Below are 71,685 nucleotides of genomic sequence, written 5' to 3'. Positions count from 1 at the left end.
ATTTTAACAATTCAAACCATATCCTAAATTTACAAACAAAAAATTTACTCTAATTTAAATAATACTCTGATGTTTAAATCATTTAAAATGACAATGTAAGGGTGCTCACCCCATATATGTTTGTAAGAAAAATTTGATAAGATTTCATATCGCAATATATATTGCAGAAAAATTAAATATCGCAATGTCATGTTTTCCCAATATCGTCAATACGCATTAATCCACAAATTACTTAAGCTGTTAACTTTTTTAATGTGGCTGACACACCCTCTGAGTTCAAACAAACCAATATCCCGGAGTAATTCATTTACTCAAACAGTACACTGACTGAACTGCTGTGAAGAGAGAACTGAAGATGAACACCGAGCCGGGCCAGAAAACGAACAAAACATTGACTCGTTCACGAGTCAAGAACCGTTTCTGTCAAACGCGTCTGATTCGTGAACCGAGGAGCTGATGATACTGCGCATGTGTGATTCAGCGTGAAGCAGACCGACACACAGAGCGTCTGAACTGAACTGATTCTTTTGGTGATTGATTCTGAACTGATTCTGTGCTGAGCGTGGGTAAACCGAAGGCTTGAATCAAGGGCAATCATCGCCAATGACGCCATTACATTGAGCGCAAAAGAACCAGTGAACCGTTTTCTTCAACCGGTTTATTGAATCGAACGGTCCAAAAGAACCGATTCGCAGAAAATAACCGAACTTCCCATCACTACTGCTGATCCGACAACCGATGCAACCGGATCTTGACTCTAGAATGATCGAGTCAATCATTCGTTCATTATTGGCTAGTTATTACAACAACTAACTTAAAAAAGTTAGTTCATATAATAATAAATTAAGTTCAGTCAACTTAAAATAGTTTGTTCATAAAATATAAAATTAAGTTGAGTCAACTTAAAATAGTTAGTCCATATAATAATAATAAATTAAGTTGGGTCAACTTAAAATAGTTTGTTCACAAAATATAAAATTAAGTTGGGTCAACTTAACATAGTTTGTTCATAAAATATAAAATTAAGTTGGGTCAACTTAAAATAGTTTGTTCATAAAATATAAAATTAAGTTGGGTCAACTTAAAATAGTTTGTTCATAAAATATAAAATTAAGTTGGGTCAACTTAAAATAGTTAGTTCATAAAATATAAAATTAAGTTGAGTCAACTTAAAATAGTTTGTTCATAAAATATAAAATTAAGTTGGGTCAACTTAAAATAGTTCGTTCATATAATAATTAAGTTGAGTGAACTTGAAATAGTTTGTTCATAAAATATAAAATTAAGTTGGGTCAACTTAAAATAGTTTGTTCATAAAATATAAAATTAAGTTGAGTCAACTTAAAATAGTTAGTCCATATAATAATAATAAATTAAGTTGGGTCAACTTAAAATAGTTTGTTCACAAAATATAAAATTAAGTTGGGTCAACTTAACATAGTTTGTTCATAAAATATAAAATTAAGTTGGGTCAACCCAAAATAGTTTGTTCATAAAATATAAAATTAAGTTGGGTCAACTTAAAATAGTTTGTTCATAAAATATAAAATTAAGTTGGGTCAACTTAAAATAGTTTGTTCATAAAATATAAAATTAAGTTGGGTCAACTTAAAATAGTTTGTTCATAAAATATAAAATTAAGTTGGGTCAACTTAAAATAGTTTGTTCATAAAATATAAAATTAAGTTGGGTCAACTTAAAATAGTTAGTTCATAAAATATAAAATTAAGTTGAGTCAACTTAAAATAGTTTGTTCATAAAATATAAAATTAAGTTGGGTCAACTTAAAATAGTTCGTTCATATAATAATTAAGTTGAGTGAACTTGAAATAGTTTGTTCATAAAATATAAAATTAAGTTGGGTCAACTTAAAATAGTTTGTTCATAAAATATAAAATTAAATTGGGTCAACTTAAAATAGTTTGTTCATAAAATATAAAATTAAGTTGGGTCAACTTAAAATAGTTCGTTCATATAATAATTAAGTTGAGTGAACTTGAAATAGTTTGTTCATAAAATATAAAATTAAGTTTAGTGAACTTAAAATAGTTTGTTCAAAAAATATAAAATTAAGTTGGGTCATCTTAAAATAGTTTGTTCATATAATAATAAATTAAGTTGAGTCAACTTTAAATAGTTTGTTCATAAAATATAAAATTAAGTTGGGTCAACTTAAAATAGTTTGTTCATACAATAATAAATTGAGTCAACTTAAAATAGTTTGTTTGTAATTTACAATAATTTGTAAATTAACTTATTCCCTTTGATTGCTTGAATAAGTTGATACAACATTTAATCTTTAATTAGGACAACAAAACTAAGTTATTCAAATAACAACAAAAAAAGTTGAAACAACAAAATGACTTGTTAAAACACACATTTTTAACTTGAACTCAAAATTTTAAGGCAACCAGGTAACTTACTTTTTTGAGTCAAACTAACAAATAACTTTTTCAGTGTATATATATATATAATTGAAAATTTTGGTAGCTGTATATAGTCTTACAGGATACTTAATATGTGAAGCAAACATCGCTATCTTTATTGGTGAAGGAACAATCGCCCTACAAAAGCAAAGCTATCCAGGATATAATTTTACATGGTCGAATAAACTGTAGGCTTCAAAACTTGCCAAAAACAAACGTAAAACAATGAACACTTTACTTCACAACATAGCAAATACTTAACAAAGATGACAAAGTTAGAAGAAAAAAAATGAAATGAAGTCAAAAACAGCAGCATTTCAGCTATCTGAAAATCTTTTTTTAAGATTGTATTTGATTAGTTGGGACAGTAATTGTGGTAATTGTGTTGGCCTGGTTTAACATGTAGGAAAATAAGAAAATAATTATAAAAAGCTTATTTACACACAGTGTACATACAATATAAATGTTTTCAACATTATACGTCTGCAAACTGACAAAAGGTAAAGTAAAAAGCTCAAAAGTCATCGCCAATATTTGATTATAATGCACAATACAGTTTAATCTAGTAAATTGATTTAGAACATACAATGACATTATAATAGGTAAAATCTGACCCAGGTTCAAAAGAGACTAATTATGTTTTAAAACAATGAATAAAGAAGAAAAAACATAACAGTAGAAAATAAATAATATTAATAAGATTAAAAAAAATAACCATTGCAAATGGGTAGTACAATGGGTTTCTATGACACTTCACAATGGAAAACAACTGACACTTCTTTCACTTATTTTTTTTTTTCATTCTTTCAGATTACAGGAGGATTGTCTTGTTTGATGCCCAATGGTTTTAAATCTTTTTCCTGATTACTGAGGAAGAAGGAAATAGACAACATTTCAACATGATCTGGTATTCAACGCATACAGTTGTACATCTGTAGCACATTCAAATTTCTGGAGAGAAACTATGTTCAATATCAATGTATTAGAGTAGCATTTGTGGTTGCAATATTACAAAATAACCCTATAGTGACTACGTTTTTAATTAATATTACTTTTTTATGTGAAGATCAGTTCTTTCAAAATATCAGTATCAGTATATTCATTGAAAAAAAAAAACATTAATTAATCAAGATCAAGATCAATACAGAAACTTCAGCACATTAATGTCCCTATTTATTATTCTACGTCGGACATAACGGATGAGTCCCATCCTCCGGATGAGACATTAAACTGAGGTCCTCACTCTCTGTGGTCCTTAAAATCCCAGAATGTCTTTGGAAAAGTGTAGAGGTGTCAGTACAGAAGGACAAAACATCAATAGTTAAAGAATGAAGCAGAAAAGAAGTAATTTATGGACTATATACAAAAGTAAGTTCTGGAAATCATAGCGTTTCATTACGATCCACTACAACATTTTGTCAGTGGCATAAAAGTGATTTAAAGTGAATCTAAAAAAGAGAATCAATCAATCAAACACATGTTTAGGTAGACAAAACTCCTGTGTGCTATTAATATGCTTCTTTTAAAATTAAAATAAAAAAGGATACTTCAGTCACTTTTTATGCACTTCTCAGAAATATACTTTATGTACTTTGTAGTTGTAAATTAGTTGGGTAGTCAAAGTAACTTAAATTACACTGAAAAGTATACTTTAATAAACTAAAAGGGGCCAATTTAGTCCCAATAAGTACACTTACAAGTATACCACTAGTACATTGATATTAATATACTTACTACAAGTATATTTAAACTATACTTTCATTTTAATAAAATAAACAAAGTATATATAAGGGTCATTATTTCCTGTTAGTTGCATTGTCTGTCTTTAGTTTTATTATTACAAAGAAAGGCTTGAAACGGGGATGAATGTGATTATGAAAGTGAATTCCTCACATGTCTGCAAACATTTAAAACATCTAAATACTTTACTTTCAGATGTAACACATAAGCAGGTATTGTTTTGTTTTATGACTAAGAGTTCTGGAATTACTTTGTCTTTATTTAGCAAGCAAAAGGGAAATAAACTTACTTAGAAACATTCAGTGTGATCTCATCAGTATCATAGGTGCTTACATAAAGAGACATTCTAGAAAAAACACGCTTGCAAAGGAAGTGATATGGAACTATCCATGCATGTATGTGTGAGACACTAAGTAAATTATCTACAATCACCTATATAAATAAATTATATACAATGATATGCATAATCCATAGAAGTATAAGAAGCATTATATAAGCATATATATGTATATGTTTCTTAAATGTCTATGGATTATGTATACCATTGTGGTCAAAAATGTTCAACCCCCAAGAAACTTATTTATCAAATATTTATCAAATGTAAGCTTTTCTGTTTGCTTATTATTATTATTATTATTATTATTATTATTATATCTGAATCTAACAGTGATTATGTTAATTTGGTTTCCATGTTTCCACTGGTGGCTTCTCCACATCATTTAGTCTGGAAACTGAACACGCCACTCAAGAATATTCTATGACCAATCCCTGAAATAACCTTCAGAAGATTTGGATGTATACTTTGGTATGATTGTCCTGCAGAAAAGTCCACTGATCAGCAAGCTTCAGTTTCTGCACCGAAGGTAACACTGAAGTAATCTTTACCAAAATGGACTGATGCTTCAAAGAATCAATGATGTCCTCCATATAGTCCAGATTCGATCTTCAGAGAAGATTCAGAAAGATGCCCCATCATGAGAGCCATACTTGTCAAGACAACACTACATACACTTATAATCTGTTTTCTGCTACGTCAAATTTTAAACTTATGGATTAGGCTGGCAGCTGTGTCTCTCTACAGTCTTATTGTAGCCATAGACTGTCCAACTGAATAAAACAGTTTCTTCTCTATTGCTTTTGTGAGAGCTGTTTGGCTTGGCCATATTTGCCACAAAACTTTAGCACATGCATGGTCTAAACGTATGCATGTGTAACAGCTCATGCTAGTTTAGTTTTGTTATAGATTTTCCAAAGGCTAATTATATTTTAACACAATTTTGTTACCTATCATGATACATATAAGTGATGTACTGGAGTAACTGGAGTATTCAGCAGTGGTTACTAAAAACAATCCTGTACCTGAAAAATCTTACATTATTTGTCATCTGGAAGCTTTTTCGAGCCAGGAATGTGCCAAGATCTTCAGAGTCACATCTTCAGAGTCACTCAAATGTATATTAATAAAGTTTCTATAATTGTTTACTGATGCTTTAGTTGAATTTGTTTAATTAAAAAACAAAAAATACGTAACAGCACCAGAATGTTTTGCAAGTCAAGGGAGTTGAATAAATCTGATTGCAATTCTATTTATACAACCATTATAGGCAAACTTTTATATAATGTTCCATTTTTTGTATGTGGTTTGCACATGTTGCTGTATATTTACTGCATGTTGTGCATTGCATATTTTCTGTAAATTCTTTAAAATTTCCTCTGTTTTATTATATATATATATTGATGTGTTGTTGTGTATTGTGTATTCTATATTTATTGTCTACATTGTCTGGTTATACTACAAACAGCATGTCAGCTTGATTGGAATATAAGATCAACAAAGTTTGGTTTTCATGACAAAACAAATATTAATGTCAATATTTTATTAGACAGTTATGAAGCACAAAATCTCATACACAGTTTCTCAGTTCACAATATACAAATACAAGCATACTGTGCAATGGCGATATATAAATAAATTTTCATTCACTGGCTGAATTGATTTCTTAGTGCTTCTAATCAGTTTATTTACTCTTGATCAACAAAGGCATGATCCACTGAAAGAGCATAAATAGCATTAAAATAAAAAGAAATACAGTTCCATAATAGAACGCTTTTCAACCTTAAAAAGCATAGGCAAACATACAATACATTTACACAGCAATACCGTAACAGGTTTATGTAGCTAATGCTCAATTAATATGAGCGTAAACAATGCTCACTTTAACATGGTTGCATGGTGATACTTCTTGCTCAGAATAACTGATTACACAGTAAAGTTATATCAAAACTGATTCATATAGGCCACGTGTCAAGTTATTTCAAAGCATTTCCTTCATATGCAAACTGAAACATCCTTCAAATTAAACAAATCAAGTAAAAGTGCCAACGGAGCTTATGTTCTCAATAATCCTACAACATGTTGCTTTTTACTCGTTCAAAAATCTGCCTGACTTTCAATGCAGGCACACAACCTTCACGAAGAATGCTGATAGTTCCTGAAAATGAACAAAATGCACGTTATTAATAACAATGCAATACATATATCATAATAAAAGGATATTGGCTATTTGGGATATCAGCTTACCTTCATCAATATTGAGACAGTTCACTACGGTCGATGCCACCACCTCATTGGATTCACCATCACACAGGACTCCATCGATCTTGTGACCAAGACGGCTGTTTCAGGACAAAGGAAAACAATGCTTCGATTATGCACACTGCCAAAGCTAAGACGTTTTGCCATTGCAAATTAGTCCTTGTTTTAATATAAAATGTCAAGACAAGCAGAAGACACATCCTTCCTAATAATAAAGTTGGCTTCAGATGAGGTAAACTTTAATAATAGAGGTAAACCTTTAATTTCAGAACACTCTGCTTTAATTAAGTGAATGAATCAGGGTGCCTAACAATAGAGTGTTGTGGTTTGTTCTTGATCAAGTTTTTTTTTTAAGCTAACATAACAGTCTGGATTATGTAAAATGTCACTCTTTAAAACCCTCAATAAACCCTTGTTTAGGCTTTTTAATATCATTTTATATACAGTGCATTAGTTTGGCAGAGTTTATATTCACTTGCAGCACTTGTTGGTCTTTATAAACTTACTTGATGACCATGTCATGATGGGTACTGTCCGCTTCTCCGCTGGGATTGGCTGAAGTAATGGCCAATGGGCCAGTGAATTCACACAGGTGAGCAGTGGCAGAGTGGTCAGGTACTCTAATCATAATGCTATCTCTGGTCCCCACACGGTCATATGCAGGACCCACACCTGTGGACAATTAGACCAGTGAAAATTACTGGAGATGATAGGGAATCACAAATTCCACTGAGTATAGTTTTTATTTGGTTTGGTGATTGTCCAAAGTTCGATAAAAGAGTTGGGTGCAAATACAAAACGCTTTATCTTGTTAATAACCTTACCGAGTTTGAGGAGCCAATCGCCCTTGGGGACAATGCAACTGATGCCTCCGGGGTAGACGTTTCTCATGAACTCCCATAGGAGAGGACTGAAAGGAGGTTTGGTGGCCACAAGCTGTTCCACACTTGAGATGCAGATGCAAATTGGCTTCTCTGCAGGACGATCCTAGCGGAGATAAAAGTTTGTGGGTCAGCAGACAAAGAGCACAGGCATTTGATGATTTGTAAAAAAATATTATGTTTCATAGCTTGTCTGCTGGCACATACTTTGATAGAGTAGATCTTCTCGATAGCACTGGGGTTCTTGCATGAAGCAGCCAAGGCATAGACAGTATCTGTAGGGATGCCACACACTCCATTGTTTTCGAGCAATTTGGCAATCTTGAGGAGTCCACTGGTTTCCCGAGAGTTTGCGACAAAACATGGATATGTTGTTTCAGATTCCTTCTTTTTCTTGTCCTTGGATCAAAAAGATCAGTTAGTCAGTAGAAAGTTTTTGTCTAACAGTGAAATGATTTAAGCATTTTGTGATCATAGATAAAACTAATACCTTGATAAGGGAAGGTCCAACTGGTATTAGGGTCTTAGAGAAGATACTGTTCACAAGGGATGCTAGCATGCCATACAAACATATGATGGCAAAAATTGCTAGCATGGCAACTAAAGAAAGAGTTTTAAAGGAATGTGAGGTAAGTTTTACACATTATTACATGTAATTGCATCATTGTTTTTTGCAATATGTTTTCTTACTAAATGTATTTATGTACAGTACCTTCTAGCTGGTAGGGCAGTCTTCCAAGAGTAGAGAGGAGAAAACAAACTATGATGACCTCCATGATTGTGGTCAATGCCAGAAGAACAAGATTGCTGTAGGCCGCTGTACAGAAAGAAAGAAAGAAAGAGTCCAGTTTGCAATGCTTTAAATGCAGGAGTCAGTTGTGAGAGTCTGTTTTGTCCATTTGTAAACAACCTACCAACTAGAATCAAGAAAGCATTGATGACCAGGAATGCTATTGACCCAGCTGCAAATCCACTCGCTGGCTCTGTGGATATTTGCAAACGGTGTCCTGCAGAAAAGAAAAAAAAAATCTTAAATTTCTACACAAAATTGTAGCAAAATATTTATTTATTTGTATTATTATTTTATGTATTTGTACATTTTCATACCTGCAAACCTAAACCAGCTCCAAGTTGCCCAAATAGCCACATAAAAGGAGGGAACAACAGAACCGAATCTCTGGCCACCCTGTACCTGTAGTCGACTGACATAGGCCTGGATGATGGCTCCTGGGATTAGCACCCAAGGAACAGTTAGGTCGAAAAACGCCAGGCCGAGTTGACTGCTGTGAATGGCTGAGAGTGCGGCCACTCCATTGCAAAGATAGAACAAAGCATCAGGGAGCTGTGCACCTTTATCTTCAGGCTCATGCTGTTTGGATCTCTTGAGGAAACTGAGATATTTCTGCAGGGATTCGGTGGAAACAGGCTGGGGTCCAACTGGAATCAAGGCCTTCTCAGCAATGGTGTTGATGAGGCGAGCAAAGGTGCCATAGTAGGATAGGAGAGTAAAGATGGAGCAGGTCACTCCAAAAAAGATGTAGTACCTCTCAATGGGAATCTGGGAGATGGTTGATATGGTCACCAGGACAAAAAATGAGTTGTGAACTAGCTCCAGACTGTCTTTGTTTAGACTTGCAATGCAAAGGACCAAGGCAGCAGACACGAAGAACCAGTTGCCAACCATGGCGTGCCTTACTTCACCAGCTTCAGCCCGGCTGATGGTTACAGACACCACATGCTCTTCCCAAGTCTTCACCAACCAAAACACGCAGTGCAGGCCAAACTTGGTTGCATGGTAGCAGTCTTGACGCATGTATGCGTAATAGCTAGATAGAAGCTGAGCAGCCGAATTGATGGTTATCCAGATGACAGCTACTGAGACCGATGGGAAGTAGTTAAAGGCATAGAAAGCAAAGATAAATGGTGAGACTGTGTCGCAGAAGAATCCCAAGGCCATCGGTTCAGCATATTTTGTGTTCTTCTTCTTCTCTTGGCCCAAGCTTTGGGAGCTACTGCCATTGGTGGTTCCTAGGAGCAGCACATTGAAGAGAGGGTTTCCAAAACCCTTTAGCACATAGCGTTGGGCCAGTCCCTTGATTAGCAGTGCTGATGAGCCATATATGGCAAATAGCAGGATAAGGAGCTCCAGAACCCCAGAGACCACCAGAGCCCACCCTGCCACCAGACCCACAGCCTCAAATATCAGCGTGAGGGTGATGGCCCCAAACACAAAGGGCATGATGTAGTTTACAGTTGCTGAACAGAAGGCCAGTAGAAAGGAAAGCAGGATATAAGGCACCAGCCCAGCTATGGCAGACTCCTTGATGAACAAGTCTGTTTTATTGATGCTATTGTTTGTGAACAGATCTTGAAATGTACTGTTTATCATTGTGGAGTCATTGAATAGGTTTGTACTTTGTTGGTTGGCACCTAGGAAAATTCTTGTCGCCCCATAGCTTGCCCATAGTGCTGCATATCCTACAAATGACGTCCCACTCAGATGGTCATATTTTCGAAAAGACAGCAAGCCTGCCACAAGTTGACACACTCCACCAATTAGAATGAGATGAACGCCTGTGTAAATGAACACAAGATGCACAGAAAAGGACGCATGATGTAGATGTACTGCACTGAACTAGCATGAATTCACAATGCAAACAGGTTGCTATTATTTTACAAATGTATGATTCTTTCAAATTTGTTTGTATAATTGTAATGGCAAAAAAAAAAAAGTACAATGAGACCTGCTAATATGTTTTCCACTCCCTCTGCAGGAACACCAGTCCTGGCCCCATGGAAGTTCTGCAGTAGGACAAGGAAAGCACTGATGCCATTGGCCAGGAGCCCAAGCACACCTGGCTCTCCATAAAAACTTGCGGGAAAGCCACTTGCTGATGCCATGAACTTCCCTTTAAATGTTGCTTTCTGCTGATAAGAATATGTTGTGTAAACAGGAAGCGATGATAAAAAGTAAAGACTCAAACATTTGTGGTTATACAATACTTTGATAAGTCAAGTAAACTGATAACCGATAATAATTTTTTCACAGTGTGATTAAAAATAGGTCTAACTGGTTTGATCAGTCTAAATTAGTTGATATAAAAGTAACTTTTAGCTGATGAGTATCATGGTAACACTTTAGTTTAAGGACCAGTTCTGGTTATAGACATATTTCTACAAGCATGTGTACAAACATTTTTTATTTATTAAAAAGGACCATTAAACATCCTCATAGTTCTGTCAAAGCCATGTAAAAAAGGTGCCTCTATGTGTCGTAAAGACTTCTCATATCGTGAGTCTATTCATGGGTGTGTTTAGATTCATTTCCTCCCTCCCCTCCGTAGGTAAGTGACACAGGTGTCTGGTTCAGCAAACAGCTGAGCAGGAGTCAAACACTTTTCACAAGTTTTAGCCTTTAGGCACTAAAACTCAGAGATTTAATCTGTTTCATCTCAAATAACCATCAGACAGGAGTCAATATAGACAGACAGCCGTCTGAGGACAAGACTTGAGGACTAACTTACAGTAAGTTTGAACAGTATTTTATGTCAACTTTTCAACATGTTTTTAACATGATACATCCACTGAATAGTGAAATGTCAATGGTGTTTTCTACATTTTTTAATATATTTATTAAATATAAGATTATATATATATATATATATATATATATATATATATATATATATATATATATATATATATATATATATATATATATATATATATATAAAATAATAATTTATTTATAAGAATATATATACAAGTATAAGATTACTATACTATATATACTGGATATACAAACAAATGTGCCAATATATATATATATATATATATATATAGATATATATATACATATATATATATATATATATATATATACATATATATATATATATATATATATATATATATATATATATATATATATATTTATTTTTATATCTATGTTGCTTAAATATGTTCATAGATTACAGAAATAAGAAACGTACCTAATGAAGATTCTTGATCTGTAGTGAAGTATTGAGATGCTTGTGAAGAATGCTCTAAGTTTATAGAAACATTCTCAATGGAGCTGGGAGGAGTTACAGTGATGTCAGCCAACCCATGTCCTCATCAGTGATGACATCATTGACCCATCCAATAAGACAGTTTGTTTCCTGCTGAAAAATCCCACCTATTAATCTAAAAATAACAATACTTCGGAAAATCCAGCCCAGGTCCTTTTGTGGGTTCCGTGGGTGTATCATTGTTTTTGTGTTGTCCAGAACTCTATATAAAGCTGGACACACCTGTCTCTAGTACATCAGCATCCTCTACCTACAATCAGTCCATCTCGACATTGAGATAGAGAGAAGACGACAGCATTTCTTCAACTTCACATCAACGGCAGAAGATTTCAAGATTTTCAGCCCCATTCAATCTACATATCCAGATCCTGACAAAAATTGACAAAATGCTTTCAACCCTACAGGTAAAGATTTATTATATATATATATATATATATATATATATATATATATATATATATATATATATATATTTTTTTTTTTTTTTTTTTTTTTTTTTTTCATGTTTTACAAAGTTGAGCAATTTATGTATGTTTGTCTAATTGTTAATTAAAATCAAAACACAGAACAGGTTTTATTATAATTTTTTATATGTCTCTTTGAAACTGTTTATTGATGAAACGATTTACAATAACTGTTTTTGAGGTTATTTCCAACAAGGAGAAACTGTAATTACATAATAAAACTTGGCTTTTAGCTGTGTTTTTATGCTTTTTAAATCGGTACAGAAGAGAATAAACCTTTAAGAGTATAATAACTTTATATACTACATGTCCGACTGAGTCACTCAAACATTAATATTTGTGCACAGAGATCCACCAGATACCTTTCTGCTATTTCTGCTGCTCGGGGACTCCATAAGTCTGCACTAGACGGTGAGCAAGCTCTACTCTCAAAGCCTTATTGTCAGTAAATGGCTGTTTGTTAACTCGTGATGGAAAAGTAAAGAAGTGAAAGTCTATACTTTTGTTAAGGTCTGGAATTTAGCTAAACTTTTATACAGAATGTTTAATTGACTAATCTATAATAGTCGTTGGCTGTCCAGCAAAGTCAAGTGTTTGAGTGTTAATTTACACGATCTCTCATCTGTTTTTAGTGGTGGAGCGTCCTGCCCCTGAGGAAACAGTGACCAGCAGTTTTGGCAGGTTCATTCAGAGCGTCCAGCCAAGGCATCTGTCACCAACCGTCCTGCAGCGCAGCAAACGCATGGTTCTGGACAGCATCGGCGTTGGGCTTTTGGGAAGCACCACTGATGTGTTTGAACTTGCCCTACAGCACTGCCAGGTAGAGCATGGTGCCAGTAGTAAATAGTAAACTGTTTAGAAAACAACCTGTGTTTTTCCATCATTAAGAGGATTCTCGTTCCATCATTTTTCCAGTAGAAATGAGTGAAGTCATGATTTTACAGAACACAATTCCCTAGACATAGTTCAGCATGTCTGTGTAACCACTATCAATGGTGTGCAAACAATGTCTATGTTTGAGCAGTAATGTTGGCCATTTCTGGTATGTTGATATCTAAATGAGTCCTTTATCTTTTTTCCTCAAGCACATGTACGCTCCAGATGACGTCAGCTTCGTCTACGGCCGCCAAGGTGTGAAACTCTCTCCAACCCTCTCAGCGTTTGTCAATGGAGTAGCAGTAAGTGTCATCACGTGCATTGAGTTGTAATTCAATTTCCTAGTTCAGCTTACACTGAATGTGTGATACAACTTCCTGGTCACATTCTTAGCATTTCTCCAGAAAGTCCTGTTCTGCAAGTCTTTAAATCAGCATTTAGCAAAGACAGTCAATGAAGCATTCATTATAAAGTTGTTTTGCAACATTATTCAGTGCCAATTTTAGCAGCTAAATGTGGCAATGTGAAAAACAACTGGAATGATGAAACCTCAGTATTGTGGAACTTTTACTGAGTACAGAAATATCCATTGTGTTGTAGGAAAGAGTGTGTTTCATAATGCTCCAGGAAGTGTTTCAAATAGAAACTAGACAGGCTATTTTATTGGGTCTTGCTCATAGTACCAGCAGCCATGCACAAGATTTTCCTTTTCCCCTGTAGTGTTTTGGCTATGCTAGAGAAAGCAGTGACATGGCAATGAGACATGAATGCAGATATGTTGAAACAAAGACACACTCTTGACCATGATTGACATGTCGTTTTTTTTTCACAGGCTCATTCAATGGACTTTGACGACACTTGGCATCCCGCAACCCACCCCTCAGGAGCAGTTCTGCCTGCCCTCCTGGCTATAACAGACATGTTGCATAACAACAGCAAACCAAGTGGTCTTGACTTTCTAACCGCATTCAATGTGGGCATCGAAATCCAAGGTCGGCTGATGAGGTTCTCCAACGAGGCTCACAACATCCCTAAGAGGTTAGAGTTCATTTCTTTGTCTCAACTAAAGAGAGAAATAATTGCATGTCTAAGTCCAGCACAGCCTGGATAACAGTGTTAGTATTCTGTGAGGTAAAGCGCACACAGCTGGGTGGGTCGAAGCATCGCACAAATCGTCAAAGCTCCTTCATACAGCTGTTTATGCAGAGCAGTTCTGTTTGTGCTCTGAGAATATAGTTAAACACTTATAATTTGTTATTTCCTGAGTGCTGTGAAAACAGAATCCACTTGGGTTCTGGAATAATGTCAGAAGCTGATTAAATCTAATTGGATTTGCTATTAATATTTCAGACTTTTACACATTTCAGATGCGTCCATGCTGGTGAAATAATGACTCTTTCTCTGTCTTCCCCATCAGGTTTCATCCTCCCAGCGTGGTGGGCACTATGGGCAGCGCAGCGGCCTGTGCTCGTCTCCTCTCTCTGGATCGCAGTCAGTGCAGTAATGCCTTGGCCATCGCTGCATCTTTGGCAGGTGCACCAATGGCTAATGCAGCAACCCAATCCAAACCTCTTCACATCGGTAACGCCTCGCGTCTGGGTCTCGAAGCAGCCCTGCTGGCATCCCGTGGGTTGGAGGCAAGTCCTCTAGTCCTGGATGCAGTCCCTGGGGTCGCCGGATTCAGTGCATTCTATGAAGACTATGCACCGAACCCCATCGCTTCCCTGGAGGAGCATGAGCACAGCTTCCTCATAGAGACACAGGACATCGCGTTCAAGCGCTTTCCTGCACACCTTGGCATGCACTGGATCGCCGATGCCGCCGCCATCGTGCACAAGACCCTGGTCGGCCTGAAAGGAGGCAGTATTTCTCCAAACCTAGTGCAGGATATCCTGCTCCGAGTGCCGCTGTCCAAGTACATCAACCGTCCATTCCCGGAGACGGAGCACCAGGCGCGCCACTCCTTCCAGTTCAACGCCTGCACCGCTCTGCTGGATGGAGAAGTCTCGGTGCAGTCCTTCCATCCGGACGCCCTCCAGCGGCCCGAGCTCCTCGGACTCCTCTCACGGGTCCGTGTGGAGCACCCCCACGACAACCCCGCCAATTTCAACATCATGTACGGTGAGGTGGAGGTCACCTTGGCAAGTGGGGACGTCCTGCGAGGGCGCTGTGACACCTTCTATGGTCACTGGAGGAACCCACTTAGCCAGGAAAGCCTTCAGAAGAAGTTCCGCAGCAACGCAGGAGCAGTTCTGTCCAACGAGAGGGTGGAGAGGCTGATCGAAGCGGTCGAAGGCCTGGACCGTTTAGATGACTGTAAACCACTGCTGGCTCAGCTGCAGTAAACAGCATGCTGGCACAAATAATGTATAATGAATCTTGATTTTTTATTTTATATTTTGTGAAATGCAACGACTTAGGATTTATTTAATTAGAAGTACTGCTCAAACATGTTGCACTCTCTCTCTCTCTCTCTTTTTCTTTGTATATACTAGAGAACTGTCTAATTTCTTGCTGTGTCTGTTTTCAAATTAAGTTTTTTGCAATATTTATTAATAGTTGTTCTCAAAATGCCTAAAGGTTTGTTTGTAAATATGTATGTTTTTTTTGTTTTTCCTCTAGTAAGCTCTTTCATGATGACTTCTGTTTGATAAATGTAACATCTTGTTTGAACTGAAACTCAATAAAGAGGCAATTTTATTTGACATGCATGATGATGTCTCATTCATTTATAAATTCAATAAGAATATATAGAAAGGAAAAGAGTCCGGCCATTTTCATCATCTTTCATAAGATTAGTTATATTAGTAAAAGAGTTAGTATTACTGTAGGTTTACATCATATACAGTGTAGTGGAACATTTTAACTGCAAAATGTTACAAATTAACAAAACATTAGGACTTTCCCCTCAATATACTCCTAATATGCTGATTATTAATAGTTAGTAAGGTAGTAAGTTACGTTTAGGTATTTAGCAGGATAAAGGATGTAGAATATGCTCATGCAGAATATGTGTTATTGAGTACTAATAAACACCCAATTAGTTAATAAAAATGAATGCTAATAAGCAACTATTTAACAGGGAACTGGCCCCCATAGTCAAGTCTTTATACAATCCAGATTGTGTCAAAGCAGCTTTACAGTGTCAACAGGAAATAGTTTGTCAATAAAGCAAGAGGACAATGACTAAGAGTCCAGCTAAAGTCAGTTCATGATTCAGTGATGTCATCATTCACCTCTCTTCAAATAGTGTCTGTGCAATCAGCCGAGCATCCCAAACTAAGTTCAAGTTATTTTATTTATAAAGCACATTTTTAAAAATCACACGACTGACCAAGGGCTGTACAACATATTAATCATAGATAAAAACAGGCTACATTCACACAACATCAATTTGAAAAGGCTTCAGAAAATAAAGTGAGTTTTCAAAAGAGATTTAAAAACAGATAAAGATGGAGCAGTTCTAAGGGGTGCTGGCAGGATGTTCCACAATCTAGAGCCCATCACCGAGGAATCTCCATCTCCTCTGCGTTTCAGCCTTGTAGAGGGAACCATAAGGAGGTTCTGATAACTAGATCTTAAATCTCTGGAGGGGTTGTAAGGATGCAGCAATTCTGATAGGTAACGCGGAGCAAGATTGTGCAAACATTTATAGACGAATAAAATAATATTTTAAATGTATCTTAGGGTTAACAGGAAGCCAATGAAGAGCTCGCAGAAAGTGGGTGGCAAAATCATATTTGCTGCCTTTTCTAAAAAATGTGGCTGCTGCGTTTTGGACCAATTGCAAACAAGCTACTAGAAAAACTGAGCAAGCTAAAGGCGACAGCGGCAAAGAACCGAAACTCCATCGGTCACAGATTGGAGAAAAAAACCTTGGGAGAAACCAGGCTCAGTTGGGATCATGTTCTCCTCTGACCAGACGAAACCAGTAGTTCAATTCCAGACTGCAGCAAAGTCAGATTGTGCAGAAGAATCATCTGTTTCCTGTGGTCTTGTCCCGGTGGTCCTCTGAGACAAGGTCTTTACAGGGGCTCTTATGTTATGTTATCAGTTACGCAACACTTGTCCCTCATGTTCAGAGATGTAACAATAGGAAATAATGAGTTAATGTGCTAGTAAACACATGATTTGATCATCAGTTACTGTGACGGAAGAAGGAAAATAGCTCAGTCAGCTGATTGTCTTCCATTCTTTGTAATAAGATAAATCATCGCTTGGCCCAAGAGACAGCTTTTAACATCTATTCCTGTGTTCCTGATTCTGATACACTACACTTGTACAGTGTACAGTGTACTTATATTTTTAAATACCTGCATGTAATTACATCTGTAATACATTTCTGTAATTACATTTATCGTTACACTGTTGACCCATCCTTTGCACCTTAAACCAACTCCTACCACCGAACCAGTCCCTAACTTACCGGTATCAGCAGAAGTGTTTTAACACTCTTCAACCATTCTCTGTTTACACCGGAACAACGTTTCGATTCATTATATTACTTTTGTTTCCAGATAATCTATTAAGGGTTTCCAGCTTCCTTATGTTTCCTTATGCTTGACATCCTCATAACTGGTGGCTCACCTTTTTTACATGTGCCATTATTATTTTTTATTAAATTGTTTTGAGTGGGTGAATAGTAAAAATTTCCAAGTAAACTGTAAACCATTAACCAACAAACTTTTGACAGCATATGAAAAACACATTTCTGTAAATAACCAGAAAAAAAAGCTTATATAACATAATCTGTCTAAGAATGAGAGAAAACCACTTCCGTTAATTTACATAACAGACAAAAATATGTTGTGATGGTATTTGTCACTATTGTGAAATCAAAATTCCCTGTATGCATCTTTCTATTGTTTCTGGTTTCTTTCCAAGGAAGTTACATAGCAAAAAGACACTTCTTTTGTTCACAACTGACAATTAGCATGAATCACTTGAGAGATCACAGGCTTTATGTAACTCCAAACTGGAATTAGCTATAACCTGTGCCAATTACCAAAGCTGTGCCATTGATGACACATCTGACAATAGAAAGAGCAGCAAATGCAGATGCTGTATTCAAATCAGCAAATATCACTTGGTGGGGAAGACTGTAAGTTGACGACTTTGAACTTCACTTTATGAATGAAAGCAAACAAAAAGCGAAGTTTATCGCACTCATCATCAGGTAAACCGAAACTGCTGAGCACCCCTAGGGAGCACACTTTTGAGTGGTCAACTATGCACAGTGCATGTGTCACCTGGAGCAATGGTGGAAATTCTGCAAACGTACACATTTTTAGCTGTTATTGTCCTCGCAACACTTTGAGAAAGTGTCTTGGGAGAAGTTTCTTCTACAGTCTGTGTTACAGAGAGACACTATCTATGTACTCACCGGCGTCTCTTGGCTGTCTCTTGGGCCAAGCGATGATTTATCTTATTACAAAGAATGGAAGACAATCAGCTGACTGAGCTATTTTCCTTCTTCCGTCACAGTAACTGATGATCAAATCATGTGTTTACTAGCACATTAACTCATTATTTCCTATTGTCACATTCTTTGAACATGAGGGACAAACAAGTGTTGCGTAACTGATAACATAACATCAGTTTCTTCTATCCTCTTCTGCAATGCTTGAAGGAAACAGGAAACTGATTCCTCTTTCTGTTCACCTGAATGATAATCTATTTTAGCAGAATATGTTTTTGTTTGTTGATGTTGTGTCCCTGTCAACCGACAATACACATAATGATGTCCGTGACGGAGCTGATGACACTGCTGTCACACCTTATTTTAAACTTATTTTATGACTTAATATAAAAACATAAGTTGCGACATTGATTATATCCATTTTTTTTTTTTTTTTTTTTGGTGTACTACGGTAAATACATTATGTGTTATAATGGACTATGACATTTTAATTCACAAAAACTTTCATGTGGTTTTAATTATTTTCTAAAAATGACAAAACTCAATATGTCATATTTTGAATTCATATCTCTTGAAATTGTATGTTTATTTGAGTTAATTTTTAACTAACTTATATCTGAATAGGTTAGTTAAATTTCTAAGATTTTAACAGGGGCATGCATCCATTCACACGTCTAAAGAGTCGCACTGCGGTCCTAATAAGACACATCTGAACCAGCTAGTCAGGATCTTCAGGGTTACAAGAAACGTCTAGAAATAAAGATTAGTTTATTTTGTCCCGTAGTTCCTGGTTTCTCTTTTCCTCTTGGGTTTCTGTGTGTGTTTTTGTTTGTTGCTTTAGTTATTCATTACCTTCACCTGTGCCTTATTCAGCTGCTCATTTATTCTGTGTTTACGCAGACCTGGGGCTTCAGTCCTGTTTTATCCAATCTCATGGTCGATTAGTGGTCTTTCTGTGGTTTTTCCCAGCTTTGTTTAACTCAGCTCATCCATTCAGATGTGCTGTATTTGCACTCGAGTATTAGGAGAATGAAGAGAACATTGTTATAAGTAAAAACTGTCTGTTTGCAACTATAGTAAGCTTTATTTAAGATCCAAATAAAAGAGAAAATGTGCAAATCTACAATAACTGGAAACACTAACTATGAACCTAACTATATAATAGATGTCTTTTATTAATCAGTATTACTGTATGTGCACCTACTGCAAAATAAAGTACAACCAATTTGGCTCTTGACATAAATGAGTTTACATATCCATTTAAAGTCAGTGGTTTGCATGTAAGATCATTCACTCACATTACAATTGATTTTTTAAAGACATAATGATAAAACATATACTTTGAATACACTGTAAGTGTATTTTTGAACAATATCGAACCATATATCTGATTTGTGATGCAGTCTGGAGTCATAAATCTCACTATGTTCGTTCGCTTACAGGCCGGAGGAGAACTGGTCCGTTTCTGTCTCCTGATGGAGTCTGTCTTCAAGCCTTGGTTTTAGTCTGGACTTGAAAGAATAATTCACAGTTAATGTTCAGTAATAATGTTGTTTTGACTACACTAACACCGTCAGATGAGAATGAAACTTCAACTGATATATGTTTTACAGCTAAATGAATAAATAAATGTACAGAATAACAGCAATATTGCTTTACAGCTGATTTAGATGTGTTTGTTTTTGTTTTGTATCATATTTGAAGAAGTTTGTTACTCTAGATTCTCAGTGGCTTCACTGAAACTTCACGTTTCTGGTATTTACTCTTGTACTGCCCAGAGGAAAAACTATTTGCTCATTGGTTGCTTTTTCTAAGCTCAGGAGACATAGTTGTGATTCTCCTATGTTTCTTGATTAAGTGTCAGCTGTTTATCAGATGTTTCTCCTAAAATTCCTTAGGAGAAACAAATATAGACGCAAATGAGAGATGTCTAAGAGAGTTAAAACTGAGATTGTGATGAGAGAAGCTTGAATTATCTCTTTATTGTCTAAATTAGGTGTCAGCTTTGTCTTCCCATGTTTCTCCTAAAATCGATTAGGAGAAATAAGAGTAGACACAACTGAGACATGAGAAATATCTGAGACTTAATTGAGATTCTTATTTAGCTCTTGTTGTAGTATCAGCAGGGTCTCAGATGTTTCTCCTAAAATCCATTAGGAGAAATAAGAGTAGACACAACTGAGACATGAGAAATATCTGAGACTTAATTGAGATTCTTATTTAGCTCTTGTTGTAGTATCAGCAGTGTCTCAGATGTTTCTCCTAAAATCCATTAGGAGAAATAAGAGTAGACACAACTGAGACATGAGAAATATCTGAGACTTAATTGAGATTCTTATTTAGCTCTTGTTGTAGTATCAGCAGTGTCTCAGATGTTTCTCCTAAAATCCATTAGGAGAAATAAGAGTAGACACAACTGAGACATGAGAAATATCTGAGACTTAATTGAGATTCCTATTTAGCTCTTGTTGTAGTATCAGCAGTGTCTCAGATGTTTCTCCTAAAATCCATTAGGAGAAATAAGAGTAGACACAACTGAGACATGAGAAATATCTGAGACTTAATTGAGATTCTTATTTAGCTCTTGTTGTAGTATCAGCAGTGTCTCAGATGTTTCTCCTAAAATCGATTAGGAGCAATAAGAGTAGACACAACTGAGACATGAGAAATATCTGAGACTTAATTGAGATTCTTATTTAGCTCTTGTTGTAGTATCAGCAGGGTCTCAGATGTTTCTCCTAAAATCCATTAGGAGAAATAAGAGTAGACACAACTGAGACATGAGAAATATCTGAGACTTAATTGAGATTCTTATTTAGCTCTTGTTGTAGTATCAGCAGTTTCTCAGATGTTTCTCCTAAAATCCATTAGGAGAAATAAGAGTAGACACAACTGAGACATGAGAAATATCTGAGACTTAATTGAGATTCTTATTTAGCTCTTGTTGTAGTATCAGCAGTGTCTCAGATGTTTCTCCTGAAATCCATTAGGAGAAATAAGAGCAGACACAACTGAGACATGAGAAATATCTGAGACTTAATTGAGATTCTTATTTAGCTCTTGTTGTAGTATCAGCAGTGTCTCAGATGTTTCTCCTAAAATCGATTAGGAGCAATAAGAGTAGACACAACTGAGACATGAGAAATATCTGAGACTTAATTGAGATTCTTATTTAGCTCTTGTTGTAGTATCAGCAGGGTCTCAGATGTTTCTCCTAAAACTCTCTTTATTGTCTTGCTGTAATCTCTTTCAACACTAATTAGAGAAAGTGTTTTCACTCAGAGATTGCTCTTACTAAGCTCAGCATTTATGATTGTGATTCTCATCAGTGTCCACTTTAGGTTTCAGATTTGACTTCACGTTTTCCTCATAAAATTGCCCAGGGAACATACAAATAGACATAAATGAGACTAAAGTAAATTTGGAGAAGACAAGACATCCATGAGACTGTATTAAAATGAAGATGGGAGAGCTCTTTAGTGTCTTGCAGAAAGTTTTATTGCTGAGACGTTAGGCTGCTTTTACTGTGCTCAGTATGAGGTTAACATTTCCTTTGCTCATGTAGGTTTCAAGTTTCATTTTACATGCTTAATACAATGGCAAGAAAATACAATATGGAAATCTTTTACAAGGCACTTCAAATAAAAATAAATAGTGTTAGATACTGCACATGAGTTATGTTTATACTTTGCAATCTCTGTAAAGACATATTTTAATCTTAGAGAAACAAGTTTTCTACAATATCAAACTAAAATATATAGTTTCTTTTTTACACTTTATAAGCAGCATTAAAAAAAAAAAAATAACAAATTCTAGACTGCAGCACAGCTACATATAGATACTTAAATACAGAAACAGCAAAATAAAATACCAGTAAATGACACAACATCATTGATGTAACACTACAATTACATAAACATTTAAGTTGATCTCATGCGACACTTGTTTATAAGGGCTTTCTTCAGCTTTGACTTTTCAACTGGTTTCCATCCATGACATTTGCTGCAGCTCATGACATAAGCTACAATTGGGGAAAAAGGGAAAATGTTACATGAACTGGTCAAGGGAAATACTGTAACTATACTTTTAATCCCATTGTGCGTATAACATAACCAAACATTAGATTAAATGTATGGAACATGAAGTTGACATTTGATAAAAAGGATTTAGGAACTTACTTAGTATTCCATTTACTTTACTTTTATCCAAAATTGTCTTGCCCTCTGGGACTTTGCCATGCTTTCCAAATGCTACAGAGTTTGAACATTCTTCATGAGTGAAGGACTGATCAAACAGTAGATGGAAAAGACGAAGACAGTCCTTCTTTGACTTTGAAAATTTGTTGTCTGACCATCTTGCAAGAACTCGAGCTCCTGGAATGAGTCCTTCAAAGCTAGTAATTGGCGACTCCTTTTCTGTAAGTATGTCGCAGGTCTTACAAATTATTGCAGTATATCCATCTTCAAATGTTAGAAAAACATAAAGTCCTGTAATTGTAAGAATAAATCCAAAGTCAATAAATAGTCACTAGGAATACAACATTGAAGCTTTTTGATTCATAATAAACCCCAATACATATGCACATTACAGTTAACATCCAACCACCACAAATTTCCCAAACACTGTAAGCAAGCATAGCTTAATTGGCAGTGTCAGCAATTCAAAAAGTCATGGGTTCAAGGCAAGCCTAAGGGACACACAAAGGCTTATTGACGTACAGACTTAATTTAAATGAAGCCTTTAATACAATTGACTGTCAAAACTCTTAAACTTATTTACCTTCTTGTTCTTCATTTTGTAGGGCAGTGACTGGCTCACTGACTTTTCTTTTTTTGATTGGGTTACGGATTCTTTTAGGTATCTCCATCACACTGATCTCTGTTCTGTGGATAAGACCAAATTCTCAGTACCATAAACTATGCCTAATAAAAAGATCTTTGTGGGCTACTTACCTTCTCTTTCTGCTTCCCTCACTGTTTAGTGTCATTACACTTGGTGGTAAAATGCCAGTTTTTACAATGGGCAATATAAATGTTGTGTTTATGGTTATTTGTATCTATGGTTTGAACCATCTCCTACTTGTTTAAGTGCACCATGACATTCATGGCAATCATTGCTCACAGGTAAACTGCACACCTGATGTAATCAGTGCAACACCTATACTGCCAAGTGAGGCAAAATACTTTAGCTAACAATGTCAGATGTGTTTGGCTAATTTATAAAAGAAGCAGTGCAAATAAACTTGCCACAGTATTGTTTGATTTAATTTTGTAAGCAAGTTATTTGGTTGAGTAGTACAGTATATACTCTTGAGTCACAAGAGAAAGGATGGCGCAAATAACAATTAATCAGTCTCGTTGGAGAAGGAAAATTAAGGACCAATCAAAAATGAAAAGATATAGAAGAAAAATCATCAAAGTGAGAATTTATTGTTTTTGTTTGTTTGTTTGTTTGTTTTTTGAAAGTTTGCACACTTTGGTGTTTGTTCTTGTTCTTGCAGGAAAAAAACACTGCAACTTTAGGAGACATGTCAATCCACAGAGCAGATGATTGCTCTGCAGAAGTGCTTGGAGTGGACAATGGCATTTCTCAGACAGAGGGATCTTCTATGATGTACGGACCTGAACTTTGTAATGTTAATGAAGAGTTTTATACAAAACAAGACTACACTCCGTACACTACTGATTGTGATGTGGAACATTTTGATCCTATTCACTATGGTATTGATGCTGATTGGAATGATGGCACTTTATTTGACAATGACCTTAATGATGATGCAGAAATTCAATTTAAGGAAAATCCTGGTGATTGTTCACTTTACAAAAATGCTCCTGTATCTACTGCAGAAAGCGTTCTCATTATACTAGCTTTTGCTAATAGACACAAAATTACAGGGAAAGCCCTGAGTGACTTGGTCAAATTGATCTCCCTGCATTGTCCAGTAGAACATCAAACAGAGTGCCTGGGAAATCTAAAAAAAATCAAACAAATCTTTGATAATGCAGGTCCCTCATTTATTGTGCACAAATATTGCAACGGTTGTTACATGTCAGTAGAGAGCGATAACGGCCAGTGTCAAGTCTGTGAAGCAGAGGTATCAACTTCATATTTCATTGAAGTTCCAATTGAATCTCAAATTAAGGCATTGTTCGCAAAAAAAGGTTTTGAGGAAAAGTTAAAATTTAGATTCATTAGACAAAAAAAGGGCCAGTGCAATGTAGAGGATATATATGATGGACAAGTATATCAGAAGTTTTTGGCAGGTGGTGGGTTACTTAGTGATTCCCACAATATTTCCTTACTCTGGAACAGAGATGGCATTCCTGTTTTCAAGTCCTCTAAATTCTCAGTGTGGCCTTTTTATTGTATCATAAATGAACTAAATTTTGTTGAGCGTACAAACAGAGAAAACATGATTCTTGCAGGTCTTTGGTTTGGTGAGTCAAAACCATCTATGCTGACTTTCCTTAAACCGCTGTGTGACACTCTTAATAATATACAAAGAGATGGAGTCCTTGTTAAATTTTATGAATCAGATAGTCCCTTTATTTGCAGAGTATTAACCATTGCAGGTACTTGTGATTTACCCGCAAAAGCTTTAGTGTTAAATACTATTCAGTACAATGGACATTTTGGATGTTTAAAATGTGAACAGCCTGGCAAGACAATTAAAACAGGAGAAAGGGGACATGTGCATACTTTCCCCTTTCAAACTGAAGATCCAAAGGGTCCTGCACGTACTCATACGAGATTTGTGGAAGATGCCAAGTTGTCATTTGATTCAGAAACCATAGTGCGTGGAGTTAAGGGTCCCACATACCTCAGCACCAGGCACAGGTGTTGATTACATGCATTCTGTGCTTCTTGGTGTAATGCGACTTTTGATGCATTTGTGGTTTTCCACAGAATTCTCACGCTGTTCTTTTAGCATGGTCCGATCAATTAGTGAAGTAGACAAACGCATGAGTGAAATTCAACCACCATTTAAAACACGTTTCCCTCGCTCTGTTTCTGTCCACAGAATGTACTATAAAGCTTCAGAGTACCGGTGTATGTTGTTGTTCTTTGGGCCAGTAGTTTTTCGAGGTATTCTTGCAAACCTATACTACAATCACTTTCTGCTGCTAAGTGAAGCAATGTTCATTCTTCTTTTGGATTCCATAACCTTTGCACAAATAGATCACGCTGAGAAACTTCTGTGGAAGTTTTGTTCTCAGATGAATGAGCTTTATGGTGACAGATACCTGACAGCCAATGTTCACTTATTAGTTCATTTAGCAGACAGTGTTAGAGCTCTTGGACCTTTGTGGACCCATTCTTGCTTTCACTTTGAGGACAAAAATGGACATTTGCTTCGTCTCATTCATGGAACTCAAAATATTCCTCTACAAATGGTAAATGCAGTGAAACTTATTCAGTGTCTCCCAAATATTGCTCAAACCACCAAAATTGGTAATACCACTGCTGATTTCATTAGAAAGATGACAAATGACACAAGTCATTTTTGTTTTTCAAACACAGGTGCCTTTAGAGTGAAAGAAATGGGTGTTCCCTTCAATCTTTTGCTGGATTGCGCAGACATGTCTACATTAGAAATGTTTTTAGGACATAGCTTACATAGTAATGTTGTGAAGGCATTTAGCAGAGTTCAGATAGGCCGAACTGTCTATTCATCAAAGCAGTATGTCAGAGCCAAAAGAAGAAACAATTGCACTGTGACATTTCATGATGGAAATGAAGTATGTTATGGTCAAATTGACTTCTTTTTCTTTTATAAAGATGGAGACAATTTTTCAAATGAGAGACATCTTGCTTTTGTGAATGAATTGTCATGCACAGGACTAGATCTCCAGCAGGACATTGTAACAGGAGCAACTTGTTTTCACATTGTAAGCTTACTTGAGAATCCTATAAAAAGAAAAGTTCTAGTTCTTGAAAATATTTTAAGCAAACTAATGTTTGTAAATTTGTCTTCAATGCCAGGCATTGCATATGCATCACATTTCCCAAACACATTGGAAAGGGATTGATTGATTGAATGAATGCATAACCACAACAAGAATTTGTTGTAATTGTAGATGAATAATGGTATGGTATATAATTGTATAAAATTTCTTTATGGTTGCTAAATAACATTTTTCTTTGTTTAATATATCTGTAGTAAAATCAATGGGTTTTATTATCATGTATGTATGTCATTTGATTGTGAGTTTAAAATAAAATTGAAAAATGAACTCTCTAGCTAAGAATAATAGCCACCTTTACGGAAAGAAAATATATTTCCTATTATATGAAGGATAAATATATTTAAATTAAATAATTGTAAATTAAAAATACAGAATAATATAGAGGACCAGGCCTGGATTTTACGTTGTGTTTTGTTTATCTTTTATTATGTGTGCGAGTGGCAGTCCTCCATGAGGGGTTTACCGCATTACTTTCAGTTTGTTTATTTATTTGGATTAAAGTCTTTAAATCTTCGCCGGTTCCTGCCTTCTTCTTCCCAACTCTACGAACTGTTGCATACATGTTTTATATTTTCGAACATATATAGTTTAAAATAGCACCCCTGCTTATACTAAAGCACTTAGGGAATCACTGTAAGAAGTGCCCAGCCATTATTTTTTAAACATATCATATCTTACAAGTGTTTGTCCAATCGTTATTCTATATACAGGCTCTACTGTTCAGCACCACAGTAACTCCATGAATATACACACACCACAAACCCTTCTAAAATTCAAAGTAATACAACAATAAATACTAGCAGATCTCCCCCTATATTCATATTCATGCAAATCATGCAAGGAACCAGAAATCTGCTTTGACTCATTCCATTGACTCAGTATATATATATACGTATGTGTATAAATTAATTCACACTTATGTGGAAACCTCTATATGCAATTTAACCAATAAAAGATCAAATCTGAGATTTATTTTAGTCTTTGATTCTAAATATATTTATATGTTCAATACATACTATATTGTCAATGCATATATTGATGTATAGTGAAAATATTAGCACCGGTTATAATATTTGGAAATGTATTATGTAATATGTCACATTATATATTTGTCAATATATTCCCATATATTATTGTTTCGTAAGGGCTGAGCACGGTGCAAGATGTTACCAAGATCTCTTATGAAGCTTTAGAGGAGATAAATGTGAGAGTGTGAGTGTCTCTATCTAAGGAGAATAATCTGAGCACAGTGAGTGATGTAGCTGAGATCTCTTATGAAGCTTTAGAGGAGATAAATGTGAGAGTGTGAGTGTCTCTATCTAAGGAGAATAATCTGAGCACAGTGAGTGATGCAGCTGAGATCTCTTATGAAGCTTTAGAGGAGATAAATGAGAGAGTGTGAGTGTCTCTGGTTAAGGAGAATAATCTGAGCACAGTGAGTGATGCAGCTGAGATCTCTTATGAAGCTTTAGAGGAGATAAATGTGAGAGTGTGAGTGTCTCTATCTAAGGAGAATAATCTGAGCACAGTGAGTGATGCAGCTGAGATCTCTTATGAAGCTTTAGAGGAGATAAATGAGAGAGTGTGAGTGTCTCTGGTTAAGGAGAATAATCTGAGCACAGTGAGTGATGCAGCTGAGATCTCTTATGAAGCTTTAGAGGAGATAAATGTGAGAGTGTGAGTGTCTCTATCTAAGGAGAATAATCTGAGCACAGTGAGTGATGCAGCTGAGATCTCTTATGAAGCTTTAGAGGAGATAAATGAGAGAGTGTGAGTGTCTCTGGTTAAGGAGAATAATCTGAGCACAGTGAGTGATGCAGCTGAGATCTCTTATGAAGCTTTAGAGGAGATAAATGTGAGAGTGTGAGTGTCTCTATCTAAGGAGAATAATCTGAGCACAGTGAGTGATGTAGCTGAGATCTCTTATGAAGCTTTAGAGGAGATAAATGTGAGAGTGTGAGTGTCTCTGGTTAAGGAGAATAATCTGAGCACAGTGAGTGATGCAGCTGAGATCTCTTATGAAGCTTTAGAGGAGATAAATGTGAGAGTGTGAGTGTCTCTGGTTAAGGAGAATAATCTGAGCACAGTGAGTGATGTAGCTGAGATCTCTTATGAAGCTTTAGAGGAGATAAATGTGAGAGTGTGAGTGTCTCTGGTTAAGGAGAATAATCTGAGCACAGTGAGTGATGCAGCTGAGATCTCTTATGAAGCTTTAGAGGAGATAAATGTGAGAGTGTGAGTGTCTCTGGTTAAGGAGAATAATCTGAGCACAGTGAGTGATGCAGCTGAGATCTCTTATGAAGCTTTAGAGGAGATAAATGTGAGAGTGTGAGTGTCTCTATCTAAGGAGAATAATCTGAGCACAGTGAGTGATGCAGCTGAGATCTCTTATGAAGCTTTAGAGGAGATAAATGTGAGAGTGTGAGTGTCTCTGGTTAAGGAGAATAATCTGAGCACAGTGAGTGATGCAGCTGAGATCTCTTATGAAGCTTTAGAGGAGATAAATGTGAGAGTGTGAGTGTCTCTATCTAAGGAGAATAATCTGAGCACAGTGAGTGATGCAGCTGAGATCTCTTATGAAGCTTTAGAGGAGATAAATGTGAGAGTGTGAGTGTCTCTGGTTAAGGAGAATAATCTGAGCACAGTGAGTGATGTTGCTGAGATCTCTTATGAAGCTTTAGAGGAGATAAATGAGAGAGTGTGAGTGTCTCTGGTTAAGGAGAATAATCTGAGCACAGTGAGTGATGTAGCTGAGATCTCTTATGAAGCTTTAGAGGAGATAAATGTGAGAGTGTGAGTGTCTCTATCTAAGGAGAATAATCTGAGCACAGTGAGTGATGCAGCTGAGATCTCTTATGAAGCTTTAGAGGAGATAAATGTGAGAGTGTGAGTGTCTCTATCTAAGGAGAATAATCTGAGCACAGTGAGTGATGTAGCTGAGATCTCTTATGAAGCTTTAGAGGAGATAAATGAGAGAGTGTGAGTGTCTCTGGTTAAGGAGAATAATCTGAGCACAGTGAGTGATGTAGCTGAGATCTCTTATGAAGCTTTAGAGGAGATAAATGTGAGAGTGTGAGTGTCTCTATCTAAGGAGAATAATCTGAGCACAGTGAGTGATGCAGCTGAGATCTCTTATGAAGATTTAGAGGAGATAAATGTGAGAGTGTGAGTGTCTCTGGTTAAGGAGAATAATCTGAGCACAGTGAGTGATGTAGCTGAGATCTCTTATGAAGCTTTAGAGGAGATAAATGTGAGAGTGTGAGTGTCTCTATCTAAGGAGAATAATCTGAGCACAGTGAGTGATGTAGCTGAGATCTCTTATGAAGCTTTAGAGGAGATAAATGAGAGAGTGTGAGTGTCTCTGGTTAAGGAGAATAATCTGAGCACAGTGAGTGATGTAGCTGAGATCTCTTATGAAGCTTTAGAGGAGATAAATGTGAGAGTGTGAGTGTCTCTGGTTAAGGAGAATAATCTGAGCACAGTGAGTGATGTTGCCGAGATCTCTTATGAAGCTTTAGAGGAGATAAATGAGAGAGTGTGAGTGTCTCTGGTTAAGGAGAATAATCTGAGCACAGTGAGTGATGCAGCTGAGATCTCTTATGAAGCTTTAGAGGAGATAAATGTGAGAGTGTGAGTGTCTCTGGTTAAGGAGAATAATCTGAGCACAGTGAGTGATGTTGCCGAGATCTCTTATGAAGCTTTAGAGGAGACAAACATGAAAGAATGTCATTTTTTGTCTCAGGAGAAACATGTGAGAAGCAGGAGACTTAGCCTTATGTCTCAGTTTGATGTTCACTTGATCTCATTTCTGTCTAGGAGAAAGATGTGAGTTGAGAAGGAGATCTCATGTTTGATTTTCCTTTCCTCTGGGTGTGACTGTCAGCTCAATGACTCTATCAGCTCTATACAAGTCTTATTTTAGACCATTAGGTCTGATTAAGTTACTCTTTTCTGCTTATCTGTTCGTTTTATTACTTATGGAAGATTCTGTTTTCAAACAGAGTACAGTCATTGTCCAGTTTGCAGTGTGTGATTAATTTTCTCCTCATGATAAGACCAAGACTCAAGGATCTTGCTCAACTATAGACACTGTCTTTGAAATTCCCACCGAATCCTCTTGGCCAAACTCTATTTTAAGGTCCAGTTCTCACCTTAACAAGTCATTAACTAGGAATTTTGCCTCAAAAACTTTACACATTAACACAGATTTGCGTTATCTTTAGGTCAGATCTTAAAAGCAAACACTGTCCTGCGTCAAAAGGCTTCGAAGAAATTGTAAAACTCCCTTCCCTCAAATCAGAGCTTCCTTATGTTTGTGTTTGTTCAGTCTGTTTCTCAGGGTAGTTTGCCAAAGGATATTTATTTGGTCATGTCAAATACAATATAAACACAATAGGTGCATTGTACTTATTTTTTTTTCTGTAAATACATAGTATTCAAGGCCACTTAATCTAAAGCGTTAGCAGAAAAGAGAAATAACCATGCAGTGTTTTAGTCTGGGCTTTACGTGGCAATCAATTAAAGTCCTGTTCACCCACAGATCGACGGCTGGTGTTTTATTATAAATCGCATCACCAGATGAAACTCAAAATGAATTTGTTTCTTTCAGCTGCTCAGGCTGGAGCACCGAAACTATCATTGTTCCTGTCAACACGATCAGTCTTTAGTCTTTCGCATTTTGATGGACGAACCCTTGCAGGGTGTCTACATCTACACACCTCCAGAAACCTGAGGATCGGCCTCTTCAGGACAATACTCTGAGTCTCATTCACAGCAGAAACTAAGAGGGGATTTCCTTGCATGGACTTCCCAAAGATGACAGAGAGCTTTCTGTCAATGATAGTAACAGGTTAAACTCTTTACAAGAAGTCCTTCAGGTGTGTTGTGCAAGGGTTTGGCCATTGTGTCCAGTTATGTTTGACATTAATCGTTTCCGTCTCCAAATCAAAAGTCTCATTTTGCTTGGTCTTTTCTGAATTATACTAATGATGCTTGCTGTTTTTAGTAATTTACTTGACATCACATGACACAAACATTTTCAATTGAAAATATATTAATTTAGCTTTAACAAATTCTACTGCATTTCATAATCAGTGGAAGATTTTTTTTTTTTACAATATTTAAATGAATTTGAATGAATGCATTATGCATTTCAGTATGAGAGGATCTGTGCTTGGACTAACATGGTCTGATATTGGGGCAGCCACAAAGAAGTTATAAAAATAAGAGAAGGTTAGCTCAGCTGAAGGCACGAGTGAAAACAACCTTGGCATGTTTTTTATTATTTTTTTATTCACTCATTGGGAAGGCGTCTGAGAACATGTGATACAGCGCCCCTGCTGTCTACTGCTGGTAATTGGAGACTTCAATCAAGTTGTGGTCAGGGTCACGGAAATAGAGTGAGCGGATGGGACCCACAGCCCCCGTCCTGTCCACGGGACCCTCCTCGATGGTCACGCCACACGCCTGCAACACAACAGCAGCACATCAGCGAACTCTGCCCAGAACACCTTCTCCATCTCAGCTCTTTCGTTTAAACTGGAACCCGACTAATTAGAATTTGAATTGAAATGAAAGGAATTTGAAATGAAATTCTGAGAAATGCATTTGATTGGCAGAGTTCAAAACCAGGAAAGACCATTCAAAACAATTGCTCTGATGTTTTTTCTTGAGAAGTTTTTATAACTGGCAATATTGTGTCCCAAATGTAAGCTGGTCTTCCTACATCTGTCTACTGTTGTTGTTTTTAATTGAATTATACTGTTTCTATACTTATAATCAACAACGTAAAGTCAGTAGGTATTATATTGAATTATATCACACTGGTTTATAGGACTGCAGTTTATTTCTTCTTTAAAGATGCTGAGTACACTGTTTTGCAATTTTGTCTTTTTGTCCAGTTTTTAAATGCTTTTCTTCAGTCTGTTGTGATTCGCCTTGGAGCTGATTGATTTAAAGTAACTGCTGATATTGCATCTCAAATGTAAGTTTCTCAGTATGAACTTCCTCTTTGCAGAACTGCATGTCATTTTACTGAATTCCAACAAGCCTGTAATTAGCATTGAAAACAACAGCACTCTTGCTCGTGTGATATTGCTTTAATTATGACGCATGCAGGAAGAACCATTCTGGGGCACTGTATAACAGAATTAATTATTAAGCATAAAAAAAATCAAACATTAATAGCTGTTATTTGCACATTTTTATTGGACTAATACATTGACCTGTTGCATGGTTTTGTTTCACATTCTGTGGTCAATTCTAAACACATTCCCTCTGACAGACGCAAGGTTCATCTCAGTTGTGTGAATGAAGCAGTGTGAGTCACCTCGAGGTGGGCAGCCACGGTGGTCAGAGGGGTTTTGGTAATCAGGCACAGGTCAGCAGATCCCGGAGTCGGGGTTTTGGCTTTGGGCTCAAACTCCTTCCCAGCCTCATGCAGGTTCAGTTTTTGCTCTCCGAAACTCAGAGCTTTCCGGTCGCCCTGAAGTGACAGGGTTACTTAGACTCTGCTGCCACCGTGTGGATTTGTTTGCATTGAGCTTTAGTTACATTCACGTTACATTCTACCTTAAAAGTGACGACCTCCATCCCCAAAACCTTGGAGTAGAAGTGCGTGGTTCTGTTCAGGTCCCGAACCGTGAGCACCAGGTGGTCCAGATGACTGATGTCAACGGGACAGGAACTTTTGAACCGGACGGACGATGAGAGACCACCCAGAACTGACTGAGGGGGAAAACACATTCTCCACATGAACAATGAAAATCTCTGACTTATGCAAGCAAAGATAGATTTGTGATGCCACACATGATGTAATCGAGTTGGCCTTCCTGTTTTATTTCACTTGAACCACACTGTTTATATGCTTATAACAAACAGCTGAAAATCAATAGCTTTATGTTCTTCTTATTATTACAATTCTCATGATGGTTTATGCAATTGTAGGATAGCATAAATGTCATTTAGTTTCAAAATACATTTATTCCTTTGTCCTCAATACTTCTGATTCTTACACTACTACTCCAAAGTAAGATATTTTTAATATACATTTATTCAGCAAGGATGCATTGAATTGATCAAAAGTGAAAGTAAAGATACTGATAATTCCATTTATATTTATAGATTTTTATTTCAAGTAAATGCTGTTCATTGAACTTTCTAATCATGCATCAAGTTTTCCACACAAAAAAATAAATAAATAATAATAATAAGCAGTTTTCAACTGATAATAATAAGAAAGATTATTTCTGAAGGATCAAAGACTGGAGTAAATGCTGAAAATACAGCTTCGATCATTTAAATTTGAACAGATATAACATAGAAAACTGTTATTTTTAAATTGTAATAACATTTCACAATATTATAGTTTTGCTGTATTTTTTAATGCATTACTGGTAAACATAAGAATAAACATCAAAAGCATAACAATATCTTAATTATTCCAAACTTTCTGACTGAATGTGTGTGTCTAATTATCCGTCTTAAAGCATTTTCTAAGATATATGGAAAGTTGTGTGTACCACTGCCAATAACATTTTCCAGGAAATGAAATTACAGCAATATTTATCTCATGAATATTAACAACAACGTCTCCTAGCCCAGGTGAAGTCTAACAGACGTCTGCCTTTGAGCCAATCACCGTCAAGTCCCCTAATTAATATTCATAAGCCAAGCCTTTATCATAGTACGATTCATAAATTCGCTTCCAGGAAATATCGCTCACATTTTTTTAAGTAATGAAACACTATAACCCTGCAAGTAGTAACTTTATACAATACTTTTCTATAATAGTTTTACATTTTAACATGCACTATAAAACTAGGGAGAGAGAGAGAGAGAGACGTTGTTACCTTGCCGTGAGTCGAGTAAGAACGGAGAAAAGTGCTGCATACGCGGAGAGCCATGTTATCACCTGTGCTGACCTGTCTGAACCCACACAATCACAGAAACACGTCTAACTGGAGACTGATGAGCGCTAGTCACCTGCCGTAATCACTCTATTACAGCCGCCATCAAGAGCCACATATATCACAGAAACAGAGAAAACTATTAAAGCATGGGCGGCGCTAAGCGCTCCGGAAGATGGCTAGTTATTCAAATATGATTCTCTAAATGACAATTATCATGTTTAAAATCAATGCATTTTTAATTAACTGTCTGTCAAAGTTTATCGGTGTCGTAAGGCTACTGTAAATGATCATCCAGCTACTGAGGGACATGTTGACGGTCGTCCCGTGAAACCTGTTACTTTTCTCAGCGCTGGTCGAGCTCAGCCAATCACTGCTGCTTTAGTGGTTACCAGTAAAAAAAAAAAAAAAAAGAGATTTCATTCTTACGTCAAAGAGAAATAAAAGCTACAAAATAAAGAGTAAAAAAAAAAAAAAAATACAATAAACCTGCAGTGTTCCTTTTTTCCTTTATTTTTTCCCTTACATTTCATTAGTCATAAACACTAAGACAGCAAGTGGTTATTTTTACAATTAAAGTGACTTCGAACCGCACACATGACATGCAGGAAAAAAATAACAATTGTAATTATAAAAAAAAAAAAAAAAAAAAAAAAAATGGCACACAATATAATTTGTTCTTCCTTTTACTAAATAGTGCACACAACATAGACTACTGACTTGTTTCCTCCTTTTAAGTAAATTGTGCACACGATATAATAATTCATTTGTTGATTTTATTAAACTAAATCCTTTAACAATTTACTAAAACGAGAAAATTAAATCGTCCATTGAAAAAAAATGTCTTTAGTTCTTTTTTTTTCTTTTTTTTTTTGCATGGTTTAAAAATATGGAAGTCCGTTCCCATCAGTTGAGAAAAATATGATTCTGTAACTCATAAAATTAGAAACTTTCTCATAATTATGACTTAGTATCTCGTTATATTGAGAAACTTACTCATAATATTGTTGAATAAAAAGTTGTGGCCTAGTGGTTAGAGAGTTTGATTCCTAGGGTTGGGGGTTCGAGTCTTGGGCCGGTAATACCACGGCTGAGGTGCCCTTGAGCAAAGCACTGCTCCCCGGGTGCAACGGCATTGTTGAGGCTATCCTATAAGCTTCGGCATAGATAGCATGGTGTTCTAAACATTAGCTCTCTTTGGGTGGTGTTCCCGTTTATTATGAAGGTAAAAAAGGGATAATTTACATAAAATTATATTTCACCCAATGCTGAATATTGGAAATGCTGTCGTGCTGTTGGTAACCTGAGTGCTCACGGCTACGGTAAGAACCGTGTTTTCTTCGCCATCCGCACCCTTTCCTAACTAATTGCAACACCTGTAAATATATCTACCTCCCAGTGACGTGTCACACATAGTGCAACACTCCCACCCAGTGGCTAGAATAATAATAGCAATATTAACCCATCCAGAGAAGGTGGATATATATATGGCTCCTACAGGCATAAATGGTTGCCCACTATCGCAAGCTGTTTTAGCATTTAAAACTTTGATTTGACTATCCATGCCATATGCCAACTGCTCTGGGTATGTGTTCACAGTGTGTGTGTGTGTGTGTGTGTGTGCACTTTGGATGGGTTAAATGCAGAGAATGTAGTAGTATCATTTCAGATTAGCCGGCGGATTCAGCGCATTCTGATGAATACCTTTTATCTGGCTGCAAAGGCAAAATACACATTGATGTTACAATGGCTGCTGACCTCTGCCCTTTTGATTGATACCTTATTTAAACCAATTTTCTATGAGGTGTATCCAAGCATCTGTAGCCAACTAGCTTGTGTCAATTAAGAATTTTTTATTATTTCGAGAAAGTTTTTCATTACAAGAACATAAAACGATATTATAAGAAATGTTCTGATTATTATGAGAAAGTTTCACATTATTATGACAAACTAAGTCAATAAAAATTGTGGGGAAGTTGTTGCCTAATGGTTAGAGAGGTTGGCTACTAACCCTAGGGCTGAGGGTTCGAGTCTCGGGCCGGCAATACCACGACTGAGGTGCCCTTGAGCAAGGCACCGGACCCCTAACTGCTCCCCAGACGCCGCAGAATAAATGATAACCACTGTTCACGGTGTGTGTGTGTGTTCAGTGCTCTGTGTGTGTGCACTTTGGATGGGTTAAATGCACAGCATGAATTCTGAGTACGAGAAAGTAATAATGAGAAACTTTCTCGTAATAATGAAAACATTTCTCGTAATACTAACTTAGTTTCTCAAAAGAATGTCTTCGTTTCTCATAATAAAGACAAACTTTCTCATAATAATAAAAAAACTTTGTATGCATGTGATGCATGAAAGAGACAGCTAATAAAACTAGTAAATCATAGAAATAAACATCTTTAAATTAAGTTTATACAGTATGTGTAATGTCTTTCATTTCTTCATAAAATGCCTGGATTTCTGAACTGAAATGTTAGTCTGAAATGTTTGAAGCCATAACTATCTGGCAGAGTAACACTGTTACAAACTGACAAAAGGCTACATGCAGATAATTTATCTGAAATCGCTATTTAATGTCAGATTATAGCATTATACACTTTAGATTACAGAACAAGCAATGTTTGTAGTGTTCCTGTATGGCTTTGACCAACAGATGTCCCTAGTGTGCCTTCTCTATTTTTTTCTTTTTTGGATTAAGTTTCTCATTATTATGAGTTATTATGATAAAGTTCCCTTTCAGTCGGTCACGTTCGACGTTACGAATGGGATCTCGCCCGAGAGCCCAATCACCTTCGAGTGGTACAAAACGAGCCAATGGTACACAAAGTACCTTGGTCTGCGGAATTTGCATCGCGAGCTCCGCCCCGCAGAGCGGGTATATAAGGAGCAACGCGAGCAACTCGCATTCAAGCTTTCGCTTCGGAGCCGAGCACATCGCTTGCTGCAATCACCGGAGTGTTTACAAGCAAGAGCTGGTGTTGGTGTGACGGCGCGATTCAGCGGTTCTTCTGGGTTTCCTGCGACAGCTCCTGCGTTCCCCTGAGCGCTTCAACACCTCTAAAAGAGACAATTTCTCTCACAAAAGAGTTACGGGCCGATTTGCGTCTTTTTAAAGATGTCATTTCGCCTGTGTGTTTCTGGGTGCGGTCGATATATCGCTCCTCGTGACGGTCACGATCGCTGTGTCACGTGTCTGGGCTTCCAGCACGCTGAGACTGCGTTTGTGGATGGCTCATGTTCTCATTGCGGGGACATGACCATCTCGGCATTGAGATCGAGACTCGATTACATTAAAAGGTATAGAGTCCCCTCTGCCACACCCCGTTCTAGCTCTTCTCGTAAGAGAGCTACTTCGGCTGGTGGCCAGGGTGATCTGAGGGTTACCGTGTGGGCTTCCCCGACAAGCGAACCTCCTCGGGCCACACCCCCCTCACATACGCCGCAGCCGGTCGAGTTCCCGGATGAGTTTGCTGGACCCTCTCAGGCTCCTGACATCTCATTCGGAGCTCGCGAAGAGGACCGTATGTCGATCGCCGCATCACAAGGCGGGCTTGAGTCCTCGGGAGATGAGGGTTCGGCTGAGTTGCCTCTCTCGGGAGTGCCAGCGTTGTCCGAGTCTGATCCCGAGCTGACGGCCGTGCTTTCCCAGGCAGCGGAGAGCATCGGGCTTGAGTGGAATCCTCCACCCTGTTCCGAGCGCTCGAGGCTGGATGATTGGTTCCTGGGGGCTGCTCATGCGGATAGCCAGCACCCCCCTCTGGTTCCTTTCTTCCCGGAAGTGCACCAGGAAGTAACTAGTTCATGGAAGGCACCTTTAACTGCCCGAAACCGTTCTGGTTCTTCCTCCGCCTTCACTGCCCTCGATGGCGGGGGGGCCAAGGGGTATGCTGGGATTCCCCCGGTGGAGCGTTCTGTTGCGATGCAACTGTGTCCACAGAGCGCCTCCACTTGGCGTGGTGGTCCCAAGCTGCCCTCCAAGGCCTGTAAGTTCTCATCCACGCTTGTGGCCAAGGCTTACAGAGCTGCGGGCCAGGCCACTTCTGCCCTGCATGCCATGGCCTCACTGCAGGTCTATCAGGCCAAGCTGCTCCAGCAGCTGCACGAGGGCGGTGCTGACCCAGAGGTTTTTCAGGAGGCGCGCACTGATACCGACCTCGCTCTCCGGGCGACGAAGGTCAATGCGCGTTCCTTGGGTCAGGTGATGTCCACTTTGGTGGTCCAGGAGCGCCACCTATGGCTGAACCTGGCAGACATGAGGGAGTCTGATCGGGCTCAGCTCCTCAACTCCCCGGTCTCCCAGGATGGCCTCTTCGGCGACGCGGTAGAGAGCTTTGCCCAGCAGTTCTCTGCCGCCCAGAAGCAGTCTGAGGCCATCAGACACATCTTGCCCCGGCGGCCCACTGCTGCTTCCACCTTGCCGCCGGCGCAACCTCAGCCTGCTCGTCGCCGAGGGCGCCCCCCTGCGGCCTCCTCCACTCCCACTTGGCCACAGCAGCAGCCTTCACCCCGGCCGCAGCGAGGAGATGGCCGCAGAAGGGCGGCACAGCCCGTCTCTGCCCTTAAACCTGCCAAACGCCAGGCCAAGCGGCGACCCTGAGACGGGCGACCCGGAGTTGGAGACGTCAGCTCATCAGGAGATGGTAGCAGGACCACTCCTTCCCCCGGAGGAGGGCCGGTGGAGAATCCTTTGTTCTCGCTTTTCTTTTTGTTGCGCCTTCACTAAAAGAGCTGTATCCTCTACCTCCGGGTCCCAAAAGGCCACGAACGACAGCTGGCAACGTGCTTCCTCACCGCTCTCGTTCCTCTCTCCCCTTGCCAGTTTCCATGCAAAGACGGCTCAAGAACGCTTCGCCTTCTCATGCCCTCTTTGCCACTTGGAGTCAGACGAGTGCCCGCACTCCGCCCCCGCTAAGGGACACTATACCTCCCATGCCGGGGCTGTCTGCTCCACCACGCTGCCCCACTGTGGGTGCGCCTGTAGTCCCCTTGACCCTGCTGGTTCGGTTCCTGGGAGCCTGGCTAGAGCTCCCCAGGCCTTGCCGCTGGCTCATCCGGACGCTCAGGCTCGGCTACGCGATTCAGTTCGCCCAGCGTCCCCCTAGGTTTCGGGGTGTCCACGCGACGATGGTGGGCACAGATGCCCCTATCATGCACGCGGAGGTTGCCACCCAGCTGGCAAAGGGCGCGATAGAGCCGGTCCCTCCAGCCGACATGAAGTCCGGCTTTTACAGCCCTTACTTCATAGTAACCAAGAAGACAGGTGGGTTACGGCCAATCCTGGACCTGCGTGCCTTGAACGAGCTCTGCACAGACTCCCGTTCAAGATGCTAACGCCCAAGCGCATTTTTGAATGCATTCATCCGATGGATTGGTTTGCAGCGATCGACCTGAAGGACGCGTACTTTCATGTCTCCATTCTTCCTCGACAGACCGTTTCTTCAGTTTGCTTTCGAGGGGCAGGCATATCAGTACAAGATTCTCCCATTCGGGTTGGCCCACTCTCCCCGCGTCTTTACGAAGGTCGCGGAGGGACCCCTGGCTCCTCTCAGGGAACAAGGTGTCCGTATCCTCAACTACCTCGATGACTGGCTGATCCTAGCTCAGTCACGAGAGCGGTTGTGCGAGCACAGAGATCTGGTGCTCAGACACCTCGCCCGACGGGGTCTTCAGGTCAACTGGGAAAAGAGCAAACTCTCCCCTGTGGAGAGGATTTCTTTTCTCGGTATGGAAATAGACTCGGTCGCCATGTTCGCACAGCTTACAAACGAGCGCGCGCAGTCACTGCTGAATTGCCTGAGACAATTTGAGGGCAAGAGAGCGGTTCCACTGAAACTGTTTCAGAGGCTCCTGGGGCATATGGCGTCCGCGGCGGCAGTCATACCGCTCGGGCTACTCCATATGAGACCGCTTCAGCACTGGCTTCACGACCGAGTCCCGAGATGGGCATGGCAACAGGGCAAGCTCCGAGTGACCATCACTCCGGCCTGCCGCCGATACTTCACCCCGTGGTTGGACCCCTCATTTCTACGGGCCGGCGTGCCCCTAGAACCGGTGTCCAGACATGTTGTTTGCAATTTTCTGGGTTCTCCAAGGCTTCTTGAGCGTGTTTAAGGCCCAAGCAAACCATGCAGAACGGGTGAAGGTTCTTAGCAGCGATTAGCGCTCCACACACGGCCGGACAGGCCTGTGATAGGCTATTCCCAGGAGAAGCGGTAGGTTTAGAAAGCGACATACCAGAGAAGAAATCGGAAAATCCGTGGCGGGCAGCCGTGGGAGCAGGTGAAAACGACGAGAGTGCGGGCAGCTCTGAATGCAGAACACAGCAGAAGGCTGAGAAGATGACAGTCACGTCTGGCGGAGGCTTATCAATCGATATGTCCTCTTGAAGACACGAAGGTGAGCAGCGTAATCCAACCGAACTGTGTTAATGCAGAGATCGCGAGAACGAATGTCAACTGGAGAAGAGCAGCACTGCAGCCATTATAATACCCCTAGGTAAGGGGGCGGGACCTTACCTGGCATTGGCTGCATGCTTCTGTCTGTCTAGCCAGACTTGGTGCAATTGGATGCTTCTGCAGAGGTCAGGTACAGATGCCCTTCCCATAGGTGGATCTCGAACATGAGATGATGAAAGAGGACAGCACAGTGGTGCTCCGGTCACACTGCACGCAACAACATTCTATTTCAATTGAGCATTGTAACTTTTATATTTTAATTTATATGTATTATATTTTGATAATGAACAGGCTGCAAAGTCAAGGTAGCAAAAATGTTGTGTGCGAGCATGAGGCCCCTGCGCGATCACTGCATTGTTTTTCCAACTGTTAATCATAATTTAGTCAGATACCAACACTGGTTGATCATACAAGCAAGACATCATTCATCACTGTAAAGCCTTGGCAACATAATATCAAGAAGAAAGAAAATGAAAGAAAGAAAGAAAGAAAGAAAGAAAGAAAGAAAGAAAGAAAGAAAGAGAGAGAAAAAAGAAACCTGTAAAGCTTTTGCAAAACAGAGAATGGCTTTCAGTCTGATTTTCCTTTACTTGAACCTTGGATCACGTCACAATGAATAGAAACACATCACCCTTTTTTTCTTTCATTTTGTTTATATATATATATATATATATATATATATATATATATATATATATATATATATATGTAGCTATAGATACATTTTTTGATATTTCATTCTACTAGTGGGTGCAGGACACTGTAATTCATTTACAGGTGTAAGGATAACTAAATAAAGTGAACTGTGACATACAGTATTATACCCAAACATTCTTTATACAGTGGTCTAGCAATAAAACTGATCAAAGTTTGGGAGCACTTTGACCTGACCATGTTTTGCTTAAGTGTTTTTTCTTTAATTTCTAATGAGATCTTAACAAAATGAAGCATTGCTTGGTAACTGGTTGAGCTAAATTTAACAGCTGGCTGCTATTCAACCCAATCCATTCTATCAAAGTTATCTGACATTATCAAGATTAAGTCTTCTGACACAGTTTAACTCTTGACTTCTCATATTGTATTACCATTTTCTAAACTGGAGCAAATAAACTGTGATAATGTGAGAATTTTTGAAAGTGTCTAAATACATTTTGGTATATATATATATATATATATATATATATATATATGTATATATAACTTTATATTTTCATCAGCACTTGTGGACTTCTCATTACAAGGGCCAGAACACATAAAGGTATTTCAGATTTGAAAATTTGGTCTGAAAAGTGCTATTTAGGACCATATAAACTGTGTGTGATGAACACTGATGATGAAATATCACATCCAGATAATGCAGTCGAGTTAGTTCATGTTTCATGGTATCTGGTGTCAACTGATCTCATCCTCAAAGTTTCATGATCTACATATATACAGTATTGTTCAAAATAATAGCAGTACAATGTGACTAACCAGAATAATCAAGGTTTTTAGTATATTTTTTTATTGCTACGTGGCAAACAAGTTGCCAGTAGGTTCAGTAGATTGTCAGAAAACAAACAAGACCCAGCATTCATGATATGCACGCTCTTAAGGCTGTGCAATTGGGCAATTAGTTGAAAGGGGTGTGTTCAAAAAAATAGCAGTGTCTACCTTTGACTGTACAAACTCAAAACTATTTTGTACACACATTTTTTTTTTTCTGGGATTTAGCAATCCTGTGAATCACTAAACTAATATTTAGTTGTATGACCACAGTTTTTTAAAACTGCTTGACATCCGTGTGGCATGGAGTCAACCAACTTGTGGCACCTCTCAGCTGTTCTTCCACTCCATGATTCTTTAACAACATTCCACAATTCATTCACATTTCTTGGTTTTGCTTCAGAAACAGCATTTTTGATATCACCCCACAAGTTCTCAATTGGATTAAGGTCTGGAGATTGGCCTGGCCACTCCATAACATTAATTTTGTTGGTTTGGAACCAAGACTTTGCCCGTTTACTAGTGTGTTTTGGGTCATTGTCTTGTTGAAACAACCATTTCAAGGGCATGTCCTCTTCAGCATAGGGCAACATGACCTCTTCAAGTATTTTAACATATGCAAACTGATCCATGATCCCTGGTATGCGATAAATAGGCCCAACACCATAGTAGGAGAAACATGCCCATATCATGATGCTTGCACCTCCATGCTTCACTGTCTTCACTGTGTACTGTGGCTTGAATTCAGAGTTTGGGGGTCGTCTCACAAACTGCCTGTGGCCCTTGGACCCAAAAAGAACAATTTTACTCTCATCAGTCCACAAAATGTTCCTCCATTTCTCTTTAGGCCAGTTGATGTGTTCTTTGGCAAATTGTAACCTCTTCTGCACATGCCTTTTTTTTAACAGAGGGACTTTGCGGGGGATTCTTGAAAATAGATTAGCTTCACACAGACGTCTTCTAACTGTCACAGTACTTACAGGTAACTCCAGACTGTCTTTGATCATCCTGGAGGTGATCATTGGCTGAGCCTTTGCCATTCTGGTTATTCTTCTATCCCTTTTGATGGTTGTCTTCCGTTTTCTTCCACGTCTCTCTGGTTTTGCTCTCCATTTTAAGGCATTGGAGATCATTTTAGCTGAACAGCCTATCATTTTTTGCACCTCTTTATAGGTTTTCCCCTCTCTAATCAACTTTTTAATCAAAGTACGCTGTTCTTCTGAACAATGTCTTGAATGACCCATTTTCCTCAGCTTTCAAATGCATGTTCAACAAGTGTTGGCTTCATCCTTAAATAGGGGCCACCTGATTCACACCTGTTTCTTCACAAAATTGATGACCTCAGTGATTGAATGCCACACTGCTATTTTTTTGAACACACCCCTTTCAACTAATTCAACTAATTGCCCAATTGCACAGCCTTAAGAGCGTGCATATCATGAATGCTGGGTCTCATTTGTTTTCTGAGAATCTACTTAACCTACTGGTAACTTGTTTGCCACGTAGCAATAAAAAAATATACGAAAAACCTTGATTATTCTGGTTAGTCACATTGTACTGCTATTATTTTGAACAATACTGTAATATTGTTCATCTGTTTCCAGAAAACTATGCATTAAGATTAATACAACAGTTAGTTATTTTGAGCAGTCTTTTCAATTGACAGATTATTGTGATGGAATAAGAGTCATTTGCAAATTGCATTTTGAAATAGTGATACTTCGATAATCATTTTTAACAGATGATTTAGTTTAATGAACAAATCATCTTAGGTTTATGATTACCAAATCTTTACCATACTTATATTAGTGCTTGCAAAAACTGTAAACAGTATATATATATATATAAAGCACAAAATCACTATCAAAAATAAAAAATGTGCAAATATGCAAACTTGCTTTTTTCAAAACACACTATCGCAGTCATGTTTCTGTACATGTTTTTTTTTTTATTGTAATATACAAATAACATCATGGCTTGATGAAGCCAGAACAGACTGATCAATATTTAGTAGTTCATCTGAGCAGAAAGCAGAAAGTGTGCAAAGTCTTTGTGCAGCAAGCACTGGTGTGATACACGCAATTGTCACCTAAAGAATCCAAACAGAATTCAGAATGCTGCTGAACATTTGTGGAAAACCAATATTATTGGTAAATACAAACCTTGAACCAGAATGTGCAGAACAAAAAAAAAAAAAAACTTTCACAGCATATTATGTATTGCTGAATTAGACTGAGTGATAGCATTAGGCTGTGTGATTCACTGTAAGCTCCTTTATTCCACAGCAGCATTAAACGTGATGGCGAGGCCACAGAGAAACGGTCAAGTGAGGAAACCATTTTATTCAGTTTAAACACAGCAAACTGGAAGCTAGTCAAAAGATGACTCAAAATATAAGCTATAAATATGATGCTGAAAAAATTAAGAAATTCTATCTAGTAACTCGCTCTTATAATACATGACCTCTGAACATAAGAATATGCATTTTTAACAATGGTTGGCTTGCTTATGATACATGAAATGTTGACGTAACTCATGGTGGAGAACATTATGCATCCCAAGTCAACACAGAAACAATATAGACAGATATTTCATCTATTGTTTCTAAATAACACTGCATTTGTTTTTCTAGCATGGGACTAAAGGACTTTAACTCCCATATGAACCAACCATCACATAATGAGAAAAATAATTTCCTCCTCGGAGTAAGATAAACAATGCTATTCTTAAATGTACAGAACTGTTAGAAAAACTTCCATTTAAGTCTTCATTTTAAACATTAATATTTACAGACTACAACATACAAGTCAATGTCAAAAACGTCCTTTACATTTTCCTTATTAGCATTGCACAACATTGCCTATACGTAGCCAAAGATATATATGAAGTAGATTTGAGTCAGCCAACTGATGCATCATCGTCATTTGGGAAGAAGGGCAGAAATACAACCTGATGTGTCCATGGAGCATATTTACAGCCTTATGTGTTTGTAACTGTAAAATGTGTCTGGCCAAATGTTTTTCAAAACCTTTGGAAGCCAAATCAAAGTCTATTCTATAAAGGATGATGAATTCACTTTGAGGTACTGTGAAATTTACTACTATTTTCCTGTATTTAGTCTTTATAGTAACGGTGCAACTGGTACATCACACATTCTGCTTTCATACCAACACTGTATGAAATCAAGATCATGTTAGATGCAACCGTTTCAATGGGTTTTCCAATTTAAATGTATTTGTGCATGAGCAGATTACACTTTTCTTGATCCTTAATGCTATTCGTGATGCTCAAATTATTCATTTTTATAAAAACACAAACTTTGTTATAATTGATACGAAACACATGAAAGTACAACTCCAATCTCTCTTTCAGTATGAAAGTGTATGTACTACTATATATTGCCTCTCAACCTATAATTTTGCTGAATGTTGATGTTCAGTAAAAGTAAATGATCAGGGCTCCATCTTGCACCACTGTTATTCCATTGAAAGATGGTTCAAAATACACTGATGTGTAAATTGGGGTAAACCAGCAAATCTATTAAAACTTATTCATGGTTACTTATAGGATGTATGGGGGGGGGCTCAATTTGAGTTCTCACATGTGTAGTTAATAAATGTAAAGGGAAGGGAGAAAGTGATATCGCAGTGTCACAAAACCAACTTTGGCTAGACAACACTCTCGCGGTTTGTGGAAACCAGAACCGCCCTTCGGCAAATAGGGCAGGTCGAGTTCTCTGAAAGCCAGCGGTCGATACAGTGCACGTGGTATTCGTGAGAGCAGGGCAGCTTTCTTAATTTGTTGCCTTCAGCATACTCTGTGATGCAGACGCTGCAGGTTTTGAGAGCATCGCTCTCGCCGAAGGTTCGCATGGACAGGTTGTCAATCTGCTCTTTGGTGAGACCTCTGGGCTGGTCGTCATCTTCCTCATTGAGCAAAAAGAAGTGCGCAAGTCGCAGAAAGGGCAGAGATCCGGTTTCATCCAAGCTAATGGGCGCCCGCTGTCTGCCTCGGTTCTCCTGAGGACTGCTGGCATTAGACGCCCCACCATCCACTTCCCTCTCCTCTGTCCGTGCCTCTAAACCACTTTGGTTAGAGCCTCCATTCCCAGGAAGGTAGGAGTCGGGTTCCCCTGCAGCGGCTCCGGTGGAAGCATCAGGGTTACCCAGTCCATCAGCGAGGTCTGCAGCTGGGCTGTCTTCACGGTTCGAGTCTGGATAGTCCGAGTCCATAAAGTAGCTAAGTTCACCGAAGCCAGTCATGATCTGACGAATCATAGACTGCAGAGCCATAGATGTGGCTTCCCCGAGTCCAGTGTCCGAGATCCTGCGAATGGGAATGCGGATAGTGCTGACGTACGTTCTCACTCCTGCCCGCTCCGAACGGGAGAAGGTCCGGCGGAAACCCCCACGCTCAGTCTCATATAATAAAGTGTTGTTGGAGGGCTGTGAACGCGACCTGGTTCGGTTAGCGATGCTGTCTCTCTGACGGTACTCTCCGGGACGCACCCTGCGCACCTGTAAATCCAGCATTATGGTTGGAGGACGACGTCCTGAGGCTCCTGCTTCTCCAGCAGATGCCTCCCTCTCCTGCGGTGCTCCGGGTAACTCGGGAGCTGCTTCCGATTCTTGACTTTCCGTTTCCACAGTACTCTGTCTAGACAAAAACAACTGCCGAGTCCTTGAGCTTCCCTCGACCTGGGGCTCTGGAAGGATCTCAGGACTGCGAGAAGGCAGGCCATGCTGAGTAGGTGGAAGTCCGTCCAATCTTTCGAGGTTGAGCGGCGAGTGACCTCTTGCAGTGCGAGCCCTTGTCCGTCGCTGCTCTGGGCTTCTACTGCGAGCCCTAATTTGACCCCTGCGTGGTTGCTCTACTGGGGGCAATGTTGGGGGAACTGGAGTTGGTGGACTTGGTGCAATTACTTCCGTGTTTTGAATCAGGGTGATAGGAACTGGTAGCTCTGGCTCTACTATAACTGCAAGCTCCTCCACCACTGGCTCCTCAACAACCTCTGCGGTCTCCATAAGACTCTCCGGCTCAGACACAGGGACATCTGGTCTTTCCTGGCCCCCTTCCAGCCTTTCCGTCTGCGTTTGCTGCTCTGCTATGTTGCGATTGACATTGATCTCCAAACTGAAGCGGAAATCACCGCTGTTGGGATTGGTTTGGCTTACAGCCCGCCATGACTGGTTACCCCGGTATCCGCTCCTTGTTGTATTCCCTGTCTGTCGTACAGTGTTGAGCCAGTCAAGAAGGCTCTCCCCACTTGGGTTTTCCTCAGTGCCCTCCATCTCTGTTGCTGGGAATGACAAGATAATTTAAGAAATTATTAAAATGGCTGAATTACAAGGAAAGTCATATAGAAGGTATGGATTCTGTATAAAAAGGAAAACAGTTGACTTACCAGCAGGTCCTTCCCTTCTCTCCTCAGTGGAACCATTGCTGGGCGACTCCGGGCCATCCTTGACTTGCCGAAGGCGGCTTAACAGTTCATCTGCTGTAATTTCACCTGACCAAGAAAACGAATGGGTTAGAATTGAGATTTCAGAGAAAGAATAGGGATTTTGCAAGAACGTAAAGTCAACCTGACCAATCCAATGCACTGATCATTGTGGTCAAACATGGACAATTACTTTCATGAAAATTTTCAATGGCTCTCCGGTTTGATCTTCTCTCAAAGACTCCCTGTAATAAGAATTCTATGACTTTAAGTTTTTAGGTCATCTAGAGTTCAGTTGACCTCTAAATAATAATAATAATCAACATAATTAACTTTAAGAAGCGAAGCACACTTAAAATGTAGTCTTTTTTTTTTTCAGAGGACCAAAAACTGACGCACTGAGGGGAAATTCCAAATGCTCACCCAATAAAATGCTGTCTAGAATCATTTCCCTTTAATACCACCTGCCTCTGACTAGCAACATCAATCTCACAGTTCACTGGTGTGACGAAATCTATAACAAAGTTTCACTCAAACTCGCTGTTTCAAGAGGAAATGTCAACTAAATCAAACAACTGAGCTTATCAACCAATGATGGCTGATAGGGTGAAATGTGAATGAAAGCAACAAGACTCAAATCCTTTTATTAATAATTGCATGGCTGGCACAACATAACATCCTGATTTGCAAGATATGGTTAAATATTTAACTGTTTTACACAAAACAAATAAAGCAAAACACTGCATATCCAACTGCAGTAAACTGTTGAATGCATGTTAATACACATAGAAACAGGTTGGAAATAGTGTAATGTACAACATAAAACATTTGATTTATTAAGCAAAAAAAAACAAACAAACATGGTGGTGTTATAGAGAACATGTTAAGATTACTGAACAAAATCTAAATGGTCAAAAAGACTTTTATTTGACTTTTACTTTTGCTAAATTATGAGTATTATTACATGTCATACCACTTTAGTCTGAGTATTGCAAGAACACCTTCCAATTAATGAAGAACTGTCAAAATGTTTCTGAATATTTATAAGCTGAGGTTTCACACTGTACATTTTTAAGCCAAAATTGTTTATTTGCATATTTGAGGTGTTACTGTCACTGACTGTATGAACTGTGCATTTCTTTTTTCTTTTTTTTTTGAACCTCAATCGATAATTTATTATTCTACAATGTTACAGTGAAGTGTATTACGAGTGAAGCAAAGGGTAGAAAAAAAAAGGTTAATCATTTCTTTGGGAAAAGAAATAATAGAAACAAGATCCAAATGTAATGCAGCAAAATAATTATATGGTAAATAAGATATTGATTTTTTCACATTGTGAGTGCAGAATAAAAAGAAACAGCCAGGAACACAAAACTATGCTTTATTGGTTCAGTCCATGAAAAAATGACAAGGTTATTTGCAGCAATATTAAGTGGCTTCAGTGATTCGGGCACAGTCCATTCATAATGCTTTTGGGTGCATTGACATCTGTAATTTAAAATGTGTTTAAGTGAGATTTTACATTAATAACAAGTGTAAAAAGGGGCAAAGTTTAACAGTTTACAAGATCAAGAAATTTCAAATGACGACACGTTCATTTTTTTATATAACATATCCAAGGTGCTTTCCAATAGATTCGTTTCTTCTGACGAAGTTGGATATGCAGAATTTCACCATCAGATGTGAGTTTTCAAACTTCATGAAGTCTAGTCTTTATTCAGTAGCTGTCCAAAAGACTCCTCATTAAACAGCAACAGAACAGGACAGTACTTACAGACTTACCAGGACAAGAAATGTCCATTCAATGCCATCTCCTGACAGGGCGCATGGCTAAAGGAAGCTCCAAAATAACATTCCTTTCCACTTTCCTGGGACATAAAAGGATTGGGTGTCTTCATAAGTGTTTGTTTGTTTATTAGTTTCTGATCACAGAAACAAAAAGCAAACAATTCAAATAAAATGCAAACCTATATTGGAAAATGTCTGCTTACCAAAGAACCTGAATTGGAATCGAAAGACCCGTATGGTTTCACAAATTCTGAATGAAATCAAAGGGATGAACTTGTTCTGGAGCTTAAAACGCACTCGCGTGCATCTCTCAATATTTATTATAGCTTGCGCTTGCGTTCTCAAAATTGAACAATAAATAAAATAAAAAATCAGTTGCTGCTGAAAATATCAAACTGAAACAGTGATGATGAAAAAAATAAATTTCATACACACAATATGGAAAAGATTTAGATAAAAACATTCTCAGTATTAAAATTCTATTGTCAATTTTATGTAATTTAAATATTTTTTTTTTATGCGGTTTAATGGGGTGATGGATTTTATGAGACAAATCTTGTTCACAAATCTGTCTAAATCTTTGTTAGTGAGCACTTCTTTGCAGAGATAATCCATCCACCTCACAGGTGTGGCATATCAAGTAGGGATGCAACGATACCATTTTTTCAGAACTGATCCGATCCCTGCTGATACCTATGGAATACCTTTTTTTTAATTATTCAATGTAGAATTTGTAAACTTCTCTGTGTTGACCTGATCATCACTCTTTTGTGTGTTAAACACTCTACTACATATAGACAGCTTCATTTGAAAGAAAATTAACAAATTAAAAAATATATATAATTCACAAACTATGACAAAAATACTATTATAAACTAGGTTAGAGGATATTTCTAATATACAGATACTGATTAGACAAGATGATAATTGCACAGGTGTACCTTAGGCTGGCCACAATAAAATGTGCAGTTTTATCACACAGCACAATGCCACAGGTGTCACAAGTTTTGAGGGAGCGTGCAATTGGCATACTGACTGCAAGGATGTCCACCAGAGCTGTTACCAGCCACATGGACAGCTGCTGTTTACATATCCAAAGAATTCCTGCACAAACTGTCAGAAACCGTCTCAGAGAAGCTCATCTGCATGCCCGTCATCCTCAGACTGCAGACTTGGCAACACTGGTTGGACTTTACTACATAGAGCTGTAGTTCACTGACAATCTACACAAAATCGATTTTAAAATCGCAGGCGATTCATTGCCGATATTGAAAGCGATTTTGTGTAGCTTGTCCATGAACAACGGCTCTGTGTAGTAACTGCCACTCCACCTGCGAATGTGAGTTTTACCGAGACAACCCTGCCAAAAAACTTTGTTGTGAAAACCTGGCAACCCTGATCTGAACGCACGTGCTGAAGATATACTACTAAAAATCAAATTCGATTTTTTGCACAGCCCTAATGGACAATGAACACCATGCATTTTATTGATGGCATTTTGAATGCACAGAGATACTGTGACGAGATACTGAGGCCCACTGTTGTGCCATTCATCCACGACCATCACCTCATGTTGCAGCATGATAATGCACAGCCCCATGTTGTAAGGATCTGTACACAATTCCTGGAAGCTGAAAACAGCCCAGATCTTGCATGGCCAGCATACTCACTGGACGGGTCACCCATTGAGCATGTTTGGGATGCTCTGGATCGTGTATATGACAGCATGTTCCAGTTCCTGCCAATATCCAGCAACTTTACACAGCCATTGAAGAGGAATGGACCAACATCCCACAGGCCACAAACAACAACCTGATGAACTCTATGTGAATAGGGTTGGGTATCGAAAAACCGGTTCCATATTTCCAAGAACCCGGTATTCGATAAGATGTATGCATTTCGATTCTGCTTAACGATTCCTGCCAGGGATGGAAATTAACTTTTTAGTCCACCGGCCACTGTGGCTGGTCGATTTCAAAATTTACCAGCCACTCAATGTTTTTACCAGCCATTTTCTTGTTTTTAACCGACAACGTGTAACTGCATGTGTAAATTAATACTACAAGATCTACAATACTTAAGCAGTTTATTTAATCTCAAGTCTCAATGAAATACTGACATTTTCTCTTTCAGTGATGCTCAAAAATGCTGCCCATCTAGGCAGCTTACTAGGTTTTGAAACAGCCGACTCTTGCTGAAGTAACTCATTCTCTCAACTCCGTAGCCCAAACAGATGATACACTGCACTGTTTTCGTACGCATTAATGTTGTATTTAATTCCAAAAGGAAAGGATTCACCAGTATTTGTATGTGTAAGGGTATTTTTTTTTTTTTGTGGTTGAGGGAACACTTGGGGAAAAGTCCCCTGTTCAACACTGTATCACTGAAAGAAATCTCGGCTCGCAAACTTTTACACCACCGACAAACGAACGCACAACATTTTTAATACATAGTTTTTACGCGTCTCGTCACGCCAGAGCTGTTAAACGTATAGTGATACAATGTTGTTTCTACATAACTTAGAACCCTCTACGGACAATAATAATAATTAATAAAAATAGTAATTAATAATAATAAATTAAATTTTTAATTTAATTTTAATTTAAATCATTTTTGTTTACTCGCCAGTCAGTCAAGCTTTATAATAATCAAGTATCATTTAAGAATAGAACTTTAGTAATTAGAAGTTAACTTGTTTGAATGATTATTAGTCGTTTTAAATGAACATTTTAACTGGACTGGTGGTAGTTTTTGGTCATTCAGTGTTTCTGTTATAAAAATTTTTAAAAAATAAAAATAAAAATAAAAATATTGGGGAAAAAAAAAACGTACAAACCTCCTGATAAGACGATAATACGATTCCTACTAATAAAAACTATAAAACACACTAAGGATTAATGAGCTGCTGGATTCATGAATATTAATTAGGTTTTGTGTGTTCGCTTGAACTGATTTGCTAAAATCAAAACAGGGACGATGATAGGGTAGCGCCAACCAATGAGATTGCAGTTCACGCATTAGCTCCACCCACTACCGGAAAACCCAGCTGTTCTTAAAAGCTGAAGTCTTCCATAGGAACGCCGTTATTTTGAAAGGAAAATACAACAAATAATATTGTTTAGATGTAGCACGTCAATCCCATCTCTCTCTCTATGCGAGTGTGTGAGAAAGCGACGGCGATTTGTGCTCCTCGAGGTCATTATACAGGTGTGTTGCGCATCCATTGAGGAAAAAAAGGACAGATCGTCTGACGGAGTGTCAGAGAGTGTTCGCGAGAAAATATCTGTGCATTGTTTTGTAGACTGTTGGTTTTTGCTCATGTTATTCAGCTACAACAGAATGCTTTGTAAAAAGACAATACATGTTTGACAACTAAATGTTTGACTATTTTATATTGGATTTTTTATCTTATTGGAAACGACACTAGAAATCGGTCAGAATCGGAATTGATCAAATTCAAACGATACCCAACCCTATATGCGAAGATGTGTTGCACTGCATGAGGCAAATGGTGGTCACACCAGACACTGCTGGTTTTCAGACCCCACCAAACACACCTGTGCAATAATCATGCTGTCTAATCAGCATCTTGATACGCCACACCTGTGAGGTGATGGATTATCTCGGCAAAGGAGAAGTGCTCACTTACACAGATTTAGACAGATTTGTGAACAAGACTTGAGAGAAACAGGCCTTTGGTGTACATAGAAAAAGTCTTAGATCTATGAGTTCAGTTCATGAAAAATGGGGACAGAAATAAAAGTGTTGCGTTTTATAATTTTGTTCAATGTATTTTGCTCGATGAGCCCTCTTATGGTCTCAGGAGAGAAGCTAAAAACTTTTCTTACCCCCTAAATGAAATTATGCCTTTTACATTTTAATATAATTTGAAATTTTGTAGAAAATTCATATTTAGTTTTTCAGTAATTTTCTCAGCCCTAAATCCATCAAGAAAAACTGCTTTCTGACAGCCATTGTTTGAATATTTATATTTAATAATACACTGGGGGAATGTAATTATATCATTAAAATGTTGATATAAAAACTGCCATGTGCAATATAAATGTCTGAATACAACAAATTTGATTAATTCAAAGATTAAAGTTCATGAGCCAAGGTTGCAGCCAACAGTATGATGATGTATTTCCAACTGAAACTGAATGCTGTATAGAGGTTTTTGTCATTTTGAGGAGTCACAGTATTTTCCACTTTAAGGAAAAGAGCAGCACAGCAATTCTGTGAAATCTCTCTAATCTTCCACCACAGAGAGAGACTGAACAAAGATAACTTTAATTTATCAAACCTCGATTTGTAAAATGAAGTTGTTTTAGTCTGTGGATTCGATTCATCCCTCGGTTCCCCAAAAGGGATATTAAGAGCTACAGAATGAAAGAACGCCTGAAATCCAAGACATCGAGAATAAGTCTGTGATCATTTAGCTGGCATCACATGTAGCTTGTATATTTGCTCTGATAAGCACCTCATATCAAGCGCAGTCATGTTATTTTACATTGACTGAAACCCAGCAGCATCTATAGCTTCAGCTTCTCTCATGTATCATTATCCTTTATACTCCTGAAATCACCATTCAATTTACAACCCAACTCCACTTAAACCAAAACAAATAAAACACTGCGGTTACACCACGTACAATGACCAAAATACCTCTGTTAGGTTTATAACCTTGATAAAAGTATTTAAGGATTTACCAGGGGTGCCAAGCAGGTTGTTGTCTCTCATGAGCCGATAGTCTTCTTCGCTGAGATTGTTGACGAACTGGTAGAAGGCCTCTTCTCGGTCCAGACGGTCCAGCTGTCTTCTGCGCTGTGTTTCAGACTGATCTGCATTATCCTGAGCCTCCATCACTGCGTCCAGCTGTCAGATACAACTACAAACACAGAAGCAGAAACAACATGTTAGTGTCAATCAGACCACACACACACAGATACACTGACCACAAACCACTGTGTTCAACTGTACATGACATGTATCTATAATCATAAACATAGCAATCATCCATTACTAGCTATATGATACCATCACTATCACATAATAATATTGGCATGACACGGCCACACAGTTCCTGTATGTGTAAAGGTGTGTGTTTTTACTGTTACCTGAAGCTAATGAAACTGGTTAAAACTTGAAAGAGCTCGTTGACTGGAATAATCTTTTAGAGTAACGCAATATTAAGAGTTGGATCGTGATCTCTCAAATATATCCTGCTGACTGCAACCAGAGACTAAAAACAAAATGGCATCAGTTAGCTAAACTAGCTACAGGCTAAAGCTCAAGAATTTGAAGGAAAGCAGCCTTTACGTGTGTCCTTGATGCCACATACAATTAACACAGCACATGAATTAACAATGTCAGGTCATTAACGTGCTGCTAAAACATCAAAGCAATATGACCAATGTAACATCAGCGGTGCATTTCGCAATGTGTGACGACAAACCTCTCGCAAACACGAACTGAGGAAAAGGGTAAAGCTAATGCTAGCTGTAGCATGAGCACAAACTGGGTTTAAGCTCGCTCGCACGGACTATGAGAACAACTATGTTGTTCATGCTAAGCTATGGCGAAGCTAACGCTATGTTAGCACGGCTATGAGATAAAAACACCCAGCAGTCAGCGAACTCTCCGTCATTTCGATGATCGTAACAACTGACTCGCGAAATGAGGAAAACCGCGGAAGAATACCTTAATAAATGTGTCGAAGAAGCCTTATCTAGTCACTATTACGTATCTGCCTCGTAGATGTTTGTAAATGTTAATCTTGACAGCTATTCAGGAGTTCATTTTCTCAAGCGTCTATTCAGCGTCGAATCTACTTCCGGTGTGCGGAACTGTAATACAACTTAAAAGTCTTATCAGTCGTGTTTGATTTACAGGTAGGATATATGTGACAGACTAGAGATTTAGATCTCAGTAAAAAAAAAAAAAAAAAAAAAAACACATCTGAAAGGTGCATTCTTATCCCATCTTACCTTAAATAATACACAAAAATGAATATATTATTTTAATTAATCAAGCGTTTGTCATACAAATCCAGTACCAGATAGTCCGATGTCATCACTGGAAGTCATAATGACATTTGGAAGTATCCATGTTCAAAGTCCACATGTGAAACACAATGTTTAATTTACAAACACACAATCAATTGCTATTTCCAAGATTAGCAGTGGTTTAAAACATTTCAGAAGAAGATACAGAAAAATAAACAATATAGCATACAAAAATATTCAAATCTGTCAATAAGAAACCCCTGGCTGATCTAGATGGTGTAACTGGTGTCCAGATGCACACTGTTGTTGTGGTTGACCGATAGGCCTGGTGTGATCACGGGCCTCATTTATAAAATGTGCGTACGCTTAAATACGCTCATATTTGTAAAAAATCTTATTAATGTGGAAAAATGCTTAGCATCATTTCAGGGTCTGAGCAGACATACACACTTTTTCCTGTTGGAGTAGGCTACTGTTGCAGTTTTTTTGGAAATATAAGATGTTCTTGTGGCTCACTGTTCTAAATTAAAGGATTTGGATGAAGACGGTGATCTTGTTAATGTTAATGACATTAATTAGGAATCGTTTACCAGGCAGAGAGCTAAAACTATTTAGTTGTGGGCAAGTTCAAGATCATTTGCAATTCATAGATTTCGTATATTATGCATTTTGATAGATGATCGCCGTGTGCCTGTATCAGTAGGCCCAATGAAGATATTCAGAAGATTAAGGGGCCAAGTACTGAACCTTGTGGTACTCCAGTGGTTAGATCGTGGTATTTAGACACCTCTTACATCTAAGGAATGTTTAAAGATCTGCAGTAACAATGAAGCAGGGCCAATGCTACATTACACAGGGCCCATCTCCTGGCTCAATGGATAGTCTAAACCACAGATTCATACATTATATGGAATATATCATATATATATCGATATCTCCATCATCTGTTTCTCATGCACTGTATTAGGTGTTTGGAAAATGTGGTATCATACTAATGAGTTATTTTTATTCATTCACACTTCTGACATGACTAGATAGAATTCACTATGAATACACAAGATCCAAGATTCCATGACTTCAAGACAATTAAAGTAAACAAGTAAAATAGCCTAATGATCTCTAATCGTGTCAATTCCTGGCAATGTCTTATAGTGTGGAGTTTCATAACAACTTATTTTCTCTTCCACAGGATAAAGAAAGCCATACAGGTTTTGGTGTAAATAATAAAAGAATGGTCATCTTTGGGTCATCATTTATATTAACCACTATAGCATATATTTTAATTAATAATATCTTTGTAAGATACCAAAACATTTATTTATAAATTACCATTTGTTGTTCTGATGTCTCAGGAAAGCTTACTTTTTTGTTTCTGTTTATTCTTTGGATCTTAGGACAAACGTTTAGTGTAGTTGTTCCATCAGACAATTTTATGACTGTTAATTTAAAATTCAGGTTAAAATAGTCCAAGCTGGAGGGCCTGAATGTCAGATCCCTTATCTGACAGTAAGAAGAAAGACTTTTAGAAGATTAATTGTTCTTTAATCATGCTAATTTCTTTATTTTAACACATCCCAGCTAGAAATTTTTGATGTTCTGGGAATGTTTTCAGCGGCAAGTTTTATTTTAGTTCCCAGAATGTTCTTTTAAAAGGTAGGATAACATTCTCCAAAAACATTCTAAAATGTCTATTGATAACATTGTTAGAACATTATTCTCTAACATTCTTATAAAGCTACCCACCACACTAGATGGGGCTCAGAAGTCAAATGTTGGTTGAAAGTGAAAACCCAACCTTTGTTTGATGTCAAACTCCAGCGTAAATAACTTCAAAAAGAGTATTACCAATTTCACTTTTTTTCACTATAAACAAGATTGACTATTTCCGTCATAAATATAAAAAAGTTCTTATACAGATTAACAGAGGTGTTGATGGTTTATTGAAAATAATAGTTTAGTTTGATGTCACCATTATGGTGATCAGTACTTAGGCAGTATAAGTCTTTTCAGTGTTACTTTTTGTTTAACTGCTGTAACTATATTTGTTACGGTGAAAAAGGTGAGAATTTAAAAACATCATCAGGAGATGTGGGTTACTTGCTGATGTTAAAAATGTCATCATGTAACAATCTGATAAACTGGTTTTATCTGGAGTATAGTATATGCTATTAATTTACTGCAAGTGACTATAGCAAATGTGTTGCAACACATAGGATCCTGCAGATTTATATCATATATTTTTTGTCTATTCTTCATAAATTACTTTTTTCATGAACCTCTTTGTAATCGAGAATGCTTAGCTACACAAATACCTCAAGAAATAGTGTATGGATCTCAAAAATGATGCTTCATGCCACAATGCATTCTGGGTGCCATGGATGAGTTTTGTATGATGTACCCAGAATACATTGCTGCATGAAGCATGTCACCATTGTTGAGAGTCATATACTGAATCATGATGTTTGTGTGACAAAGTGAAAAAATGTTCTTGAATTCTTGAAATTATCTGCTTTTAATTTAGCTGGGTCTCAGGCTGTTGAGCCATTGAGTCACTTTAATAAATAATACCAACTAACACCATACATTAGACTGGGTGAAACCATGTAACCAGACCACATATGTGGTGATGTCTTATTCATCAGCAAGCAATCAGCGTCATCCACATGTCCTCTTGCTGTTTTTGCCACAATAAAGATTACAGCAACTAAAGACCAACACTGCCAAGTCAATTGTCAAACTATTACTTTGAAACAGACATCGACATCTAAACTTATGCTTAAATCTTAATTAGAATGTTAGGGGATAATGTTCTAATAATGTTATTAATAAACATTTTTAGAATGTTTTTAGAGAACATTATCCTGTCTTTTGAGAGAATGTTCTGGGAACAAAAATAAAACTACCCGCTAAAAACATTGTTAGAACAATGGTAATGTTCTTAGAACATTTTTAGAACAAAAAATTCTATCTGGGATAAAGTTACATTACGTTTTTTCTAATGGTATCTAATAGATCATCCAATCGTCTCATCTGATCTAAACATTGGTTGCAGAAGCAGGCAAAACAATTAGGATCGGAAAATACAAATAGTCCAATTTATATGGAAGTCCTCGTCTTCCATATAAATCGGACTATGAAGAAAAACTATATTTGGAAGCATATACCAATAAAGCAATGAGACTAAGCAGTCCAATAATAAAGGCCTCTCTGTTGGTCTAACTGAATCCAACTGGTGTTTGTAACAAAATACAAATATAAAATAACCAAGAACATAATGGGATTAAAAACAACAAGCAGTTTCAATCCCTGGAAGTTATTAATATGCTCAACCAGAACATACCATGATAATGATGACGGTTGAAATGGGTAAACATTTCATTAAACTCTAATTCATGTCATTATTTACCATTTAGGCATGCATTGCTATAATTTTAGACAGAGAGAGAGAGAGAGCACATGAATATGCCACATTAAATGTGTAGATATAACAAGCTTATAAATATACTTACTTAAATGCACTAGGAAAATCAGCCACGGTCATCTTTGTTCACATTTAATCTAGGCATTAACAGTAAAGTGATGGAAGAAGTGTAACAACATACAAAAGGCAGCATTCAAAATCTCCTTTTAATTTGTATATGTACTCCATAAACATTATTACAAAACTCAGCAAGTTACCAATAGTACATTTCACCATACAGGCTTGTTCACAAATATTCAAAACCTTTGCAACAGATACAACATAAAATAATACAAGAATAATTTACATGAAAATCTATAAAACAGCGAATAGTTCACAATTTTTGTCTTTTCCTTTTTGCCTATAAGTGTTTTCCACGGTAACACAACACTCTCACAACAAGATAAGTTTCCTCTTACAAAACTTGCAACAAAATGTAGTCTTTTTAAATTTATTTTCATTTTTTCTTTCTTAATATTTTGGTTTTTAAAACCAAAAGCTTGTCATTATACATCCTTTTCACTGCCCGCAGAGGCACAAAAAAGGTTACTCACACACACACGCACACATACTAATACTTCACTGCACTTTCTAAGAAAAATATACACTTACAAAATATCTTACAAATTGGCACAGAGAAAAATATACAATATTTTTTGTGATGTCGAGAGTTAATTAAGAATCCCTCTGGTTTCAACTCTAGACAATATTTATAAAGCTCAATAATTTCTCCAACAAAAAGGCAAAAGCAATTCCAGTTAATGACAGAGAACTGTTGTGAAAACATCGAACAGAACCATCTATTGTACATTCATAAAGAGAGGAGTAGGGTTTCATTTAGTATAATCCTTGTCATAATTTCTGCGCAAATACAGTTACCCTCTTAGCACCAGTAGGAGGAGGCAGCTTAACAGTGGCACGTTGTAAAAATCTTGAAGTACATTCAGTTGACAACAGGCAGAAATGAGAGAAGGCAGGCTAGACGGGCGAGCGGCCCATGTGCAGTTTCCTCATCAGCATCATTCTGCTGCGAAACATGGCTAGCTGGAGGCAGAAGGGGACGGACGGAGTGAAATCTTTCGAAGGTAAAAGCTATAGGTAAGGCATTACTTTACCTGAGATATCCTCCTAGAGTGATTCTTTTAAATCAGAGGTGTCATATATTCATCTATGTGTGGTAAATGCCAATGGATTCAGTGCTTTTCAAAGGACAAATTTGGTTTCAAAGGTATTCCAGCTACAGTTTTTAAATTTGTGACAGAACCTAGGGGGCACTAATGTGCTGCTAATAAAACCTACCCAGGCACTTTGGAAATACATACCTCTAACATTTCTGCAAAATTATAAAAAAACAACCAATGTGTACGAATTGCTGCAGTTTCCAGTTGAATTTAACACTAGAGGCAGTAAAACTCAGACGACTTCGTACAAATGATTGCAAATTATAACATATTATTGTTATGACCTCAAAACTATTCTAATATGCTTAGAGATTTGAAAAATGACACTTTTGTACGTTAGCATTACAAATACAGTTTCATGTGCATCATTTTCTAACAGAAGTAAGTTTGCTCGGTAGCTCACCCGATACGGCATTGCACTTGTTCGGTGAAGCGCTCCGATGGTAATCCTGTGAAACTAACAGCTCAAACCCAGATAAAAAAAAAAGGTAAAATAGCATAGTTAGCACGGTTAGATTTGATTTGGTTCGGGAACATGACAGAGCATTAACCCTTAAGCAGTACAACTTGGACATTTGAATTCTGATATGTATCTGCCGCACAATATACCTGAAGCAAAAACGGTACAATATGTGCCTGTACCAATGCAAAAAAAAATGGCCATCATACATTGAGCAAGCATTTAAGCGCCACTCACTGGACATTTCAGTTTCAAAATTCTGCGAAACATGGAATAAGGTACATAATAGTGGCATTGCAGAAACATCACCATAAGCACATATTTCCAATGAGCCTGGGTCGAGTAAAATGAATGAAACAAAATATAGCATGTTCACCAAAACAGAGTTAACCAAAAAACTTAAAATATAATTAAAATAAATATATATTGTTGTTGTGAGGTGTAATTGTTCGCACTGGATACTACTTGACTATTTATGGAAAACAGGAAGGGAAATGTGTAAAAGTGGGCTAAAGCGAAAGAGACATTCTTTAGTTTCTTAACCATCAAAAATAATCCATTCAACAAATATGTAATATATGAAACATCATGTTCACAGTTCCTGTTACAGTAGATTGTGTAATAATTGCTTGTCGACTGATACCAGACAGATAGCATCCTCAATTAACATTATCTGTGTCCACCTTCTTTGCTTCTCTTTGATTCTAAGTGGACGTTATGCTAAGGTACATTGAATTAGTTAAATATGGTGACAAGAATAATAAAACAATAATAAAAAAGGTTCAGAGTTGAGTTGTTTTGGAGTGGTTGTACCACTGTCAGCTGCAGGTGCTCTTCAAACGATAGGGTCCCCAAGGAAAACAAAGCTACAGACAAAAAACTAGTCTTGAAGGAGGACAGCCAGCATTCATCAGGATCGTAAATGAAACAGCCAGTGTTCATACAGATTAGAAATGTGTACAGAAAGTTTACATTTGGCACACGGATAGATTTCATGTTTTGCTTTAAACAGCGCATTTCTGTACAGTGATACTGAATAATAATAATAATAATAATATGATAATCTTTTAGTAGTAATATTACAGTATTCCTGTCAATAATCATTCAATACCGTTATTATTATTATCATCATTATTTAAACTAAAGTATAAAAAACAATGCAAAAATGAAGCGTTTTGAGATTTCCATGGCATAGAAATATCCCTCTAAGACAATTTCCAGTACAACTCCTGTAAAAAGCATAGTAGATAAGAGAAAATCATAAGTACATTCCAACAGTAAGAAATTAGAACAACATTTATCTGATATGTCTTCCCACTGTGTGCTGTTAATGTTTAGAGATGTTGTTATCCTAGACAAGGGGCTGAGCATAGGAAAAGGGTAAAAAGAGATGAGGGCATCTGTTTCAGCATACATAGTCAAATGGGGAGCTTGTTTCACACAAATACATTTTATAATAGCTACATGTTTGAAGAGAGAAATATAATTATATAAGGGCAGCAAGATTCACTGAGAAAGGAACCAAAAAAAGGTCCAAAAACAGAATTTGCACTTAAAGTGTTTTTTTTTTTTTTCAGACAAAAACTAATCAGCAACTGTGAGGGAAAAACAAAACAGCAAAAACAAGAATGCAGAAGAAAAATGCAGCCATGGTCATTTAAAATCTCAATCAAGCCTTGCACAATCAATCAATAGGTAGTCTGCGAGTACAAGAAGTTTCACATGCAAGATATCAATATCCTCTTCGGGGGCAATAACAAAGAGGGGGTAGTAAAGGATAACGTAATTCCATGCATCTCTGGTCTTGAGTCAGTGTAGGAATGTCAAGAAATGAGGAGGAAGTGGGAAAGTGAGGAACGTGCATCAGCAGCTAGATATAAAATATTACCTCAGTTTCTCAAAAGATGCCATTGACGATATGTCCTTATTTGGCTCTCGTTCAGGTCGCGTGCCCTTTAGATTTTCAATCCGAGGGAATTTTGCACTGGTTTTGTGACGGTACATCTTTTTGTGCGCTGGCCCATTTATAGCAGGAACAACAAGGTTAGGCTTGTCAAACATGTTGCAGCCCAAAGCCAACTGAGGGAAAAAAGGCAAGGAGGCATTGAACTTTGCCTGGTTTTTGCCACCTTTTGTCCCACCTTTTCTGCCCTTTGTGCCCCCAGTAGCCAAATTTCCTTTCTTCTTGGGGTCAGATGAAGTTCCTGCTAGGATTTTGAGAGTCTTTAACTTAAGGCTGTTAGCGTCTGAGGGCAGACAGATATTTGTTGCAGGGCCCCATATTGGCTCAACAGAGGCCATCATGAATCTCTGTACTTCGGCCATTCCTGAGACAATATTTGACAAGATGTTGGATGGCTCTTCAAACTCTCGCTGGTCATCGTGGACTTGACTTTTGCTCTCTGAAATACCTATTCCTGTCCATTCCTCTGATCCGCTGTCCTTCAGCAAATGAGCAATGCTCTCAGTCTGGCCTTTACCACCTTTCTCATCCAGTAAGGCCTTTAACTTTTTAGATACTCGTGAAGTCTGACGTGGAATTTTGCCCTTCTCTGTTTTAGGAGCTCTTGGTGCTTTGCTTTTTTTGGTACCCTGTCCTGCAGTTTGTTTGTTGCTATTTTTCCTCTTTGCCTTAGTCCCCTTGATTGCACTCATCAATTCACCATCAAAGTCAGCTAGATTTTTCTCTTTTGTCCCAAGGCTTAAGTTGTCTTCACTGTTAAAAACGTGTAATTGAAAATCATGCCCATCCACTGAATATCTAGCCATATCTTGCTGCTCGATCATTTTGCAGTTCCACTCCACGTCCTTGGTGCATGGCATCTTAGCCCCATCCTGGACGTCAGCAGCCTTCCCAGCTATCTTCATTTCACGGCCCATAACTTGAGGGGATAAATTAGGCGTCTCTGGGGGAGAGAGCTCTGACAATGATGTGTGTCTGAATTTATCCGGAGTGAAGTTGGAGATATCCAGCAAGTCTGTAGACTCCCTCAGGGGTGTGATTGCATCAATACTCTGCTGAATCACCAGTTTGGGACTGCAGTGGGCCAGAAAGTTCTCGTTCACATCATCCTCGCCATCCTTCTCGCAGGACTTAAGACTCAGAGAGCTGTAATTGCTAGAAGTAGCTGACAGCGAGCCAACTGAGTCGAAACTGATGAGTCGGCCGTTGTCTGTGTGCAGTGCGGCTCTTTGAAACTGTGGCTGCCCCTGACATGCCTGAAACTCAGCGTCAGAAGGCAACGGCTGCTCAGTCATGTAATTCTTTTCATAAAGCATCCTGTTGCCCTCCATACTCAGCTGGTTGTAGCCTGACATGGTCAGACTCTCAGACAATGGCATAGCCATCTCTCTAGTGAAGCTGCTTGGCTGGATCACAGACTCAGCAATATCTGCAGCGGCGAACTGCTGGTTGGGACCAAGCTGGGGGTGCCACATCTGGGTTAGAGTCGGACAATTCTGGGGTGACTGCTGGAGCTCTGATTCTGATGGTGGAGAAAGGTCACAGCTTTGCGCTAGCTGAATTGAGATGAATTGCTGCTTTTCCAAAGAGAGATCCAATGAGTGTTGGGTCTGCTGGGGGAAAAAGGGCATACCGGTGCTACCTGAAGAATCAGAGGCATCTAACAATGTTTGCAGGTAACCACCCGGGATAACGGAAACACTTGGGGCCACATTCTCAGACGATGCCTCTTTGTTAGGGGAGCAGGTTCTAGACACAAAAACACATTTGTCAGTTGCATTAGCCGTTTTTCTCTCACACAAATGGGGACTGTGTGCAGCTGGGCTGACGTTTGTATCTTCAGCACCTCCTACTGCGTCCATATTTTTCTGCAGCGAGCAAACGTCTGTCAGGTCTGTCACGCTCTCGCTATTCTCCGCAAGGTCTCTCATTTTCTTGCTCCTAATTCTGGCTTCACTTCTAAATTTCTGTATTCTGAATATTTTATTCCCTATTCTCCTTTCCTCTCTCTCTTGTGATCTGCTCTTCCGGGCTGCAGTGTCTATGATGTCATTTGGGTCTAATGTTCTTGCACAGCTGGTGGCTATTGTTAATGGCATTCCCATGGAGACAGTTTCATCTGTAGAAGCAACCTCCTGCCTGGGATCAGAGGCAAATAGGCCCTGCCTGTTGGGTGATTGCTCCACAGTTTGAATCCTCTGAATTCTGAGCCTGTGTGCTAGCTTGTGTTTCCTTTTGGGGGGACTGGAACTGAAGGCATGGTGGTGAGAATTGTGTTTATCTCCTGCTGCAAGCTTAAGCTGTTCCTCTCTTTCTCTTTGTTTCTCCAGCCAGAAATCTTTCAGAGGTGCGAGCTTCTCATATTTGTTGACTGTATCCTCATTTAAGATTACAGTAGTGTCGTCTGAATCAATTCTGCCCAGCTTCACAGCCATGCATTTATCTCCTTTGAACCTGTTGACAATAATGTATTTGATTATTACAGGTGGATCCTTGCGAGAGTATTTTCGTCTCTTTTTAGGGCACCAGTCAAGATCCTCTTCTTGCTTTGGACCGATCGGTGGTTTCTCTCGCTTTTCAACATTTCTTTCTCCTTCGGTGGACTCAACATAATACAAGTAGTCATCACTATACCTAACTTTTCTTTTAGCCCGCAATCCATAGTTCAGATGGTTGGAGCAGCTTGCGTTCTTTCGTGAGAACAAGTTTTTAGGCCGGTTGTCTTGGAAGGTGTCAAAAGAGGAAACGGTGGAGGAGCTGTCATTACTATACTCCCCTGAGTCATCAGCAGAGTTGCTTGAGTCAATTAAGTAGTTCATTTTAGGGCTGTAATCAGGTGTCTGCTCTACGGAGCAGTCATTTCCATCACCTTTGCTGTCACTTTGAAATCCAAGCTCCTCTGATTTAGGTGGTGGCTCATCTACAACTCGTTTTACCACACCAGCCTCTTTCTTGGTGCAGTTCACCAAGACACTTGGAAAAAAGTTGAACTGGGTTTCTTCTTGCAGAACATTGGTTTTCTCCCTCATGTTGTCCTGGAAGGACTCGTAGCGGATCTTTAACGAGCACACGTCGCTGCTCAGAGTGGAGTCATCATCGTCATCAAACATGTAATTGTCCACGTCCTCCTCAGAGAAGAGATTTACGGAGAGCTCGTTCTTGGAGCAGAGATCCAGCAATTCCATCTTACTCTCGTTAATGAAGGACTCGAAGTAGCCCCAGTCCTGATTTGAATTCGTTAGCAAACCATCCTCTCCATTGGACTTGTCTAATAGCAAGCCCTCATACAGGTTTTTGGAGGCTGAATCATCGAAGTCTGTTTTCTCTGTTTCCTTCTTCTCAACAAGCTGAGTTTTGGGGACTGGAAAGTTTAAAAGCTGATCCGTGAGGAGCTGGTCCCCGTAACTTCCCGTCTCACTTGTGCTCATGCATTGCATGTTAATATCAGATATAGGGCAGGTGCTGTAGTCTCGGCTCATATCAGTCATTTTGAGGTTGATGCTGGTCTCTTCATTGGACATATCTTTGGTCTCAATGAAGCAGCTGGGACAGGTGTGACTCTGCTGAATCGAACAGTCCTGTGCGAGCCCAGGAATGCTTGCGGGTTCGATCATGGTGAAATGCCACTGGTTGCGTTTTTCTTGGTAAAGCCCAGGGGGCTCAAGCCCTTGGCAGCGCAGGGTGTGAGGGATATTGTGTAGTTTGAGGACTCATCAGTCGGGTGATCCTGTAAAGGAGTTTGTGTTGACAGTGGCCGTGGTAGGTGGTGCTTCTTTAAGGCCAATTTAGCACTGAGGCAGAACAAGTCGTCTCTCTTTGTGCTCACTGCAGCAGCTCTGGAGGATGTGTGTAAGGCAGCATCTGCGACACCATTCAGCTTTAGATTAATCTTCAGATTATGTGAATCTAGGCAAAGAAAAACAAGCACAATATTAACAGCTTATAATTTTATTAAATACTACAGCCCAATATACACATACATGCGAACACACACACTCACATATACATATATAAGACTTTTTTTAGGGAAAACATTCACTGATGTATCATGCAATGTATTAACAAAGTACATAGGATTTGCTTTTTCCCCCTTTTTAAAGTCAACAGTTAAGAATAAGAGAAAAAAATAGCACTGTATTAGAGATATGAGGCTAGTTTATACAGAGAGACTGGTTTGCTTGTTTTGAACAATTAGTCTATAGCAGTTTAAGCAGAAAAAGCACAATCTCAAGGGAACAGGCAGACCAGTGTGTCTGAAACAAAATAACCACTACTATATCCTCCTGCCTGTTTCAACATCGTCCAAGCTGTTAAATTAAAACAGATTTGAAATACTCATCTGCAGCATTCAGAACAAGGCTCTTTTGAAAAAGACCATTACAAAAATATGATTTTGAGCACTTTGTGCTCACTTGAGGTACAAATTATTAAGTTTGAAGTGTGCTTACCAAGACTCCTCCACCTGTAAAGGGCAAACTAGGTTTTTTTTTCTCTCTCTAATAATACTTGTTTTGTTTACTATTGTGTAAACATATGCTTTTTTAATTTAATTATATATATATATTTTTTTTTTTGTAGTTTAGGGATTTCACATTCCAATATACTTTTATTCTTTGGAAACAGGTTTACAAAGACCAGTTTGGACCTCAAAAAATGAGTAGACCTACTTGTAGATTTGAAAACTTAAATTTATCAAGGGCTCTTTATACAGCAGGCACCTAAAACATTGCTATACAGTGCTATAAAACATCTGTAGAGCTGAGAAGTATTTATAAAAATAAAAAATAAAAACTTTTCATGACTTCTGATTTTGTTACCAGTTCTGGAACATCTGCATTCTTCTGTCGTTGCAGACTGAACACCGTATTGATAATATGTAATTTGTCATGGGGATCATCAATGCAGTGTTCTGTCTGTGTAACAAACTATGGTGTGTGATGTTCCTCGTCTCCCATCAACAAAACATCTGTTCTGTGCCATATATGCCACTTTTATTATTTTTTTTTTTACATAAAGACAGCAAATCTGTTAAATGCAATAAATGTTGTTGTGAAAGTGTTGAAAAATAAATAAATAAATAATAATAATAATAATAATAATAATAAATTTGATTTAATAAAGGCTGCTGATGCAGTAAATACAATAACAATTGTCTTTCAAGCATTGTTAATTTATGTTCCACAAATAGATAATAGAATCTTTAATGAATAGTTAAATTAAACTACAATCAGAACAACTAAAACTGGAATCAGCACATTCCTTGAATGTCTCGACATCTGATTACATCATGCAGGTGCAACTTGTAACTTTAAGGTGATATTTCTGTTTTATCTGAACCTTGAAATTCTATTTTAAATAATGATTAAATCGACATTCTGTTAATACAGATGATAGTAAGTTTGAAGCACATTTAGGTTAGCTGAGAAATTTCTTCTTCTTTTTTATCAGTGCTGTTAACTTTTGAAATTCTATTAGAAACTATTAAAAAAAGGAATATGGAACAGATCAATAATATAATATAACATAACATAACATAACATAACATAACATAACATAACATAACATAACATAACATAACATAGCATAACAATATAAAAAGCTAATTTAAGCTCTTAGTTCTGTTATCAGGGGTGCACAAACGTTTTTTTTTAACTATATAAAATAAAATAATTAATAATAGTAATAATACTATTATTGAATGTTATTTTGTTTTTATAAATTAACAAACTGTGATATTACTATTATATTTTACAATAAAAAGTGAGTATTAAATATTTTTTTACATACATTTATACACCTGCGGACCACTTATGTGCACCCCTTTCTATTATATTATTTCAAGAAATGTTTCATATTCTACTCTATAGCAACACTAATTTTGTAGAACCGAACACTACAATTATTTCTCATTCATTATAATACAGTCACATGGCTATCACATGGCAGGAGTGTCATCTGAACATGCACAGCTTACAGACAGCACTGATCGTGATTATGTGCTGTACACTTGCATGGTGCTAATGAACTGGTTCTGACATCGGACGGAGAAGTTCATTTTCTCTCGTTATGAAAGGGATTTTACCATTCAACCAGCACGTATGAAGTATAAATGAGGAATCTCTGAGGATTTGCTGTGAATCATGTGTGTGAAATGTTGTTATCCTCTTCTAGGATAATGTATCGGATCAGTTGGCAGCTGACTGGATCACATAAATCCACAGGGAAGTACAGGAGAGCATATGGTGTTTAGGCAGGTGTCAGAGCCCTGGTGCACCTAACCTCTGCCAGACACGCTCAGAATCCTCTGCGTTGGATGTGTAGCGTTACATCTGGGGTTAACTTACACTAGAGAAGAGGGAAAAATATGCCCAAATGGGATTCCTGTTTACCGAAGCTTCAGCTCTTGTGTGCTGCATTATCTGCACATGTGGCCTTGAGCTCCACACATCCCTCAATAACTACATTACTGTAAGAGGAACACAGATGGTGAAACTGGATCATGAATATGATTATGAGCCAGTTTTGCTTTTCAAATATGAAAGCCACAGCCATCTTGGACGTCTTTTGAGGAAGAAGGAAGGTCATTGTCTGTGAGATGTCTACTACTCTGACTGTCCAGGTCTACAATGACAGATTTGATGATGACACGATGGTAATTTGAGGTTAGCGATCCCTTTAACGTGCACTCTGTCACAAAAACAGAAAGAGCCTTTTTCCAAGCTCTGATATCATTCTCTGCGTTAATGTTCAGAGTCAGAGACAACAGGTTTTTATCAGCCTTCTTGGAAAAAACATATCTGCTGTCTGCTACAATAAGCACTTTAAAGGATGAACTAGTTTCTAGACTTGACAAAGATATGCATGAGTTCTGTTTGCACATGATATCCTCGAGGCCAGTGGTTTAATGCTTTGTTTTCAGAGTTATGACTGTGAACTAATCGATTCTTATTACTTCTGAATGGAAGGGTGATCTTATTATTTGAGCATACTGAGAGCAAACTCATTAGATGTTAAGGCATTTGCTCTACGCAGACTCAGAAAGCACTGCAGTACAGACCATCACTGCTAGACATCTACCACAAACGCTCAGCATCACCACAGAGCGTTCCTACTGGCCACCGTACAACCATTATCTCCTGACATGACATCGAACAGATCCAGAACCATCTTTCGCGTACGAAGCGACGTACGCCTCTTTCAGGGCAGGTTTGTAAATGAAGCCCCTGAAATACAACAAATGTTGATAATCAAATGCTAATATTATCTCATGACTGCCATAGAAACAAAAGGTGTCTGCTTTCTTTTTAGATTTTTTATTTTAATCTTTCTTAATAGTTTCTTAAACCACAAGAAGGTTATAAGGAATTGAAGGTAAATGCACTAATTAAAGCACAATATGATTGTTTCCTCCTCTTCATAAAAGAGAGCAGATCACATATCAGCAGCACATAGAAGGCTCATGTGATTTTGCCTAAATGATGCTGTGTAGCAAACATTAATTTAAATTCAAACTGCAATCTTTCTGATAAAACAGTAACTATGTATTAAAAAAAAGCTGATGTAAAAATAAAAAAAAATACAATTCTGGTTTGTTGGCTTGTTTGTATGGCTGCGCAATTTGGCAAACATTTTGTAATTATATATCTATATGGCTATGGTTTTAATAAATATTATATTATAAGAAAAGTACTATAATTTATACTAATGTATAATACATTATTATTATTATTAATTACTAAATAAAAACACTAAGAAGTATTACTATTGTAATATTTTACTGTTAAAATAAAGATTTAATAAAAATATTAATGTATAGTACAAAATGGGAATTTTTATTTGACATTACAAAAGAAAAATCACAATTCTAATATTTATGGCTGGTTTTAGTCTTTTTTTTTTAAAGTTAAACCATCAAACTTCTATTTTTCCCTTAAAGCTTATATTTTGTTGAAAATCACATCTCATTATAAGTATGAGAAGACAGTCAGCACGTTATGTTACATTAGCAACCCAAACTTTGAGCAGATGCAGAGACTGAGTTTGTGCGGAGCAGCATTTACTGTACGACTCTGCAAACACCGTTGGAGCATGTGTAAATAAACACAGTGCCACGCTTGACTCTGAAACACACAGTGCTTGTTTATTTAATTAAATCACAGTCTTTTTCCACTCTCTCATCTCAATGCCACACACAGGCACTTAAATACCCGAGGTGTGGAAAACAGCATCAGGACATCCATCAGCTCACAGACGCAAGTCCAGTGCTTAATGGTCTCTGGCATTTGTGAATGGAGGCAAAGGATCAATTTATCTGCACCGGATGTAGGTAATGAGAGCAAAGGAAATGCTGGATGGTTTATTGGCCCTCTATTAAAACCACTAGCTCAATGAAGCTGTTTTTCAGCCTTCTTTCAGCACTTATCTGTGTGATTGTGAAAGTGTGGCCGCTTGAGCTCCGGGAACTGAGAGGAGTGCGCTTATGATAATGGTTTTTCTTATCAAACAACATGTGAAAAAGCAGAAACGTATACTGCTAGAGCTGCATGATAAATCATGTTTTAGTTGTGATGTTTTGATTTATTAAGCATAATCATCTGCGATATTTGCCACTTTACAGACTGTTACGTCACACGCAGTAACATCCCTAATCAGCCAAGACTCAGATGTCATGCCTACAGGACACCCACATTACCTCCACTGACCGTCTGAAGCATACGGCTCACCAAACTCAACACAGACACTTTCTCCATCCAGTATCCTCTGTAGGGTGAGTTTATCTGTCTGCCTGGAAACGAACGCGTGTTTATGAGACACCGCGTTAATGTTGCGACATCTGATGATGAAATAATCACTGGATTTGCCAAATTTGAAAAGATGTTAAAGGGAAAGTTTGCACAAATTTGCTGTTAATTTACTCACCCTCAGTCCTTTTTTATTCAACAGTAAAGAAGATTATGTTAAAAAAAAAGCATATACAGGTGCACACTGATCCCTGTTTTTTTGGTTTGACGCGGAGTTAAAAACTGGCCGGGTCAATAAGATTGCCGCTTTCGTTCATTTCCCCGGAGCTGCTGAAGTTACAGTAAAACACGAGTCGGTGGC

The 71,685-nt window shown here is 38.0% G+C and overlaps 5 protein-coding genes across 8 annotated transcripts; 1 reads left to right on the top strand and 4 right to left on the bottom strand.

Moving 5' to 3' along the window:
- Window positions 1-6,044: 6,044 nt before the first annotated feature.
- Window positions 6,045-11,756, bottom strand: LOC113113527 (uncharacterized). The gene is made up of 11 exons (XM_026279757.1): window positions 11,636-11,756; window positions 10,388-10,568; window positions 8,751-10,217; window positions 8,558-8,650; window positions 8,356-8,460; window positions 8,134-8,243; window positions 7,851-8,042; window positions 7,587-7,749; window positions 7,269-7,434; window positions 6,748-6,842; window positions 6,045-6,658 (listed from the first exon to the last, which is right to left on the bottom strand). Exons 2-11 carry the CDS (start codon window positions 10,542-10,544, stop codon window positions 6,573-6,575), a joined length of 2,634 nt encoding a protein of 877 aa, XP_026135542.1. The 5' UTR covers window positions 10,545-10,568; window positions 11,636-11,756; the 3' UTR covers window positions 6,045-6,572.
- Window positions 11,757-11,925: 169 nt separating this feature from the next.
- On the top strand, window positions 11,926-15,759 carry irg1l (immunoresponsive gene 1, like). Its single transcript, XM_026279756.1, has 6 exons — window positions 11,926-12,117; window positions 12,525-12,588; window positions 12,810-12,997; window positions 13,263-13,355; window positions 13,886-14,091; window positions 14,471-15,759. The coding sequence occupies exons 1-6, from the start codon at window positions 12,100-12,102 to the stop codon at window positions 15,396-15,398; spliced, it is 1,497 nt and encodes a 498-aa protein (XP_026135541.1). The 5' UTR covers window positions 11,926-12,099; the 3' UTR covers window positions 15,399-15,759.
- A 15,952-nt stretch (window positions 15,760-31,711) lies between these two features.
- On the bottom strand, window positions 31,712-34,615 carry glod5 (glyoxalase domain containing 5). Its single transcript, XM_026279755.1, has 4 exons — window positions 34,290-34,615; window positions 33,010-33,165; window positions 32,768-32,923; window positions 31,712-31,905 (listed from the first exon to the last, which is right to left on the bottom strand). Exons 1-4 carry the CDS (start codon window positions 34,341-34,343, stop codon window positions 31,783-31,785), a joined length of 489 nt encoding a protein of 162 aa, XP_026135540.1. The 5' UTR covers window positions 34,344-34,615; the 3' UTR covers window positions 31,712-31,782.
- Window positions 34,616-44,608: 9,993 nt separating this feature from the next.
- LOC113113523 (E3 ubiquitin-protein ligase RLIM-like) lies at window positions 44,609-55,360 on the bottom strand. Of its 4 annotated transcripts, none has more exons than XM_026279753.1 (5): window positions 54,970-55,360; window positions 54,632-54,756; window positions 54,224-54,402; window positions 47,691-47,795; window positions 44,609-47,585 (listed from the first exon to the last, which is right to left on the bottom strand). In XM_026279753.1, the coding sequence occupies exons 3-5, from the start codon at window positions 54,375-54,377 to the stop codon at window positions 45,955-45,957; spliced, it is 1,890 nt and encodes a 629-aa protein (XP_026135538.1). In that variant the 5' UTR covers window positions 54,378-54,402; window positions 54,632-54,756; window positions 54,970-55,360; the 3' UTR covers window positions 44,609-45,954. The 4 variants fall into 4 exon arrangements, with proteins under 4 accessions (XP_026135538.1, XP_026135539.1, XP_026135536.1 ...); XM_026279754.1 differs by having other exon boundaries at window positions 55,215-55,360; XM_026279751.1 differs by having other exon boundaries at window positions 54,632-55,360.
- A 4,087-nt stretch (window positions 55,361-59,447) lies between these two features.
- On the bottom strand, window positions 59,448-66,367 carry nexmifb (neurite extension and migration factor b). The gene has a single exon (XM_026279750.1). It carries the CDS (start codon window positions 66,195-66,197, stop codon window positions 62,505-62,507), a length of 3,693 nt encoding a protein of 1,230 aa, XP_026135535.1. The 5' UTR covers window positions 66,198-66,367; the 3' UTR covers window positions 59,448-62,504.
- Window positions 66,368-71,685: the final 5,318 nt, after the last annotated feature.

This window comes from Carassius auratus, chromosome 14 (genome assembly GCF_003368295.1).
Source record: "Carassius auratus strain Wakin chromosome 14, ASM336829v1, whole genome shotgun sequence".
Taxonomy (NCBI): Eukaryota; Metazoa; Chordata; class Actinopteri; order Cypriniformes; family Cyprinidae; genus Carassius; species Carassius auratus.
Note: the sequence above shows the minus strand (reverse complement) of the source record. Positions and strands in the feature narration are given on the sequence as shown.

What these genes read in the sequence shown, in the direction of transcription:
- LOC113113527 (XM_026279757.1), bottom strand. Translation starts at nt 10,544, where the DNA reads ATGGCATCAGCAAGTGGCTTTCCCGCAAGTTTTTATGGAGAGCCAGGT. An exon ending in TGCTTTCTTGATTCTAGTTG is followed by an intron (nt 8,461 to 8,557) that starts GTAGGTTGTTTA and finishes CTTTCTGTACAG; the next exon opens with CGGCCTACAGCAATCTTGTT. An exon ending in CTGTCTCAATATTGATGAAG is followed by an intron (nt 6,659 to 6,747) that starts GTAAGCTGATAT and finishes GTTCATTTTCAG; the next exon opens with GAACTATCAGCATTCTTCGT.
- irg1l (XM_026279756.1), top strand. An exon ending in CCATAAGTCTGCACTAGACG is followed by an intron (nt 12,589 to 12,809) that starts GTGAGCAAGCTC and finishes ATCTGTTTTTAG; the next exon opens with TGGTGGAGCGTCCTGCCCCT. An exon ending in CGTTTGTCAATGGAGTAGCA is followed by an intron (nt 13,356 to 13,885) that starts GTAAGTGTCATC and finishes TTTTTTTCACAG; the next exon opens with GCTCATTCAATGGACTTTGA.
- glod5 (XM_026279755.1), bottom strand. Translation starts at nt 34,343, where the DNA reads ATGGCTCTCCGCGTATGCAGCACTTTTCTCCGTTCTTACTCGACTCAC. An exon ending in TGGAGGTCGTCACTTTTAAG is followed by an intron (nt 32,924 to 33,009) that starts GTAGAATGTAAC and finishes CTGTCACTTCAG; the next exon opens with GGCGACCGGAAAGCTCTGAG. An exon ending in CCGTGGCTGCCCACCTCGAG is followed by an intron (nt 31,906 to 32,767) that starts GTGACTCACACT and finishes GTTGTGTTGCAG; the next exon opens with GCGTGTGGCGTGACCATCGA.
- LOC113113523 (XM_026279751.1), bottom strand. Translation starts at nt 54,377, where the DNA reads ATGGAGGCTCAGGATAATGCAGATCAGTCTGAAACACAGCGCAGAAGA. An exon ending in CAACCTGCTTGGCACCCCTG is followed by an intron (nt 47,796 to 54,223) that starts GTAAATCCTTAA and finishes TTTCTTGGTCAG; the next exon opens with GTGAAATTACAGCAGATGAA. An exon ending in GAGAAGGGAAGGACCTGCTG is followed by an intron (nt 47,586 to 47,690) that starts GTAAGTCAACTG and finishes TGTCATTCCCAG; the next exon opens with CAACAGAGATGGAGGGCACT.
- nexmifb (XM_026279750.1), bottom strand. Translation starts at nt 66,197, where the DNA reads ATGATCGAACCCGCAAGCATTCCTGGGCTCGCACAGGACTGTTCGATT.